This window comes from Schistocerca gregaria, chromosome 10 (genome assembly GCF_023897955.1).
Source record: "Schistocerca gregaria isolate iqSchGreg1 chromosome 10, iqSchGreg1.2, whole genome shotgun sequence".
Classification (NCBI taxonomy): domain Eukaryota; kingdom Metazoa; phylum Arthropoda; class Insecta; order Orthoptera; family Acrididae; genus Schistocerca; species Schistocerca gregaria.
In genome coordinates, this window is record NC_064929.1 from 66,322,832 (window position 1) to 66,394,920 (window position 72,089).

The following is a 72,089-nucleotide window of genomic DNA, read 5'->3' on the forward strand; positions in this document are numbered from 1 at the left end:
GCTTCCATATTTAGCTAATACTTCGCCTTGTGCATTGTTCATCATAATTAATACAAAGTCTTCACTTCTCAGTTCAGGGTACAGATCATTAATTGTTTCTTGAGGCTTATAGAACAATACACATGGATTGTCACTTTGCTGGACTTCTTGCAACCGAGCTTCAACGCTGATCGCATCATTTGGATGTCTAACTGACGTTGAAGGCAGGAATATTATGCAATTCCTGCATCGTTGTGAGATGCGCTCTCCAAATTAGAACTCTGCACTGTTTCTTTAATTTTTTGAGGACTGTAGGAAAAATGGACAGGTTCCATAGCGTTCAGTGCTCACCAAAACATGTTTACTTGAGGCGAGTGGTGTGGCGGACTCTGCAACGCCAGTTATCCAGGGGCTGGTCGCCGCCTACCTGGAGAGCCGGGCCTCGTAGAAAGCGGAGCGCCTCAGCCAGCCGCGTGTACATCAGCTGCACTATGCAGTTCGTGGTGTGAGCATCTCGAGGATTTGTACTAAGTGAGTTGGGACACACTTGCATGACTGTAATGCCTGAAATAGTCCTTTGCCCACCTTGTGACTTAGCGTAGTACAAGTGAAGAGATTTTAATAATATAGCGGCGGAAGCATAAATTCAAACTTGGTTGACTTAGGTTAGTAGATGTGGCCGTCTTTAATCACGTAATGGAGTTGGGGCAGTTATCAAATAACCCAGTTGGGCACGTACTTGATATAAATAATAATAAAGAGAAGCCTGCCATTATCCTGTTCATTTTTGATGGGTGTTAGGTTAGTGGACATAGCACAATTGGCCTATTTTCCACCAAAAACAGCCATCTTGGATGACGTCATGGGCTGTTGAAGTCTGCACGCCGCCATCTTGAATGAAGTCATCGCCGCCATCTTGAATAAATTTGACAACAATGCAGAGTGGCGTGTCCCACTATTAACATTATTATTATCATTTCTTTCTTATCTCAGACGTTATGTCTGGTCAGAAGTAGAAAGTGACGCGGACCTTGATCAGGCGTGACTTCCTTTTAACTGTACGGTATATGTTATATTGCATTTAGGAACTTTCGGGTAATTGAACATCTATCAATAATTACGGATTTCTGTAGTTGTATATGTAAGTTTGGATGTAGCTGTATTGCATTGATGTACTGGTGGATATTGTGTGGTATGAGTCCTTTAGTTGATAGTATAATTGGTATAATGTCAACTTTATCCTGATGCCACATATCCTTGTCTTCCTCAGCCAATTGGATGTATTTTTCAATTTTTTCTCCTGTTTTCTTTTGTATATTTGTTGTATTTGGTATGGATATTTCGATTAGTTGTGTTAATTTCTTCTTTTTCTTGGTGAGTATGATGTCAGGTTTGTTATGTGGTGGTGTTTTATCTGTTATTATCATTATTATTATTATTATTATTATTATTATTATTATTATTATTATTGAAGTTGTATGAACTGTACTCAAGCTTTTGACACCGCATCGCTCATTTTATCTTGTACTAATAATATATTTCGTTTCTCATGTTGGCATCAAATTCAATCGCATAGAAGTGCAAGATCAAAAGGCCAAGTTAATTATATCTTCTTACACACACGTATCCCCAGACTACTCCCATTATATTAAAACTCAAACAACATTCTACACATATACGCGATGTAGATAATATAAATTTTATGATTTATAAAAATTTAACTTATTAAATACATCCATTTTAAGTCAAAATTATAAACCCGCATTCTAACATCACTTATCATTCAAGCTCTATCCTTTGCGTTCGAACGAGACAGGCTCGTCATCGAGAAAAATAGAAACACACACAAAATAATTAATAAATTTTTATTATTTCATAAAGAAATTGTACATCATTTTCGTGTTCATGTTCTCCTTGCTCCTCCTCAGAGTACTCCCCCGGAAGGAGGTACCACCGGGGGCGATGGTTGCGTGCATCTATTCAAACATAAATAAATTAATAATATATAAACTACAATCAACTCACACACACACACACACACACACACACACACACAATTTATAATAGCATTTTTTCTATTCATTAGCTGGCCCTGCTATGGATCACAGACCACCATGGTTAGCTTATTTCGTGGTTACTTAATGTTGGATTTAACTGGGCGTTGTACAACCGGCCCATAGATACATACGTCCCTGGGCAACAAACCATACATTCTGCTTCCCATTGAACTCTCCAGGACACAGTACTTCATATTGAGGGTTTATAATTATGTCAAATCTTTCCCCAAATAGATAAAATGACTTTTTGATCCCAATTTTGATTTTCTCTCTATTCTCTTCCAAATAGGTAATGGTTGTCAACTTAAAAATTTTCTCTGGTTCATAAGGCACAATTTGGTACCCGTACAACAAATTTTGTATCAAGTTCAGAACACTACATGATTCTCTGCCCAGAGATATTTCAGTTCCATTTATCTCGTATTTTTTTGCTTTTGTCATTGAATGTAAAATAACCTTCTCTGACCAGCAGGTCTATTTTTGTTCCTGCTGCATTAAAAACCAATCGCCCCTCTTTACTATCTCTAGGCTCTGCCCAACAAAACACATACAAGAAAGCAGAATACTCGGTACACCACTGCCCCTTTTGAATTAGACTGATTTATAAAGCTCTCGCTGTTCTGGAGATGGGACGAAAATTAGTCAGGGAATGTTGCTTGAAGTAATTGTTCTTCTAGCAGAAATTTTCTTTTAGTACCTCCTACTTAAATAGACCTGATTTCTGCAAAAAAATAATACATTCTCTGCCTTAAGCAAAAAATGGCGTATCTATTTCAGACCCTTAAACTGTAAAACAGCGTACACACCTAGCAACAAAGTCACGGGACTTCGTATGGGGACAGTCGTGATACAATGTCTCGAGACTGTCGCTAAACAATGTCACGCGTCCACATGTATGAAGCCAGTTGCGATACAGAAATCAGAATGCAATGTCACAAGAAATAGCTGTTTGTGCTGTTCATCTCTGTTTAAATAATTTAATGTTGTTAAGAAGCAAAAAGTAAACCTAAGCGGTACTGGACGAGGAATTTATTTTCTGGTGGAGTTTCTACAGCTTTGAAACTTCTTGAAAAACTGAAGCTAGAAGATGGCATTGGTTTCAGAAATTTTGTGAAAATGAGCCCTACTGATTTCAAAATCTTTCTGCAAATGGTCGGAGAAAAGATTTCGAAAGAGAACACTGTATTTAGGGAAATCATTCAAGCCTCAGTCAGGTTAGCTATCACCCTCCAGTTCCTTGCCAGCTGCGAATCACTTTCCAGCTTGATGTACACCTTTTGAGTGTCAAAACAATCAATTTCAAGTATAGTTCCAGAAGTCTGTGAAGCCATAATTACTACGCTGAAAGGGTTTGTAAAGGTAAGGAGTAACTCAATTTTTATTTATTACATTTTTTAAAAAATGAATTAAATACAGGTATACAATTTTGTCTTTTTTAAAATTACAATGATTTGAAATTTTCAAAAAAATCCTCTAGGGTTTGGTCTTTTCTGGTTCCTTCATCTTGAGAAAGAGGCTCCAGATCTTGTGAAGATATTGAGGGTTTAAAGGAACAGTCTGAAGAGTATGAGTTTTGCCTGTCTACTATGGGATGTTGATGGTGAAGAATGGAATGGAGGTGTAATTGTTTGAAGTCGGCTTAACTGGTTTGAACTGACTGGGGTGAATATCCTATCGTACTGTATATTCCTGTTTCCGATTTTTAGAATATGTCATCAATTTCACGCTGGGCTAAGGAAATTTTGATGCAACTTCTACTGCAGTTTTTTAATTTATTAGCAACATGCTCTCCGTAAACCGCAAATTCATCTCGGCTCCTAACAGCCTCTGTTTAAAGATTTCATGCAGCTTACCACGTCCCTTGCAATATCAACATGATCTGCATTCTTCCTCCTTTTGGGTATCAGTGGCCCTCTGAATTCTTCTTTTGGTAGAGTGGACTGTTGTTCATCATATCGCTCTTCTTCTGTTCCGTTGTCGTTATCCTCCTACACAAAAACCAACAATTTCATTGAACTTACTTTGTTTAACAGCTGTTACTTGTTTTTATTGCTTTAATGTTATTGTATTTTGTTTAATATTTCAGATGATTAAATCTTAACTCCGAATGGACAGCAATAGCAGAACAATTCGCAATGAGATGAAACTTTCCTCAGTGTTTAGGTAGTATAGACGGCAAACACATACAGATAGTGACCCCAGAAAACAGTGGCAGCATGTATTTCAATTATAAAGGAAACTTTAGTATTGTGCTTCTTGGAGTAGGTGATGCCAATTATAACTTTATATATGCTCATGTGGGTTGTCAGGGCTGAATATCGGATGGTGGTGTCTTAAAATTTACATCTTTGTACTAGAAAATGGTGCAAAAGAAACTAACTATGCACCAACGCACACACGTACAGACTGCAAAATGTCGCACGACATTACACCATGTTCCCCGTTTTGACGGTTAACCTGGGACTCAAGGCTTTTATATAGCGACAGTCTCGCAACTCGAGAAAGTGTCCCGGAACAACACTGAGACCTGTCTCGGGACATGTGTTTCGCGACTTTTGTTGCTAGGTGTGTACGTGGCTTAAGCCGCACGTAGTAAACAAGATAGGCAAAGTAACAGCCCGTCCACCACAATTATCTTTGCACAAAGGGATCATTATCTCTAGTAATGACGCCTGATGAAATTTTAGAAGTGTATCACAAAGCATGGAAACCTACCAAGATAACTCGGTAAGCCGGTTTCAAACTTGTTTCCAGATGTAAAGTTCAAGTATATAAGCCTGATCAAAGCTGGAATATTCAGGCCTGTTACTTGGATTCAAGCTTGAAACAAACATCAAAGTTGGCTGAGGTCAAGCTATATTTCAAGCTTGACTTATCAAGTTTGGCTCCAGCTGTATCTACACACGTGGAATACAGCTTGGTATTTACAGCTTGTTTGAAGCTATATAATTATTAATCTGAATTTATTGAACCTAATTAATTAATTCAATAAATATCAGAATGGAAATGGTGTGAAAAATAATTATCAAGACATGGATGTCTGAATTTTTTTATTTTCAAAGTGTTTAAAATAGTTTTATTTTAAAATTTAATTATTCTGATGCCCCTCCGGCCCCAGCACACAGACCAGAGAAGGATCAAATATCGCTGACTTCTGCCGGTATAATGATCCTGTAACAGGTAAAAGAAAATGTTAGCCAACCCTAAACATAAAAAATGTAAAAAGTTGAAACTGATCAACCTAAATATAATTTATGCCCCAGATTAGCAAAATAACTTCAAACTCACTCATGTAGTAAGAATCATTAACTAGTATAAAAGTAACTGAGTAAGCAGCTGCTTCTGGTGACTTCATTCCAAAGAGTTTTTAAAGTAATTTGAAATAACTTTTTCTTTGAAATTTTTAAAGTAAAGATAACGTTTGGGTAATTTTGTGATGACTTCATGAAGAAACCACACATCACTATTTCTAACAGTTTCAGGGCCATTTAATCTGAATTATAAAGAAACAATTACTTGAAATCATATATATCTCATACTGTAAGCTTTTAAGGAAACTACTGTTTGGAAAAATGTAGATGTTTTATTCTATCCACAATTATTTTTTGTGAGTAAAACTGAATCAAAATGAAATAAAAGATGAAATAGAAATGAATTTAAGAAATTACCAGTTCAGTGGAACTGAAATGTAAAAGAACAAAAAATGTTCTCCATGTGAAATTTTAATATTGCCTTTCATTATATTTCAGCCACATTACAAATAACAATAAAAGTAAGAAGTACCAGTAGGCCTTGCAGTATTATTTCTCCTAGGGAACAACAAAATTAAGAGCAATCACCGATTGTAATTTAGTGTAGTCTTACCATGGGGTTTGACTTCTGTTTTTTGACTGTTGAAGCCAGTGTCCTATATTGGTTTTAAACTGTTCTTGGGTTGTCGAAGGAAGTATTTTTCTGACTGAACCTGAAAACATAAAGCAGTTTATCATTAAAAGTAGTGGAAAGTGCTAGAGGTTTACACTGGAACAAAAATTACTTTTACAATGTTGAAATTATGAAGCCACTGTATCAGGCCAGCCTGTAAACTATTGATTTTCACCAACCAGAATTGTGCACATAGCATTGTGAAAATGCTCTTCTCAAATAAGCTATTATTTCTCTAAACCCTGTAAACATATGATTAATAACAACCAACCCATTGAGCATCAATGAAACATAACTACTTCCTGATAATAATAAAAATTTGAATTAATCAGTTTTTTTCTTAACTTAAATGAAATATCAAAATAATATGATCAAATTAAAACAAATTTTTCTCCATAAGATAAACATTGCAACTTTTAAGGTCAGTGGGGTGGATCCACAAGGTTTAATCTGACCAAATTTCACAAAAACCATCCCAATGCTAAGCTATATTCTTCCCGCAAATTTAATTCTGTTGAGACTTATATTAAGGTATTATTTATCTTTTTTGGGAAGGTTATATGGATGGTGTTATGCATCACTAGTTGAAGCACCGTATGTCATACGTGACACAATGGAACCTAAAGTCTGCATTCTCTTAAAATATATGTATTTATTAATGTTTCTCAACTTTTTGTACCTAAGAAAGGTTAGTGTTCTTTATCTTAGTAGAAAAATATCACCGCAAGTACCTACTTAACAGTACTAAATGCGCTCACATCAGAAATGTTAAGTAATGGCGCTTGGTCTCATGATGCATAACACTGTCCATATATTTGTGTTCATATATTAGTGTTTAAAACATTTTGAAGTAACAAATTTGAAGTTTGCATTTGGAAAGAAGTGTGCACGATATATAAACCAGATCGGCATATTTTAGGCAAATTTTTAAGTCTTTGCTTACTTTGAATTGCTGCACAAAGCAAGGTTGAACAGAAAGCTCTTTTGTTTTCTTTCTTTTGGTATTGTCTTTTGGAGGCCTTCCTGTACATGAAAACTTCATTCCTATCCCTGACGTCAGGCATCATTTCATACATTTGAACATTAACAATTTTGCATCTTTACCAACAAGGGTTGCAAGTAACTTCACCTGTGAAAAAATAAATTTTCTTGATGAAGCTGTTATATCATCAAGATTCTTCATGAAACAAAAGAGTGTCATACTAATGGGAAGAAATTTCATATTACCACAATTAAACAGCAGTCAAAGCTACGTAAATAAAAAGACTGACATCTATGTAGTAACTGGTTCTTGATGTACTTTTTTCCCCGTTCACCATGTCATTACTATTTGTATTCACAAAGAAACTTTTCACACTTCACGATTATTCATTCATGGTGTGACACGCGTGAGTACTTACAAGTAAACAAATGTAATAGGGTGATATATATAAAAAGGCGAGACTTTAAAAAGAGAGCTAGTTTAAAATGAGCTCTTTTTACTGAACAACTTGTAATATGTATTCTTAGCTGGTAATACATTTCACTTTCATCCAGGCTCAATTTTTCTACGTAAAAGAATATGATATTTCTTATCATTTCTTTATCATTTGTAATATTAATGTGCCACTAGAGAAAAATGCACCAATGTACCTCTAATACACTATATATCCTCTTCAGACCTGGTGTAGCAGTAAGGCAGGAGACTCCACACACTTACCGAACTATTTTCCAGTATAAAACAAACTTCACAACAGTCAACAATCGTTAATGCGCGTCACAAAGGTAAAATGGCCGTAAACCTAGCAGAGTCAGTGAAAGGGTTATGAACACTTGTGGTGTTTCCTGTGGACGTCTATGGAAGCTATGCTGCATGCGCGTCTGCTGTACAGCCTTCCAGGGAAATTATTGTTTATTTCAAGCTTGGGAAAATTATTTTAATTCAAGCTAAATTTTTACAGCTTGATGTAAAATGTGTAACAGGTTGATTTTTCAGTCTTGAATTTTCAACTGAACCTAAACTCAGTATCCACATTGAAATAAGCTTGAGTGCTAGCTGGGAACAAGGTGTCTCTTGCATAGTATATATTACCTTAAAATATTTGTGCCTTTCAGATACTGAAATTACCAAAGAAAATGGTTAAATGATTTTTTTTGTAGTGCATACATAAGTCACCCATGGTATAGTGTGGTCAAGGTACAGTGGTCTCCCATAAAGCAGAAGCAATAACCTCTGCACCATAAAACCAACCTAAATGTGTACAGGATCTGTACATATGGAAAACATATGGCATTGTTTGACTGAATGAATATTGCACCAAACTACTGAATGTGCCTGTGGGAACAGCATTATTACTAGTGGTTATCACAAAATATTATTTTCATACATCAAATTTTGAACTTGCAGCTGTGCTGTTTCTGATTTTAGAAATTGTAACTATACCTGTACATCTCATTCGTAATCACTATTCAGTGTGTTGATAATTGGTGACAAGCACAGATACTACGATTAAAAGTTTAATTCTGGGTTGTTTACTTGAAACATGAATATTATTTAAGCTTTACTGTATACACTCTACAAGGCAGACAATATGTGGGAAGCCAATGTGTGCAAGAATACCGGGCTTCTACTTTCATTTCTATGTGTGCCAGTTGCAACAATGTGTTGGCTTTGGGTGTAAGTCAGTGTGCGCCAATGATCTGTGCCAGTATAAACTGCACTTTATAGTTTACAGTGAACAATTGATACCAGGTCTTCCTTTTTGAATCACCCAGTGTTTATGGGAATAACAACTTCAACACATTGACTGCCTGCAAGTACAGCATAGAAAGTTTATTTACATTTAACCATTACTAGTTTCGAATTTTTTTAAATCCATCATCAAATGGCTCTCGAAAGGTTCCTGTTGATAGCCAAACCCAGTTTTGTGGTCGTTAATTGTTCAGTGCTATGTTGCACATCAAATAAAGATATTGTTGGCTTAGATGTTAGTAAAAATTAAAGGGAACTTGGAAGAAAGGAATAAAGTAAGTATTTTTAAATATCATTTATTTTAAATTATATGCTTTAGCTTTATGTACTTACAGGGAAAAACAGTGTCTGTACATCGTGAAAATCACAAACTTTTACAATAAACACTTACATGCAGAAGCATTCAAAAGAGTTGCTGTGTCTTGATCAACCATAAACAACAAGCGAAGAGTACTATACCAAAATGCACAATTTATGCAATCAATTTAAATTGGAGCACACAATTTCACTTTCACTTGTTTTCAGTTCTGCATTTGTTTCTGTAGGTATTTCAATTTTGCCTCTGTGGTTATGTTAACGAGGTCTCTTGTTAATTGCATCCTGATTTCACTGCACTTTATTTCCTTTGTAAGGTTAGCAATGAATACCATGCAACTATCCATTGTTAATTCTGCCGAGGGTTATTGGTGGTCTTGGGTGGCGCATATTCTATCGGTTATTACTTCAACAGCACTCGTGTACCCATCACCAGGCCTCTTCCTTCTTCTATCCCTACTTTGAGTGGCATGGGTAGGTGGTGGTGGTGGTACTTCTGCACATTGTTCCACAATGCAGACATCATTCGGCACATCCACATCAAGACTATAACATTCTTCCATGTATTGATGTGGAGATGGCTGTGTATCCACACTTTGAGAAGATGAGAGACTGCATGTCTGTAAATTGCAGAACATTTATTGCAATACTGTAACTGAATGAAATGCATAACATCACTATGAACAGTTGAGCATACTGAAGTTTTGTAAATAATGTAAGAAACAGTTACTACATAAGGCATACATTCTATTTAAATCACATTTTGTTATTATAAAAGTGGGGGAGGGGGGGTTCTTTGCCCCAATTTCAGGGGAACAGAGGCAACTTTTTCCCACTGACAAATTTGATCAAAGTAGCTCCACAATATTTTCATTGCTATCTTTTGCACCTGAAGCAACTTGGGATCAATCTTAACACATTGAAAGGAATACTGCTTAAGAGATTAGTGTTGTTACAGTGGGTATGAATGCAAACAAAAGCCAAGAGCACACCAATATGCACATTACAATGCACACAAAATCTGAAAGAATTCCAGTAATCCATAACAAATGGAATATTTACTAAATGTCACAAAATGCTTCTGAGTCAGTGAAAGGTACTGGTAAACAACCTGATACAATGAAGAAACCAGGCATTGCTGATAATTCTGGTGATAAAGACCTATCATAACAAAAAGTTGCAGATGTAAAGTTCAGATGAAGACTGAAAATCATACAGAATAAATAAAACCATATCAAAACCACAGAGAAAACATACCTATCCATAAACAAATTAATCCACACTATGGCTACTTTGTTCCAATTTTTAAGAGGTTAAAAAATTAAAAAAAAATTTCCATCAGGGTTTACTATGGTTCTTAAATAGATTCGAACAGAATAACCTCATTTTCAAAAGTAATTTCACAAAACTACTACCCACTACATGATTTTGTATAAATAACTACGGCAGTGGAGCACAGTATTCTAATTCTACATGCAATGTGTCTAACACCCATGAAATTCAGTTTTTGTCTTAAGTGAATAGGTAACTTACTTCTTCACTTCCGTTGTCCTCAGTCATGGAATGTTGAGTCAGGCCTATGGCTGTGCTTTTTCTTGGCAAGCAATGATCTACCAAAAACAATAACTTATTCTAATACCATAAAGATGGTTTGTATACCTGCAAAATTGTTAAGTTCATATTAACATAGTAAAATGTATGTGGGAAAGCTATATCGTAATCCATTAACATTCAAGATTATGTGCTTTCAAAAATTGGGTGAATATTCAGTGTGATATTTCTAGGAAATAGTCTTAAACGTGTCCGATATTTGCAAGTTGTATGTTTCTACATCCAACACAAAATTCATAGTTTTGTACTTAAGTCGTTCATCCCAGCGCCATCAGTCAAGATGTCTTTGTAGCTCTTCTCCATATCTACGTTCCTAATGCTACTGTATCTTTTGTTCTGTCTATCCAAAGTCAATTCTTCACAACTGTGGCTTAAAATACTCCAATGTAATCAAGAATTTCTATCATTTTCTACTGATTTGGGTGCCTGTAAATAAATTACTCTTATATCTGGAGGTTTGTTTTGTCATTGCAATTCTTTTCACAATATCCATTATTCTTCTTTTGTCACCAGTTAATCTTTCATAAGTAATAAAACTCGTTTTATTCAATATTGTACTTCCTGTCTGAACCCTTTCAGACCCAAATTATTCTCAGCTATGAAAAAAAATCTATTCATTGTAATAGGTAAAAATGGGTATTAGAAACATAATAAATCCAACAAAATCACTGAAAACATTTTTATTTACATTTTACAGAATGTCCATTGTAATGGACAAAGAGTATCAACAGTTGTGGAACATTTTGAAACAATTCCTTCCTTTGACAAAACATAGATGAACATTAGATTTCTCACAAAATACATGAGTTTTATTCTTACAACTAGGCATTTTACACCTTGAAGCTTCTTTATTATCATGGTACTCAGGAAAATGTCCAGTAAGATCATTCTGAATCTCTGGTGCCGGATGAATTTCAGTTCTTGCTCTTTTTGCTTTTATGTCCTGTAAATCACTACTGGGTCTGCCATGTTTCACTTTGGTACTAGCGCCCATTTTTACAAGAGCCTCTCCTACTCTCATCTTAAAATGAAGCAAATCCATTGTCTCTTTCTCTCCCAGTGATCCAGTATTTCTTTTGTATTCCAACCAACTGTTCACACATGCTAAATCTACAGCGTGGAACAACATTCTCAATGTCCATTTTCTAGGTTTAATAAAAATCCTATACATGCTAATTAACATATCTATTTTGTCAACACCACCCATAGCACGGTTGTAACGACGTACAACTTCAGGCCATGAGACAGAAACATATGTCTTTCTTGATTTTTCCCAGCGCTGTACTTCATCTTGACTACCACATCCTACAAAATTTGATGCCAGAACTACAGGTCTGTTGTCCAACCATTTACACATTATCACTGCTTCATTCATGCTCACCACTTCTTCAGAAGAACCACACCCTTTCTTTTTCAAATCCTTATCACTGGTGAAAGGTACATTTGGCATGCGACATAGTCTTGCTGTTCCTGCTGCATATATATTTTTTATTTTTAATATTTCTAGTAAGTTGGATGTTGTGAAGAAATCATCAAAACATAAATAAGCATGTTCCCTGTTAATTCTCTCCACAAGTTTTAGAACAATAAATGCCCCTAAACCAAACTTTTTTACAAAAGTGTTTGACATTTCTGGAGTATCTCCTTGGTACAACAGAAAGTCATAGCACAGACCACTTCTTCCACATAATAAAAACAGTTTTATACCCCAAGGTTTAGGCTTTCCCTTACAATACTGCTCTACTCCTAAATGACATTAGAAAGGAATCATTTGCTCGTCAACACACAATTCTTCCTCAATCTGTAGTTCCAAACATCTATGTCTAATACAATCGTAAATGAGTTTCACTGCAAAATTTGTCTTTGCAATTTTCTGGTCTTGCCAAATTGTCAACTACATGGAAATTTGATTTCAGTTGGAAAAATGTCTCTCTTGACATACTTTCCACAAAGAGATCTAAATGCAATGCTGAATCCCAATACATTCTAACTCTGGGCTATTTCAAGCATCCCATAATTATATGAAGTCCTAGGAAAGCCTTTATTCCCGTTGCATTTGTCGGTGTAAATGTTTTCCCATGTTGCCATGCATACATGTTGGTTTTTTCAACCATACTTTCTAAGCAAGCATGAGAAATGTACTCTGAAAAATATTCAATGGGTGTCATATCACACTCTGATGGCTGGACTGAATACTGGTCTTCACCTATAGGTGTGCTTTGGAGTGTAGGCGATTTTCTTCTCCATCTAATATTACTTTTTTCACTAAACACCCACTCAGACTGAATAATAGTGTCTTCAACATTTGAGTCCTGTGCATAAGTGTGATTTTGGTCATCTCCTTCTGTGCTGCAACTATCGTCCTTCAGTTGTTCGTCTTCGTAGTTTGTGACCACATCAGCACCTAAAAATGACATGCAGTACATCAACAACCAGGTCAGGTGAGATTTATAGTTTTATTATTACATACCAGGTCTAGTGTATTGTGGAATAGATTCTGCATCATCAGGGCCACTTTGATCGTTTTCTGAGAGCTCTAAGTCAGAAACCTCACCTGACATCAGCAAATCCAGTATTTGGGAAGCATCCCTCTCAATATGATAAAATTCTGAAAATCAATACGTCAGATCTAAGCAATTTCATGAACAATGTTGAAACAAGACGCAAATACCAAGTCTGAAGCAATATCATCAAGTACAACTACTGCAATATTGTACATAAATTCTTGGAATTTTATCAATTGAACCTTTGGTAACGAAAAATAAATTAATTTCGTCCCCTACGTTACAAAAAACAGGCGCAGTTGCATCACAGAAGTTATTTTCATATAGCAGAGATACATTACAAGCACACAAGTAAAAACAACCATTGACTCTAAATGTCCATTTCAATGGTCATCAGCTTTGTAACGTCGATAACACAGTGATTTTCTGAATCATGTATCTAATTTTGCCATAGAAAGTATCCAAAACATTACTAAAACAAATAAAACTTAAAACACGTTAAATTGGTCGAAATATGTACCCACCTAATACAGCTTCCTCTGTGCGGCCATCTTGTCTCAAGCAACATCCGAATACTTCGTGACTTCACCACTAGATGGCAGGATCGCCCATCAGATTGAACAAGACTTCCATTGCAACGTACAAGCAATCTCAAAAACATCTGTGCTCTCAGATATGAGATATTACTCTCTAAAAGTAGTGTCCATTGAAATGGACAAGGGGTCTGAATGGTTAATGTTTGCTATTATTTCAAAAGATGGAAAATCCAGGATGAAATGTAACGATATTATGAGAAGGAAAGTTGCTACTCACCATATAGCAGAGATGCTGAGTCGCAGATAGGCACAACAAAAAGTCTCACAATTAAAGCTTTCAGCCATCAAAGTGTAAAATAAAAACCCACACACAATGACTGCAGTCTCAGGCAACTGAAACCACTATTATTTGTCTGTTTTGTTTCTCTCACCATTATTTGAGTCTTGTTTGTATTTTTCAGTTTGTGTTTGCCATGGCATCAGATTCAATTTGTATTATGTTGTTCATGCCATTTTTCAGTGCCTTCTAAGACTATACCATGCGCAAATAAATCAAAGATAGTGTATTTGTTTACGATTAATTTTGAACCGTTTGGGCCACTTTTTTTGCTTTCTATAAATAAATAAATAAATGTGGAAAGAAAGGAAAGCCTTGTCATACACCTCTTCTTATTTTAGGCTGTTTCTTAATGGTATTGTTATCTGTTTATTTTTCTTATCTTTTAGCTCTCTTGTTATACCAGTTTCAATCAGCTCTCCAAACAGTAATTTTCAGCCCACTCTATCAAAAGCTGTCTATTGGTCAATGAATGTGGCATGCATTTTCTTGTTCGTCTTAGTTCTTATTTCTAAAATCATTTGTAGTGCCATTATAGCTTCCCTGGTAGCTTCTGCTTTCTTACATTTAAGTTGGTCTTCTTCTAAATTATGGTTAATCTTAACATAGAATCTTTAAGAGTCTTGAGTATAATTTTTGAAGCATGGCACAACAGTGCCGAGGTTCTATAATCTGAACAATCATTGCTATTTCCTTTCTTAGGCATGGTTTTTTTTATTAGTGATAGTAGTATTCCATCCTGGTAGCAGACACTCTCTAATTTATACAGTTCTTCCATCTTATTTCCAGCATTCTTTAATAATTCAGCAGAGATGTTGCCTGTTTCAGTCGCTTTGTTATTTTTAGAGTTGTTTAAAGTATTGTTGAATTCTGCTCTGATAATTGGTGTTAATATGAATTCATTTTTCAGTTTTCCATTGTGAATCATTTGTGACTCGTTTTCCATATGTATTCTTTCCACCTATCTTTTTTTTCCCCCCAGTTTGAAATTGAAGTTATACATACAATTAAACTGTAGTAATGTAATTTTTTTGTATATCTTGCCTGTGTTTATTTTTAATGGGTCTCCTCACTTATTTGTCTTATTCGTTCAACTTTTTCTATGCAACACATTCTTTAGTCCTTTGCACCACTCATTCCCATTTGTACATTATTGCGTTTTAAATGTAACATAGCACTTGGCTGTAACCATTATATTATCACTATCAATGTCAAAATCGGTGTAGGAATGACAATATTCTATTTGGATTCTATGTGTCTGTTTGATAATGTAATCCATGTGGCATAAAGTACTGTCTCCTGGTGATTTCCATGTATACCTCCTTTAGGAACTGAGTCATTTGTTCATTATGACCATTTTGTCATCCGTTAGCATGTTACCAAGCAGGAAGTTGCTCTTCTTTTCTTATGAAGCCGACAATTAGCATAATCAATAATGGCATCAGTTGTTTGCTTAAAGTTAGAAAAATATCTCTTCACTCAGTCCACAAGTTGGCATTTCCTGAAACTGCTTTCTTAACCATGGTGAAAACTCTTGAATGAAGCTAAAAATATGTAAGAATTTTATGTAATTGTCTCCTGGTAGTTGTTCTTTAACCTTGTTCTTTTGTTGTAGTTTTTACATATAGCTGAACTACTCTAGTGTCTCTTGGAGTATTGTGCCTAGACTGTTTAAATTGTCAACTCTAACTGTAAGAGCTGTGATTCCCACTTCTTATTCCCTTTGTGTCACATAATGACTTGAATGACACACTGTTTAAACAGTCGGTTTGATTGCTTATCTTTAAGTTACAGCATTTGTAAGCTGAGAGTTCTCCAAGCATGGCATATGAGCTTCAGGATGTTCTCTCGTAGATCATAATGTAGGCAGGAATGTACAGCAGACATGCATATGGAGCAGGAACTGCATCTGAAAAATCATGTTCATTATGAATGGTACGTACTCTGATTGATAAACAGCATTGTTGTTTACAGTATACAGCTGCAGAAGTTTCAATCAGTGAAAGCTGTTGGGAGAGGGGGCTTTATGTAACACTTCCATTTAAGAATGTTTCACAGGCTTGCATACAATCTAAGAAAAATATTAGTAAATACTATTGTTCAATTGTTCACTATGCAGGTCTCTATACATAACTAGTCAGTAGGTGCCACCTAGGTCATTTTGAAGTGTTTCTATACATAAGTAATATGAAAGGTGACAAATAGATGTAAACAAAAACTTTGTAAGATGCAAAAATTACCACTCATCATTATTTGCAGTATGTAGGTAGTCATGGGACATGTGATGCATTGTGTCATGAAACAAGTTACTGGGAGCACGGCTTGGCTGTCCATAAAATTCGAGTCCACATAGTTCAGTGTACTGATCAGCTTATTACTTTTTATAGACACACACACTTCAAAATTTCCTTGACGATGAACATTTTTTATAGATTTGTAAAATGTCAGTCAGTTGGCCTTCATTGGTTTAGCATATTATTTTATCATTAGTGGATCTTGTTCAACTCCACAGCCATGAAGAATTGTTGGTCAAGAATGCAACCAGCCACAAATACTTTTAAAAACTTTATTTTAATGCCATTAGATTTGAAGCTGTCATACCTGGTTTTAGACAGCTAATTTTTTATTTATTTATTTATTTATTTATTTATTTTTTTACTACAGTAATGTGCTTATCAGTGTCATTATGTCCACCTGTGAACTCCATAAGAATACTTTTGTATGTAGCACTACTGTATATGTTGCATGGATAGCAAAAACATGCTAATATGCCTACAGTTATATACTCTATACATAGTAGACATTGTCATCCACAGCTAGGATTAAATTGCTTGTAAAAATTATACCTATTTGAATGTAACTTGCCTTGTTAAGATAAACATTATCCTTTGTTGTGGAAAGTCTTTTGTTCACATAAGTCGTTTTATTCTCGTTGTATGACAAGCTTTTTATGCAATTGTATGTAAATGTTGATTACTCACCAGGAATCTAAGTTGGGGTCAGCAGAATTCCCAGTAAACAATTGGCGTAATGTTTAATTTTTTTAATCAGTTTTGTCTGAAGAAGTTATTCATATGTAAAGTTAATAACAGTCCAATTAATGCCTAAGGAAATTTTCCCCCTCTTACTGTGTACTGACTTCTACAGCTGGCTACTCTAATTATCTTATAAGTGCTTTCAAATATAAAGGTGCCTTACTGGTCTTTGAAACTGTAAATGTTAGCTTTTTAGCTTCAATTTTATTTGGTAGTTCACATGCACATTAGTGATATGCAGTGAAGACGTAACTCCTTTTGTCTGTGAAACTCCTTTAATTCCAGTAACTCCACTATCAAAGAGAGCTTTGAAAGTGTATGGATTTCTGTAATCTGTCAATAACTAAGCTGCTTCTTTATAGTTACACATGTAGTAACTTCAGTACTATCACTTCATACTATTTTTAAGAAACCTTCTACTCCTCTTGCAAAATTTCACAAAATGAAGTTTTTCATTGCCGACCATCAATATGTGTCATATGGGACAAATCACATTGGAACAGTTCTGTTTTTGTATAAATGTATACAGATTAACAAGGATATCAGTAATGAATAAGTTACACATTTTAATGACAGTGTTACATTAAAACAGCATTAATCGTCATTGTAAATGTGTGACTTTCCTTTATTGTGTATCCTCTAATAATGTCACATTCATTTTACCTTAGACAGCCCTTGGGCATTAACATCATCTGGTGTTCTGTTTGTTCAATGGTACACTTCGTTGTAACCTCATTTTTAATCGTTGAGTTCCTTGTTAAAGCTATGATCAGTTTGTGTGGTTCGGTTTCTAATGACATATCTGAAGTTGTCAAAGTAAATACTTGTTTCCAATTTGACACAATGTTGTTTATTTATGTACATTTTTATATGGGCTCATAAATGTGATGAACTGTTGAAAATGTATATATTATATGTGTACTTTGGTGTTTCAGCAATCTGTAATACTTAGTGAAATTCAGTTGCAGTCCTAATTTTCATGAAACCATATTATTTATGTGTAAACAGCACTTAAAACATATCTCTCTTGCATATAATTTCTTACAATACATAAGGTGTTCTTGTTTTTGACTCGTTTAAAATCAGTTGAGTGAATGGAGATATTTTTCAATTTAAATTAATAAGCTTTGGTCTGAACACTCTATGGTCATCGGTTCTCATATATATAGTGAAACTTAGTTTGGAAATTAACATTTTCATGGTGCTATATATTTGTTTTAATGTATGTTGTTTCCATATAAGCCAATTTTTGGAACTGTGACTTGTTGTTGTTAATACTGTGCTGTTAATGTTCTTGCAATTCCCCCTGCATACCTGAAGACAAATTTATGAGGAGTGAAATCAGAGGAATAGACGAGCATTCCTACATTTGTGTCTCTTCAACAATATCCAATTTGAGCACTCAACTGTGCCAGCAAGATACCACCAAAAGTGCCTGTAGTCAGCCCTACCACTGGTGATAAACTAATATATATGCCAAAAGTCTGTGAGTGATTGTGTTTAGCTGTAACACTGGAATGTATTACAGAATTTCCTGCAGGAACTATTAGCATCAAAACTGTAGTCAACACATGGAAGATGTCACTGAGCTTCACACTTTAGAGAGACAGTGTGGGGGGCCTGGAATACACCACATAGGAGCTGTGTTGCCACACTTCCTTGAAGAGGTCTTCACCAAAATATGCGGTCATGCTGATGGGAAACACATCACAGTGTCATTATTACTTCAGTGCTAGACAACTGGACTAGTCTCTGGTGGCTGAGCTCAGCATCACTTCAAACCTTCGAGAGCCATCGAGGACCTGCGTCGATATCGTCATGTGGAAAAGTCACGTCTTTGGATTTTGATGGTGCTGCTGGATGACGACGGGACTTTTGCGATGTGATAGCAGTGTATTGTGTGATCGTGGCTGAGGCACAAGCTACCTTTGAGTCGTCTACTAGAATTCTTCTGTCTGCAGCCACCAGGATGACGCTATGGCTGTACTGGACATTGAATCCTTGGACTCCTGGATATAACCTTTCCATCTTTGTCTGCCACACGCTACCCTCTGTACCTCCCATTGCAGGAACAGTGGGTATTTGACACTAAGGAAGACACTTCAGCTTCCTTGCCAAGAGGAAATTTGTGCTAGGCAGATGAGCCCTTAGCACAGCTATCGAGTATCAGACCTTCAGTTTTGGATTTGATGTCAGCTTTATAGGGAAAAACATCATTACACAAAGAGTTAAATCTTGAGGATATTGGAACCAATGGATATGGAGCTGGATGTGCACAAAAGCCTTTCTCAAGAGGTACAAGACGTGGGTAGACTGCATCTGTTGGTGGCAGTGTGATCTGTAACATGGCAGGGTATCACTCATCTTCATTACTGCTTCTGAGGTACTGATGGTACAGGCTGTGCACAAGTGCAGTGAAGTTGGGTCTGGGAACATCCACCAGCACTTGGACAATATGTAACTGTACAGCAAGGAACAAGTCATCAACCATTCTGTCACTTAATTATGGAACTAATTACATTGCATGAATAATATTAAGCCCAGTGCACAGTATTAACAACAACGGGCTAGTCACTGGAAAGCACATTGGTAATTATTTCTTAATTCCGTCAAATAAGTTGATTGTTAATCACTGTGGCAGTGTTTCTTCATTATTGTCAGAGGGAAGTTTGAATAACCAGGAAAATTATATTAAACAATTAATTTTTGTTGGATGTATGTGTTGCCATAACAATATTTATGTTTCAGCTATTAAATAAAATTAAAGTATGTAACCTAATAGTCATCTGACAGACTGCTGTATTCATCTGGATGTTAAGTACAACAATATATCTTTCTTTAATATATCGTTTGAATACTAGTCACTTGAACAGTTTATATATCGAATTTGCATACAACATTGCCTGACACTTCTTTGTAATTCGTTTGTCAAAGCTGTACTTGCAAGAAATTCACATGTTGTTTGTATATAATATATAGTTTAAATGTTAGCATATCCTGGACACTCATAATGTTGTATTTTCAGAACAGTTCCTAACATTCTTTAAATTTATCTTGCAGCATTTTGTTAGTCTTTATATTATGTATATATTAATTTACACTTGTATGCCCCCCCCCTCCCCCCATTACTCATTGTTTTGTTGCTGATCTCTTACAAAGCAAATCATTTATTGTATGTACTTACTAATCTGCCTTTATTGTCTATTCCTGTTATAAATTGATATTCTTATCAATGCTCAGTGTTATCCAGTGATGGTGTTCAAAATGAAATAAAATTCTGTTAAACATACAAGTTGTTTAAATCCATGTTCTTTCGAATGTCTGACAATTATCTTGTTTCACCTTTCACACTGTTTATTAATGTGATGTGGTAGTCAGGAAGTAATCTGAAGATGTAAAACAAACTCTTGCCATATTTTTGCCCAACAAATTTTCTAGCAAAATTTCTTTTGTGACAACATTCAGGAATAGAAGTATCAGAGTATTCCCACGTCAGGACACACAGATAATTGGAGTGTTCAGCAGTTATTCCGTAGTCATTGGCAGGAACTGACTGTCTTAACTAACACTGTGGCATTATGTTACATGTAACTGTTCAGCATAAAAGACCACCCACTATGGAGTACAACAGGCAGCATGTAGGGACATCAGAGAAGTTGTTGAAAGCTTGATTTCTCCCTGAAACATGACGGACTGGGTAGATCTGAAGAACATTATCTGAGAATTTCCGCATCATTTTGTTAGGATTTGTTATTATGTAGGAACAGCAACTGGATATACACAGATGCAGTACAGAAGCTGTGGTGTGGTAAGTAAACAGATGCTCATCCTGAGGCTACACTAATTATCATATTTGTGCAGGATGTGATTCTTTGTCAGGTAAGTGCAGCATACTGTATCTAAAGCTTTCAGCTGTCAGTAAAATCATGTAGCTATTGGAAACAGAACAAGAGGCACCTTGGTCTACTTAAAGCATTTCATTGTCTGAGGGTTCAATGTAAATGGGAAAGTATATTAGGGTTTAAATTTCCATTGTTCATGGTTAATAGTAAAGAAGTGAAAGGACTTGAGTGCAGTGGTGGACACAATTTACATGTCCACATTATTGAGCACAAAGGCTTTGCAATACAGTTCCATACTCTTGGAAAGTGGGATATTAAGGAAAAGGTAATACTTAGATGTCAATATAATGGAAACTCAGAAAGTATAATCAGTATAAAAACGAAAGATGAGCTATCTTTGTAAAGAAGGTTAATATTGCTTTACCTATTTAAAGACGAATAATATTATGATGTCTGCCCCCCCATGAACCATGGACCTTGCCGTTGGTGGGGAGGCTTGCGTGCCTCAGCGATACAGATGGCCGTACCGTAGGTGCAACCACAACGGAGGGGTATCTGTTGAGAGGCCAGACAAACTTGTGGTTCCTGAAGAGGGGCAGCAGCCTTTTCAGTAGTTGCAGGGGCAACAGTCTGGATGATTGACTGATCTGGCCTTGCAACATTGACCAAAACGGCGTTGCTGTGCTGGTACTGCGAACGGCTGAAAGCAAGGGGAAACTACAGCCGTAATTTTTCCCGAGGACATGCAGCTTTACTGTATGATTAAATGATGATGGCATCCTCTTGGGTAAAATATTCCGGAGGTAAAATAGTCCCCCATTCGGATCTCCGGGCGGGGACTACTCAGGAGGATGTCGTTATCAGGAGAAAGAAAACTGGCGTTCTACGGATCGGAGCGTGGAATGTCAGATCCCTTAATCGGGCAGGTAGGTTAGAAAATTTAAAAAGGGAAATGGATAGGTTAAAGTTAGATATAGTGGGAATTAGTGAAGTTCGGTGGCAGGAGGAACAAGACTTCTGGTCAGGTGATTACAGGGTTATAAACACAAAATCAAATAGGGGTAATGCAGGAGTAGGTTTAATAATGAATAGGAAAATAGGAATGCGGGTAAGCTACTACAAACAGCATAGTGAACGCATTATTGTGGCCAAGATAGATACGAAGCCCACACCTACTACAGTAGTACAAGTTTATATGCCAACTAGCTCTGCAGATGACGAAGAAATTGAAGAAATGTACGATGAAATAAAAGAAATTATTCAGATAGTGAAGGGAGACGAAAATTTAATAGTAATGGGTGACTGGAATTCGAGTGTAGGAAAAGGGAGAGAAGGAAACATAGTAGGTGAATATGGATTGGGGCTAAGAAATGAAAGAGGAAGCCGCCTAGTAGAATTTTGTACAGAGCACAACTTAGTCATAGGTAACACTTGGTTTAAGAATCATGAAAGAAGGTTGTATACGTGGAAGAACCCTGGAGATACTAAAAGGTATCAGATAGATTATATAATGGTAAGACAGAGATTTAGAAACCAGGTTTTAAATTGTAAGACATTTCCAGGGGCAGATGTGGACTCTGACCACAATCTATTGGTTATGACCTGTAGATTAAAACTGAAGAAACTGCAAAAATGTGGGAAATTAAGGAGATGGGACCTGGATAAACTGAAAGAACCAGAGGTTGTACAGAGTTTCAGGGAGAGCATAAGGGAACAATTGACAGGAATAGGGGAAAGAAATACAGTAGAAGAAGAATGGGTAGCTCTGAGGGATGAAGTAGTGAAGGCAGCAGAGGATAAAGTAGGTAAAAAGACGAGGGCTGCTAGAAATCCTTGGGTAACAGAAGAAATATTGAATTTAATTGATGAAAGGAGAAAATATAAAAATGCAGTAAATGAAGCAGGCAAAAAGGAATACAAACGTCTCAAAAATGAGATCGAGAGGAAGTGCAAAATGGCTAAACAGGGATGGCTAGAGGATAAATGTAAGGATGTAGAGGCTTATCTCACTATGGGTGAAATAGATACTGCCTACAGGAAAATTAAAGAGACCTTTGGAGAGAAGAGAACCACGTGTATGAATATCAAGAGCTCAGATGGCAACCCAGTTCTAAGCAAAGAAGGGAAGGCAGAAAGGTGGAAGGAGTATATAGAAGGTTTATACAAGGGTGATGTACTTGAGGACAATATAATGGAAATGGAAGAGGATGTAGATGAAGACGAAATGGGTGATACGATATTGCGTGAAGAGTTTGACACAGCACTGAAAGACCTGAGTCGGAACAAGGCCCCCGGAGTAGACAACATTCCATTAGAACTACTGACGGCCTTGGGAGAGCCAGTCATGACAAAACTCTACCAGCTGGTGAGCAAGATGTATGAGACAGGCCAAATACCCTCAGACTTCAAGAAGAATATAATAATTCCAATCCCAAAGAAAGCAGGTGCTGACAGATGTGAAAATTACCGAACTATCAGTTTAATAAGTCACAGCTGCAAAATACTAACGCGAATTCTTTACAGACGAATGGAAAAACTGATAGATGCGGACCTCGGGGAGGATCAGTTTGGATTCCGTCGAAATGTTGGAACACGTGAGGCAATACTGACCTTACGACTTATCTTAGAAGAAAGATTAAGAAAAGGCAAACCTACGTTTCTAGCATTTGTAGACTTAGAGAAAGCTTTTGACAATGTTGACTGGAATACTCTTTTTCAAATTCTAAAGGTGGCAGGGGTAAAATACAGGGAGCGAAAGGCTATTTACAATTTGTACAGAAACCAGATGGCAGTTATAAGGGTCGAGGAACATGAAAGGGAAGCAGTGGTTGGGAAGGGAGTAAGACAGGGTTGTAGCCTCTCCCCGATGTTATTCAATCTGTATATTGAGCAAGCAGTAAAGGAAACAAAAGAAAAATTTGGAGTAGGTATTAAAATTCATGGAGACGAAGTAAAAACTTTGAGGTTCGCCGATGACATTGTAATTCTGTCAGAGACGGCAAAGGACTTGGAAGAGCAGTTGAACGGAATGGACAGTGTCTTGAAAGGAGGATATAAGATGAACATTAACAAAAGCAAAACGAGGGTAATGGAATGTAGTCCAATTAAATCGGGTGATGCTGAGGGAATTAGATTAGGAAATGAGACACTTAAAGTAGTTAAGGAGTTTTGCTATTTGGGGAGCAAAATAACTGATGATGGTCGAAGTAGAGAGGATATAAAATGTAGACTGGCAATGGCAAGGAAAGCGTTTCTGAAGAAGAGAAATTTGTTAACATCGAATATAGATTTAAGTGTCAGGAAGTCATTTCTGAAAATATTTGTTTGGAGTGTAGCCATGTATGGAAGTGAAACATGGACGATAACTAGTTTGGACAAGAAGAGAATAGAAGCTTTCGAAATGTGGTGCTACAGAAGAATACTGAAGATAAGGTGGATAGATCACGTAACTAATAAGGAGGTATTGAATAGGATTGGGGAGAAGAGAAGTTTGTGGCACAACTTGACTAGAAGAAGGGATCGGTTGGTAGGACATGTTTTGAGGCATCAAGGGATCACAAATTTAGCATTGGAGGGCAGTGTGGAGGGTAAAAATCGGAGAGGGAGACCGAGAGATGAGTACACTAAGCAGATTCAGAAGGATGTAGGTTGCAGTAGGTACTGGGAGATGAAGAAGCTTGCACAGGATAGAGTAGCATGGAGAGCTGCATCAAACCAGTCTCAGGACTGAAGACCACAACAACAACAAGTGTATCGGAATAAATGTCTCACAAGTTTCAGTAGACAGATTGTAAAATAGTCTTAAATCAACAATGAAAACGTTTAATTGGTTTTGAGGTCAAGAGGAAAACAAATTAAAACGAACTGAAGAACAACATAAATGGCAAGTAAGATGTTTCTATTACTATGCACATTTCTCAGATATTTTCGGTTATCTAGGAAAGATAGCCACAGTATTAAAGAAAGTAACAAGATATGAGAAATAATATTACAAGTATGAAGAAAATGAATGACTCCTGCCGTACAGGAACAAAGTAGTTAAGTAATTAAGTGAGCAAAGTCACAAGTGATCATTAACGATTATAAAATGTTATGTTGGAAAGATTATGTAACAGTAGCTTTAAGATGTAAGAGTAGGATAATAATCATAATAGAAGTGTTAAGAAAAATGTGTATGTAACTTGAGACTTGAGCACGAGATCTATTTTCTGAGTGGCGGGATATGTAGTGTTTCGGGATATTTGTAAACACCGCAATACACAATTGCAAAGCTGCTGACAAGAGATGCTCATGAATAAATTGAATAAGGATAAATGTAGTGGGAAAGGGAAACTGTGTTTTCCTCTCTTGTATGCAGTTAATGTGGAACAGTGGTGGAGCCGGCAAGTGGGGGACCAGTTAAAATCGTATTACAACCACAACAGGTTGTCTGGGAGTCATTTGTGCCATGGTGCAGCAAGTTCCTGAATCTGAGAGCAGTGGAGTAAACGACACCAACAAGGATGTAATGAACAATTGATGAGCAGTAGTTCTTTATCAGTGTTTTCTATTCCCTCCGATCCTACAGTACGCATGTACAGACGTTTTGAATGTACTCAAGAGAGTGGTATTACTGGAGCAGTTGTTAGTTGTGTTAGTAAAAGTAATAGTGAAAATATAGTGAAAATATACTCCTGTTTGTGATAAGTGTGCCTATTTATTTAGTAGCGCAGTAGAGAGCACTTGCAAAAGCATTCCAGGAATCTTAACCGCAGTTGGATCGACAGGGAGGTGGCACGGAAGGATTCGGACCACCAAAAAACTACACTGAGAAGAGAGGATAAAGGTAATACTACGTTCTTCTGACGGTATATTGGGGTCGGCAAAATATTGCCCTGTTATATAGGCCAGGGACGCAACTTCCCGCTAGTGTTGTTATAAGACCCGCCACAAATATTACAAAATAGACAACAACAGGAAAAGAAGGAAAAAAACACCCCAATGGCAACAAGCTCTGCAGACTACAGAGAGACTGGAAGAATGTATGAGATAAAAGAATTGACTCAGATGATTAAGGTATAGTGAAATTTAATTGTGATGGGACGCAGGGATTCAGTAGTAGGAATAGACAAGGAAAAACCATAGGAGAATGTGGGCAGGGGAAAACTACAGTGATCTCCTGTACTTGTGGTGTGGGGTTGAGAGTTGTAGCGTCCCCTAATTGGGTCACATATGCACAACACATTAGAGGCAACTACACAAGTTGCTGACTATGTGTGGGGTACACACAAAAGGTTTTAGATTAGGTGACTATACATCCAATGCAGAAAATTATAGCCTTCTGATGGTAAGAGTATAAAAACCCTAGTGGTGAACTGCCAACGCATTTGTAACAAAGTCCCAGGGTTTGAGGTGCTACTAAAAATCACTGAAGCTCGCATAATACTGGGTGCAGAATTGAGGTTAAAAACTGAAGTTCAGAGTAGTGAGATCTTTGGGCAAAAATAAAGATAGGGAAGGGAGTAATGGATGAAGGGTATTTTTCACAGTAGAAAAGCAATGCAAATCCACAGAGACAGAAACTGATGCTGCATATGACACTGTTTGGGCAGTGCTCAGTATCGAGGGTAGGTGTAAAATTATATTGATCCCCAGACTCAACTACTGATGTAACCCAAAAACTTTAGAGAAAGCCTCAGTTTGCTTGTTATGAGCTGCATAATGATACTGTAATCATTGGAGAAGATGTGAATCATCCAGCAATCAACTGGGATAATTATAGTTTTGTTAGTGGCAGGTGTGACAAAACCTGTGAAATGTTACTAAATGCCCTCTTGGAAAACTACCTAGAGCAGAATGTTCAGTATCCCGCTTGTGATGAAAATATAGTAGACCTAATGGCAACAAACAGAACTGACCTGTTTGACAGAGTTAACATTGAAACTGGTTTCCAGAATGAGATTTTCACTCTGCAGCGGAGTGTGCACTGATATGAAACTTCCTGGCAGATTAAAACTGTGTGCCCGACCGAGACTCGAACTCGGGACCTTTGCCTTTCGCGGGCAAGTGCTCTACCATCTGAGCTACCGAAGCACGACTCACGCCCGGTACTCACAGCTTTACTTCTGCCAGTATCCGTCTCCTACCTTCAAAACTTTAGAGAAGCTCTCCTGCGAAACTTGCAGAACTAGCACTCCTGAAAGAAAGGATACTGCGGAGACATGGCTTAGCCACAGCCTGGGGGATGTTTCCAGAATGAGATTTTCACTCTGCAGCGGAGTGTGCGCTGATATGAAACTTCCTGGCAGATTAAAACTGTGTGCCCGACCGAGACTCGAACTCGGGACCTTTGCCTTTCGCGGGCAAGTGCTCTACCATCTGAGCTACCGAAGCACGACTCACGCCCGGTACTCACAGCTTTACTTCTGCCAGTATCCGTCTCCTACCTTCCAAACTTTACAGAAGCTCTCCTGCGAAACTTGCAGAACTAGCACTCCTGAAAGAAAGGATACTGCGGAGACATGGCTAAGCCACAGCCTGGGGGATGTTTCCAGAATGAGATTTTCACTCTGCAGCGGAGTGTGCGCTGATATGAAACTTCCTGGCAGATTAAAACTGTGTGCCCGACCGAGACTGGAACTTTCATATCAGCGCACACTCCACTGCTGAGTGACAATCTCATTCTGGAAACATCCCCCAGGCTGTGGCTAAGCCATGTCTCCGCAGTATCCTTTCTTTCAGGAGTGCTAGTTCTGCAAGTTTCGCAGGAGAGCTTCTGTAAAGTTTGGAAGGTAGGAGACGGATACTGGCAGAAGTAAAGCTGTGAGTACCGGGCGTGAGTCGTGCTTCGGTAGCTCAGATGGTAGAGCACTTGCCCGCGAAAGGCAAAGGTCCCGAGTTCGAGTCTCGGTCGGGCACACAGTTTTAATCTGCCAGGAAGTTTCATATCAGCGCACACTCCGCTGCAGAGTGAAAATCTCATTCTGGAAACATCCCCCAGGCTGTGGCTAAGCCATGTCTCCGCAGTATCCTTTCTTTCAGGAGTGCTAGTTCTGCAAGTTTCGCAGGAGAGCTTCTCTAAAGTTTGGAAGGTAGGAGACGGATACTGGCAGAAGTAAAGCTGTGAGTACCGGGCGTGAGTCGTGCTTCGGTAGCTCAGATGGTAGAGCACTTGCCCGCGAAAGGCAAAGGTCCCGAGTTCGAGTCTCGGTCGGGCACACAGTTTTAATCTGCCAGGAAGTTTCATATCAGTGCACACTCCGCTGCAGAGTGAAAATCTCATTCTGGAAACATCCCCCAGGCTGTGGCTAAGCCATGTCTCCGCAGTATCCTTTCTTTCAGGAGTGCTAGTTCTGCAAGTTTCGCAGGAGAGCTTCTCTAAAGTTTGGAAGGTAGGAGACGGATACTGGCAGAAGTAAAGCTGTGAGTACCGGGCATGAGTCGTGCTTCGGTAGCTCAGATGGTAGAGCACTTGCCCGCGAAAGGCAAAGGTCCCGAGTTTGAGTCTCAGTCGGGCACACAGTTTTAATCTGCCAGGAAGTTTCATTGAAACTGGTGTCGGTGACCGTGAGGCATTTATAGCAACAGTGAATACCGAGTACAAAGGGCACGTAAAACAAGCAGAAAGATTTATATGTTCAGCAAACTATACAGAGAAGCAGTAGTGTCATATCTCAATGAGGAACTTGAAACTATTAGCTTAGAACAGGAACTGTGACTCAAATTTAAAGGATTAGTTGACCATACATTGCATAATTGTGTACCCAACAGAACTGTTCATTATTGGAGAAATCACAAAGAAAAACCCAGGAGTTTGCCTCAACTTAATTCTCCTTCCACTGAAAAGATTAGTGATATAGATATTAATGTCAGTGACACTGAGAAACAGCTGAAACCATTAAAATTCAACAAAGCCTCAGGGCGCAATGGAATCGCTATCAGATGCTATACCAAATTTGTGGCTGAGTTAGCTCGTCTATTTATAATAATTTTTTTTATTTTATTTTATTTATATGTCAAGTTCTGTAGGACCAAATTTAGAAGCAAATCTCAAAGGTCATGGAGCGTATCAGTACATGAAATTACAAAATAAAAGTAATAAGAGATAAAAATAAAATGTTTATGAACCCGAAAAAAGGCAAGCCACAAGTTTAAGTAAATGTAATCAACAATACAACAATAATCAGCTTAATTTTTCAAGGGTCTTCTCAACAGAATAGGAGTGACCCCATGAGGACACTCTTCAGTTTCAATTTGAAAATGCATGAATTTCTGCCAAGATCTTCGAATTTGAGTGGTAGATTAATGAAAATGGATGCAGCAGCATACTGCACACTTTTCTGCGCAGGAGTTAAGGAAGTCTGATCCAAGTGCAGGTTTGATTTCTGCCGAGTATTAACTGAGTGAAAGCTTCTTATTCTAGGCAATAGGCTAATATTGTTAACAAGAAATGACAGTAAGGAATATATTTATTGAGAGGGCAATGTCAAAATACCCAGACTCCTGAACAGGGGTCGACAAGAGGTTTGTCAACTTACATCACTTATTGTCTGAACCACCTGTTTCTGACCCAAAAATATCCTTTCAGAATGGGAAGAGTTACCCCAAAATATAATACCATATGACATAAGCAAATGAAAATCAGCAAAGAAGACTAATTTTCATGATGAACAATCACTTACTTCAGATAACATTCGAATAGTAAAAACGGCAGCATTGAGTCTTTTCACGGTAGTTTACTATCTATCTGAACACCTAGAAATTTGAACTGTTCAGTTTCACTAATCATATGCCCATTCTGTGAAATTAAAATGTCAGCTTTTGTTGAATTGTGTGTTGGAAACTGTATAATCTATCATAGATCCCTCAAACAAATATCTGTATTGAGTAGCTTGAAGAAAGCACAGGTCACACCTGCCTACAAGAACGGTAGCAGAATTGATGCACAAAACTACCATCCAATATCCTTGATATGAGGTATGATGTATCTCAAACAGAATATTCCTGTCTGTGGCGACCAGCAGGGATTTATAATTTATAAAAAAAAAAGGTCACTTGAAATCCAACTTGCAGTTTTCCCGTGACATCTGAAAGCTGTAGATCAAAGATGTCGGTTAGATACAGTATTTCTCAATTTACAAAAATTGACTCAGTATGACACCTACGCTTACTATCAAAAGTATGATTGTATGGTTTATCAGATGAAATTTGTGACTGGCCTGAGAATTTCACACTAAGGAGGACAAAAGATGTGTCCTGGATGCAGAGTAATCAACAGATGTAGAAATAACTTCAGGTGTGCCATAGGGAGGTGTATTTGTGCTGTTTATGCTGTATATTGATCTTGTGGACAAAAGTAATAATAATCCCAGGCTTTTCGCAGATGATGCAGTTATCAACAATGAAATACAGTCTGAAAAAAGTTGTACAAATATTCAGTGAAACCTTGAGAAGATTTCAAATTGGTGCAGAGATTGGCAGCTTGCTTTAAATGTTCAGAAATGTAAAATTTAGCACTTCACAAAACAAAAAAACGTAGTATCCTATGACTATTATATCAATAAGCCACAGTTGAAATTGGCCAACTCGTGCAAATACCTGAGTGTAACACTTTGTAGGGATATGAAATTGGGTCGAGCAGATGGTAGACTTTGGTTTAATGCTAGAATACTGGGTAGGTGCACTCAAGTCTACAAAAGGGATTGCTTATAAGTCACGCATGTGACCCATCCTAGAATACTGCACAAGTGTGTGGGACCCGTACCAGATACAACGAGCAGGGGATATTGAGAAGGGCAGCACGAATGGTCACATGTTTGTTTGACCCATGGGAGTGACACAGAAATGCTGAAGAAACTGAAGTGGCAGGCTCTTGAAGACAAACATAAACTATCCTGAGAAAGCCTAGTCACAAAGTTTCGAGAACCAGCTGTAAATGGTGACTGCAGGAATATACTACAACCCACTGTGTATTACTCCCACAGCGATCATGAGAACAGGATTAAATTAATCACAGCATGAGCAAAGGCATTTAAATAATCATTCTTTCTGTGCTCCCTACATTAATGGAATGGGAAGAAGCTCTAATAACTGGTACAGTGGGATATACTCTCTGCCATGCAGTTCAGTTATTTGCAGATAATTGCTGAATATTCTGTATATATGGAAGAGATCTTTAGTCACTGGAAGGTTTGTTATTGATTACTTAATGGTAAGACTGATATTTTAAAGCCATATTTTAAACCGCTAAACATTTTCAGGGGCAGATGTGAAAGGTACAGCTACCTGCACTAGATTAAAGAACAAAGACAAGCTAATAAAAGTGCTTCAAAGTAATGCAGACATTTTACATGAGAAGCAGAGCACACAGAGTGAAAAATACGCAAATTTGGAAATGAAATTGGCACCACAAGATCACTACCGTTTCAGTGAGTTGAACGTAAATGGAGATGATACTTGGCATCAATTGCAAGCAGTGTCTTTGTGTATCTACTGCTGACAAAGGCCTTAATGGCCAAAAGCTATGATTGTGTAAGTCTGTAAGTGTGACGGATAAATTCACTGCTCTGAAAGTTCAAGAATAGTGGGGCAAAATTAACTGTAATAAAAGTATTGTTTCCCCTACATTCTCCACTTCAAATTCCTTTCTAAAAACTGACTCAGTTTGTGAAACAAAAAACAGTGGAAGTGCAAATAAAGAAAAACTGGCATGTGTTACACAGAAGAAAGAAACAAAAATCGACCTTTTCGGAGATAGTCACACAAAGGAAATTTCTCAAGAACTGCAAGTCAACAGTAAACCATCAACAGTTGCAGGTATAATTACACCAGATGCTAGTTTCAAAAAAGTGCCAAAAAATCATAAAATATAATTATGACAAGCAGGACAGTATTGTAATTTGAGCTGGAGCAAAAGATATTTTGAATATAATGCCGTGGAAATGTATAAATAGCTTCAGAGTCTTTTGTTAATACTATCAAATACAAATATTATACTTGTAAACCTTATCCACAATCATGATTTATCTGAATAGTCGTGTAAATAAGGAAATTAATTATTGCTAAACTTAAAAGTTATTGTAGGCTACTCAGTAGCGTGAAATTAATTGACACAAACACACTTGACAGAGAATGTTTTACTAGTCATGGGCTTCACATAAACAGCAATGATAATTCCAGTTTAGGAAACTTATTAAGGGAAGCAATTACAGGCACTTCCAAAATAACAGTCAATGAATTGGGGTAGTAAAAATCTCCAATAGCAGTAACAATATTGTCGCCAGCACAAATAGCAGCAGCACCCCGACCAGCTATCCAAATGACAGTACCAACAGAGGAACCTACTATAGAACCAACATCAACAGCAGCAGCAGCAGAACCAACATCAGTAGTGATAGTTGCAACAAACCAACCAAAATCAGCAGCATTGACAGTAGCAGCAGCAGTCCGTCACACGAGAAGCACCTTGTGAAGCCAGGGTTTTGCTGGGGCCACCACATTACTGAGAAACTGTCAAATGTTTGTAAGCAGAGGAATCTACAACAATGAGAACTTTAAATGGAGTAGGAGAGAGTGTATCAACAGAGTGTAAAGACATAGGACAGTCAGATTGTTCAAATCATCTAAGGATTAAGAGTTTGAATATTCAGTGTCTCAAAAGTAAGTGCCTTGAACTTGAGATAGCATCTAATGGCGACAATATTGATTGTTTATCCTAAATTGAAGCCAATATAAACTTGCCAGTCAGTACTGTAGGCAAAATGCCAAAGGTGGAGGTGTATGTATTTATCTAAATACCAAACTTAAATTCAAGTTAAGGTCTGAGGCTAAATCATTAAGCATTTAAAAGGTTTTTTGAAGCAGTAGCTGTTCAGTTGTATAGTTTAAAGAATAAAATGGCTGCATCAGTTTTCAGATCCTTATCTGGGACACTGAAGTCTTTCTTAAGAAATTGGAAGTAATGCTCAACACTTTATCTAATGAGGACTCCACCATAATTCTTTGTGGTGACTTTAATATTAATCTCTTGTTCCAAAGTTCAGGAAAGAAACAAGTTTCTAGACATACTAAAAAGCTTCAACATGTTTCCCCACGTATAAGATCACACTAGAACAACAAACTGCAGTGAAAGTTTAATAGGTAATATCTTTCCCAATGTGGTTCCAAATGAAGTGACAATAATAAATGCAAAAATATATCATTATCAGATCATAATACAATGAAAGTTAAACTCACTGCGATTCATACAAAGGCAAATATAATACAAAATGAGTACAAACAATTTTTCTCTACTGAAAATTGTAAACAGTTCAAAATTGTCTTAAAAATGATATTTGGCCAAAAATCTTGGCACAAAACAACACAAATTATGCTTACAATACACTTTCTCCCACTTTTGTGATAACTGTGAAATGTGTTTCCAAAAATAGCTTGAGAGTTACCAATCATCTGGATCCAAAGTGTCAAATTCCTGGATTAGATCAGCAATTAAAAAGTCAAGTGAAGCCATGAAAATACTAAGTTTAAAGCTAAAACATGTCACAATATGCAGTTTGTTGAGTATATGTGGACCTACAAAAAGACTTACCACAAAGTAATAGCAAAAGCAAAATTATTATTCAATGATAGATTAATAAGGCAGGCTAGTAAGAAGACCAAAATACCGTGGGATATTATAAAAAAGAAACTGGGGAACAAACTAAAGAACAGAAATTAACCTTAAAAATAATGAAAATTTCTTTATACAAAAAGGAGCCATGGCAGACTGTGCAAACAATTATTTTGTATATATTCCTTATACTTTAAGTAGCAACATGAAGTACAAAAAAGTTATTAAAAGCTTGAAATACAAAATGTTATCTGTGGTGGATGAAGTATCTGCATCAATAATTAGGAAAACTGCAGCATGTATTGTTAAACCTGTGGTGTATATAGCAAACTTGTCTTTTAATGAAGGAATATTTTCTGATAAGCTTAAAATCATGAAAGTTACACCACTATACAAAAATGGTGACAGACACAAAATATAAAATTACCAACCAATATTACTTTTCCTGGCTTTTTTTCTGAAATACTTGAGTGTTAATGAAAATGATGGTCACTAAATACCTAGTAGTGCATAAACTAATAAATAATAGTCAACATGGTTTTTGAGCAGAGTACAGTACAGAAATAGCCATTTTGGGCTACATAATAGGAACAGTAAGAAATTTGGAAAGAACTGAAGCTATTTCAATACTGTGAGCTGTTAAATCCTACCAGGGAAAGTTGAAGCAATAGGCATTAGGGGTGCTGTCAAAAAAATGTTTGAATCCTACCTGCAAAATGGATCACAAGTTGTTGAGCTCAGATCGTCTCACTATTGGCATGATTGTAATCTCATTTCAGAACCGAAACAAACTAAAATAGGTGATCCACCAGGCAGCATCCTGGTCTATTTTTGTTTCTAATTTATGTCAATGACATACTGATTCCACACAGCTCAGCCAAAAGTCTGTTATTTCCAGATGACACAAGTGTTGTAATTAATGATATAAAATATTCATTTTGTCCTACAGCAGAAAAAGTGTTCATACTTACAGTCATGGTTTTATTCAAATATGCTGACTTTAAATACAAAAAAGTCTAACTTTATACACTGTGGAAGTAAGTGTCAAGAGGAAAATATGTGCATGATGCTGGAAAGCAAACAAATAGAACATGTGTGTACTATAAAGTTTCCAGGAATACGGATTGATCAACATCCAAACAGGAATGAACATGTTGTGTATCTTACTCAGAAACTTAGTTCAGTATGTTTTGCCTTAGGAATAATATCCAAGGTATGTACCCGAGAATGTAGCAGAGCTGTGTACTTTTGTCGTTTTCAGTCAGTTGCAAGCTACAGCATAAGTTTTTGGGGCAAGACCAAGCCAAGATTAAAATAAATTTTTATTATACAAAAAAGAGCTATTTGTATCATGACTCACCCCACACCTTTTTTTAAACAGCTAAAGATACTAACAATACCATATCTACATATTCTAATATGCCTGGAAATGATCAGTAAAAAATCACAGTAATCTTCAAATCAACTCCAGCTACCATAATCACAACGCAAGACATTGTAAAGATATCCACATTCCTCATACAGCAAATTAAAGAGCTGGAAGATAAAAGTGAATTCAAGCATGAAGTAAACAAAATACCTGATGGAAAAATACTTCTTCAGTGTCAGTGAATATCTGTCTCAGACAGTAAATTGATACCTTCACTTGCTTCCAATAATTTAAATTTATTTTCAAATTATGAAATACTCATAAAAATTATGTTTAATGCCCGAAATACATTTTGTGGATAAGACACAGTTAATGCTCAGCATATGTTTGTCATGCATATGTGTTTTTGTGTACTAAGTGTTTCTTCTCTATATATGTACTATGGGAAGGTGATTTGCTTTGCTTGTTTATTATTTTTTGCAAAATTATGTTATGTTACGTGTAAACATCCTAATGACATCCTACATCACATGTGTGATCTTTTGGATGTTGTATAAAATAAATAAACTACGTGAAATCCTCACTAGAATACCATCCAATCCAAGAGGGACTCTAAGGAAGAAGGATGGTGGGTATATGTGGACTGTGAATGAGGCACTGGGTGTGCTCCTCAAGACTCATTTCCCTCAATGTACTCTGGCAAATAACATAGATAACAAAGAAGAGATGATTTAATTATATTCCTAAGTACTTTCAAAAACTTCAATCCAAGCTAAGGAGAATTACATACCAACTAAGGATATGACATCGATCAGCCTGTCTAAATAACAATACCAGAGAAGGAAAGTTGCTACTCACCATATAGCAGAGATGCTGAGTCACAATAGGCACAACAAAAAGATTCACACAATTATAGCTTTCGGCCATTAAGGCCTTTGTCAGCAGTTGGCACTCGCACGCACCCACGAGCACACACACTCACGCAAAAACAACTTGCACGCATGTCTGCAGTCTCAGAGAGCTGAAACTACACTGCGAGCAGCAAAACCAGTGCATCATAGGAAAGGCAACTGGGTGGTGGTAAGGAGAAGGCTGGGGTGGGGAGGGGGAGGGACAGTATGGTGGGAGTGGCGGACAGTGAAGTGTTGCAGTTTAGACGGAGGGCAGGAGAGAAGGTGCAGAGGGGGGAGGGGCTAAGTAGTGGAAAGGAGAGAAGTAATAAGGAATTAAAAGACTGGGTGCAGCGGTGAAATGACGGCTGTGTAGTGCTGGAATGGGAACAGGGAGGGGGCTGTATGGGTGAGGGAAGTGACTAACAAAGGTTGAAGCCAGGAAGGTTACGGGAACGTAGGATATATTGCACGGAAAGTTCCCAGCTGCGCAATTCAGAAAAGCTAGTGTTGGTGGGAAGAATCCGCATGGCACAGGCTGTGAAGCAGCCATTGAGATGAGGCGTATCATGTTTGGCAGCGTATTCAGCTACAGGGTGGTCACTTGAGTTTTGGCCACAGTTTGTCGGTGGCCATTCGTGCAGACAGACTACTTGTCGGTTGTCGTGCCTACATAGAATGCAGTACAGTGGTTGCAGCCTACCTTGTAAATTACATGACTGGTTTCACAGGTACCCCTGCCTTTGATGGGATAGGTGATGTTAGTGACCGGACTGGAGTAGGTTGTGGTAGGAGGATGTGTGGGACAAGTCTTGCATCTAGATCTATTACAGGGGTCTGAACCATGAAGTAAGGGCTTGGGAGCAGGGGTTGTGTAATGGTGGATGAGTATATTGTGTAGGTTTGGTGGACGGTGGATTACCACGGTAGGAGGGGTGGGAAGGATAGTGGGTAGGACATTTCTCATTTCAGGGTACGATAAGAGGTAATCGAAACCCTGGCGGAGAATGTAATTCAGTTGCTCCAGTTCCAGATGGTACTGAGTTACGAGGGGAATGCTCCTATGTGCCTGGACTGTGAGACTTTGGGAGGTGATGGGAGAGTGGAAAATAAGGCACAGCAGATTTGTTTTTGTGAGACCCTCGGTATATTTTGAGAGGGACTGCTCGTCACTGCAGATGTAACGACCACGGGTGGCCAGGCTGTACGGAAGGGACTTCTTGGTATGGAATGGGTGGAAGCTGTCTAAGAGGAGGTATTGCTGGTCATTAGTAGGTTTGATATGGATGGAGGTACTGATGTAGCCATCTCTGAGGTGGAGTTCAACATCTAGGAAGGTGGCTTGTTGGGTTGAGTAGGACAAGGTGAAGCAAACAGGGGAAAGATGTTGTTGAGGTTCTGGAGGAATAGGAATAAGGCGTCCTCACGTTCAATCCAGATAGCAAAGATGTCATCAATGAATCTGAACCAGGTGAGGGGTTTAGAATTCTGGGTTTTTAGAAAGGATTCCTCTAGATTGTCCATGAATAGGTTAGCATAGGATGGTGCCATTCGGGTGCCCATAGCTGTACCGCGGATTTGTTTGTAGGTAATGCCTTCTAAGGAGAAGTAATTTTGGGTGAGGATATAGTTGGTCATGGAGACTAGGAAAGAGGTTGTTGGTTTGGAATCCATAGGGCATCTGGAAAGGTAGTGTTCAATAGCAGTAAGGCCATGGGCATTAGGAATGTTAGCGTACAGGGAGGTGGCATCAATAGTGAAGAGCAGGGAACCGTGTGGTAAAGAGACAGGAACTGTGGAGAGTCGGTCGAGGAAATGGTTGGTATCTTTTATATAGGAAGATAGGTTCCGGGTAATAGGTTGAAGGTGTTGGTCTCCGAGAGCACAGATTCTCTTAGTGGGGCCACAGTAACTGGCCACAATGGGGCGTCCTGTCTGTCTAAATACATTAAAAAAACTGGTATATGCTCCTTAGGAAGAAGACATTAAATGAGGTTCCTCTACACTTAAAGGAACACACACAACAACCAGGTAACTCATGTGAAATAGCAATTCACCAAATTCTTGAGAAGGTGGAAAGAGCTCTACATTGTTAGAAAATATCTCTCTGCATCTTCATGGGTATTGAGGAAGCATTTAGTAATAAGACCTTCAAATCCATGGTTAGAACTGAAGAAGGCATTCAGCCTACCATACGCAGCTTGATTAAGGTGATAATAAGTAGAAGAAAGGTAGCAGCCACCATGATGAATGATAAAATGATAATCATCATCAATGCTGAGTGTCCACAATGAGGGGCTTGTCCCCATTACTGTGGAACCTAGCAATGGACCAACTCATCCACTTTGCTGCTTTGGCAAGGATACCCAGACGATTTAGTCATAGTAATGATTGACAAATTTGGTAGTATTGTTAGAATGAGACCTATAATACACTACTGGCCATTAAAATTGCTACATCACAAAGAGGGCGTGCTACAGACGCGAAATTTAACCGACAGGAAGAAGATGCTGTGATATGCAAATGATTAAATTTTCATAGCATTCACACAAGGCTGGCACCTGTGGCGACACCTACAACATGCTGACATGAGGAGAGTTTCCAATCAATTTCTCATACACAAACAGCAGTTGAACAGCATTGCCTGCTGAAAAGTTGTTGTGGTGCCTCATGTAAGGAGGAGAAATGCGTACCATCATGTTTCCAACTTCGATAAAGGTCGGATTGTAGCCTATCACGATTGCAGTTTATCGTATCGCGTCATTGCTGCTCGCATTGGTCGAGATCCAATGACTGTTAGTAGAATACGAAATCGGTGGGTTCAGGAGGGTAATACAAAATGCCGTGCTGGATCCCAACAGCCTCATATCACTAGCGGTCGAGATGACAGGCATCTTATCCGCATGAGTGTAACGGATCGTGCAGCCATGTCTCGATCCCTGAGTCAACAGATGGAGACGTTTTGATGACGTTTGCAGCAGCACGGACTATCAGCTCGAAGACCATGGCTGCGGTTACCCTTGACGCTGCATCACAGACAGGAGTGTCTGTGATGGTGTACTCAACGACGAACATGGGTGCACGAATGGCAAACCATAATTTTTTTGGATGAATCCAGGTTCTGTTTACAGCATCATGATGGTCTCATCCGTGTTTGGCGACACCACGGTGAATGCACATTGGAAGCGTGTATTCGTCATCACCATACTGACGTATCAGCCGACGTGATGGTATGGGGTGCCATTGGTTACACGTCTCGGTCACCTCTTGTTCGCATTGACGGCACTTTGAACGGTGGACGTTACATTTCAGGTGTGTTACGACCCGTGGCTTTATCCTTCATTCGATCCCTGCGAAACCCTATATTTCAGTGGGATAATGCACAACCGCATGTTGCAGGGCCTTTCTGGATACAGAAAATGTTCGACTGCTGCCCTGGCCAACACATTCTCCAATTGAAAACCACCAACCGAAAACGTCTGGTCAATGGTGGCTGAGCAACTGGCCAGTCACTACTCTTGATGAACTGTGGTATCGTGTTGAATCTGCATGGGCAGCTGTACCTGTAGACGCCATCCAAGCTCTGTTTGACTCAACGCCCAGGTGTATCAAGGCCGTTATTACGGCCAGAGGGGGTTGTTCTGGGTACTGATTTCTCAGGATCTATGCACCCAAATTGCGCGAAAATGTAATCACATGTCAGTTCTAGTATAATATAATATAATATAATGAATACCCATTTATCATCTGCATTTCTTCTTGGTGTAGAAATTTTAATGGCCATTAGTGTAATTTATGGGTTTGTAGTATGGAAGAATAAAGGAGAACAGACAGTTTGGAATGTGGCAAAGTGCAGAGATTGGCCTGTTCAGCCATAGCAGGCAGAGTTAGCAGCACACAGAGACCATACTGGCCATATCATTATAAGTTTTTGTCACTATGGAGGTAGCGGTAGGGGCATAAGGCTTAAAAACTGTAAATAACTGGATTTCTTCAGGGTAGTCAGAATTTCACACCAATATAGTGAGCATGGTAAATAAAGGACTTATTGGGGAAGTGCCGGCTGACCGTACAATAACTTCAATAAATCTTTCAGTGTAGCAACTGGAAGAAGCAAGCAGTCAAAGAATGAGCCACGACAACATTCAGGAGATACAGTCTGGTTTACTGATGGGGTTGAAAACAATTGAAGGCTCTGGGGGTTGGATGTAAGGGGTACAGACGAGGCCAGAGGGAACAGTCTCTCTAGAAAGGCTGGCCACACTGGTCCAAGTGGAAATACCGGCTATCAGATTATGTGCAGAGGAGAATGAGCATAAGTACTACAAGGATCATAGCATCCACATTTATTCAGACAGCCAAACAGCTCTGAAATTTTTGTCAGACCCTCAATGACCATTGCAGAATGCCATGAAGCCTTTGGGAGACTAGAGGAAAGCAACAGGTTAAACCTGCTGTGGGTTCCTGGCCAATTAGGAATTAGTGGCAGTGAACTAGTTGAGGCTGGCAGGGACAGGTGTGATAACCCCATTTATTGGACTGGAACCTGTCCTAACCGTCGGCCGAGTGGTTCTAGGGGCTACAGTCTGGAACTGTGCGACTGCTACGGTCACAGGTTCGAATCCTACCTCGGGCATGGGTGTTGTGATGTTGTTAGGTTAGGTAGGTTTAAGTAGTTCTAAGTTCTAGGGGACTGATGACTTTAGAAGTTAAGTCCCATAGTGCTCAGAGCCATTTTGTCCTAACCATCATTAAGGCGACTGTAAAATCAAAACTGCATTGTTGGGTTAAGAGACAGAAAAAAAACTATAGCAAGCTAATCATGCCAAAGCTATGTTTCAAGAGAAGTCTTGTAATCCTGAACTTGGACATAAAACAGATTAAGCTCATGGCAACAATCTTGATTGGCTACGGGAACGTTAAGGAACACTTACACATGATGCGTGCACAGGAAGAAGCCTATAAGTGCAGACTACATGGTTAGGAGGATGAAAGTGTACTGCATCTAATCTTCCAATATGGAGGACAAAAGACCCAGAATATTTGGGTCATTAGAGCCTGAACAAATCGTGTCTGATGAGGAACTAGTAAGTGGTCTCCAAGTATTGTTTAAGGGTACTGGCCTTACTAAATTCACAGGGAATGAAACCGCACATTAAATTCAGTTTTGGTACAGACAGTGGTGGGCAAAGAACGCACTGTTTTTGTCTCCCTGCATTAATAAAATAAAATCAGTCTTTAAAAATGAGATGTCGAACATAAAAGATTTTTAATAAAATCATCGCTAATCATGAAATTCTCAATCCTCGAATATTTTTTCCTGCGGACATTACCATGGGTAACACTAAAAAACCACGATTTCCGGGCTGATCCCAGGCCTATGGTAAGCCTATTCTGCCATTTAAAGTGGTTGGTAGAAGTGGGACATAAACAGCTTCCTTCACGTACCCCCATAAGAAATAGTCCCAGGGTGTGAGCTCAGGACATCTTGATGGCCAGAAGTGCAGATCCATGTCCTCAAGTCCGCTGTGACCAATCCAGCACTAAGGAAGGGAGTATTCAAAAAGCCTCATATAGCATGGTGCCAGTGGGGGAGCTCCATCCTGTTGGGAAATGAAATCCTGCGAATCTGCCATAACTTGAGGGAACTGTCATTGCTCCCACATGTCCAGGTACGTGATACCAACTCAGTTCTTTCCACAAAGAAAAAGGGTCCATATATATTTGTATGGGATATGGTACAGAACACATTGATCTTCAGTGAGTCTCTTTCATGTTGCTATGGTGCATGTGGATTTTCCAAACCCCATATGCGAACATTGTGTTTGCTGACTTGTCCTCTATGGTGGAATGTCACTACATTGCTAAAAATTACATGTTGTAGAAATGCGTCATCCTCCACCTTTGCTAGAACATAACCACAAAATGCAAAACGCTTCTCTTTGTCATTGGGGTTGAGAGCCTGCACAAGTTGTAAGCGGTAGGGCTTGTACAGTTAGTTGGGGTATTCCAAGTTCTCGACTGGCTCTATTCATAGACTCACTAGGAGTGTGCATAAAACGTTTTTGAATCCGATGTACATCATCCTCTGACACGTGGTCGGCCTGTGCTTTTTCCTTTGCACACACTCCCAGTCTGTTTAAATTGCTTAAACTAACGGCTAATTCTTTTGCGAGTTGATGGTTGAATACCGAATTTCGTACGAAATGCCCGTTGCACTGCAATTTGCGACACACTTTTTGCGTACAAATACCATGTATTTAAAGCAAAACTTACATACAAAAAGACCACTCATCACTCAAAATCACACAATACACAGCTATGATACGAGACAAAAATTGGATGTACATGTTCAAAGCGCCAACACAAAGTTATTTCAAAACAGCCTTATCCATCCTAGTATCAAACTATACAATGCCTTACCAGATACCATTAAACACATACAAAACATTGGTAACATCAAATCTAAACTGAAGTCGTACTTGGTTGATCACTGCTTTTACACAGTAAATGAATACCTACAAAACTAAATTTTTGTGTGTTTACCCAATGTAGTCTCATTCAGAAGAACATTTGTATTTTATTTCTCTGCGTAACAACATTTATTTAAGTATTCATCATTCATTGATATATTAATGTGTGTTATTATGTACAAAGGTATATTATATGTAAAACTGTTAATATTAACAAAAAAATCCAAATATCTATTACACATTGTGCGGCTGTAGATGAAATGGATCAATAAATCAATCAATCAATGCATAAAACCTTGTGCTCCACAGTCGGCATCTCACTCGCAACTGACAGTGAAAGGGAATGACGGCCCTATTGCCACGCGAACTTTACCAGCTGCTTTTGAAACCATCACCAGCCGCCAAAAACTCTGAAACTTCCTCTTTCAATTGGTATAAAGCTTGTTCGTTTTGGACTTGTACTTCAATACAAATGAATTTTTGAAAATGGGTCCATCATTGAGACTAACCCTATGTGTGTGTGTGTGTGTGTGTGTGTGTGTGTGTGTGTGTATGTATGTTTTGTTTACAGAATAATACGCAAATGATGTTGCCATTTCACAAAATTAATGCTTGAAAACATCTGCAGATGACAGCCGTTTTCAGTGATGCACTTCTGAAACCCCTCTCGGAAGTTGGCTTCTACGCACTCCAGCACTGCTCTATTAGTTCGGACGACTTCCACATGAACTGCTTGCTTCAGTTCTTCAAGTGCACGTATGTTATGTTCATATACACATGACTTGAGGTAACTCCACAAAAAGTAGTCGCACAAGGGAAGGTCCATGTAATGAGGAAGCCAACTAATGTCACCAAACTGGGAAATGATGTGACCACGAGAAACAGTCCGAATAGCTTCCACTGACAATCTTGCAGTCTGAGCTGTGGTCCCATCCTGCTGAAACCAAACTCCCCATATCGGAATATGTTTCCTTCTTAGCTCAGGTAGGAAGAATTCAGTGATCATCTGTCTATCACGTTCTGAGGGTATGGTTACTGTGTCCCCGTTATCGCCTAAGAAAAGCTATGGACCAATAATATCTGTACTGTTATGTGACTTGAGGCATCCCCGGCGAATGTGCTGTATCCAAGGTTCTCGTGTGTCCAGCCGGATCCGATTGTCGAAGTTCCACGATATTTCGGCGGATAACCGTTGCGCCATCATCAGGTGGTGCTGATGGAATGATCTGTCTGCGCTGTGTCCGTGGTATTTATGTCCGCGGGGTCCCGAGTCGTACCCTGGCGAGGGCGTGTCGGGAGGGTGGGGGGGGGGGGGGGTTAGGGGGTAGCTTCAGCCACGCCCAGTGGTAGGCGCAGTCCATCGCCTTCCGCTGTGACGGAAGGATCTCGCTTCCCCTCGCGCCGTAGCTCTTTGATGGTGTTTAATATGGTTTCCATGCCTTGCTAAGTTGAAACCCGGTGTCCCTGTTGATGAGGTTATCTGTTACTCGAATTTCTATGGCCTCCTTGTAGATACTGACCCAGTAGGCACTAGTGGCAGTCAGGATTTTTGTCTCTTCGAATTTTGCTATGTGTCCGGTTTCAATGCAGAGTTCTGCTAGGGTCGAATGGCTGGGTTGGCGTAAGTGGGTGTGACGTTCGTGTTCTTTGCATCGGCCCTCGACCGTGCGAACTGTTTGGCCGATATAGGATTTGGCACAGCCGCACGAGATTTTGTATACACCCGCTTTCTTAAGCCCTACGTCATCTTTTGCCGTTCCCAGTAGGTCACGAATCTTTGCTGGTGGCCAGAAGACTGTGTCAATCTTGTGTCGCCTTAACAGTCTTTCTATTTTTCACGACACGTTGCCAGCAAACGGCAGGAAGGCCAGAGCTTGCTTCTCTTCTTCGGGTTGTTCTTCATCTCGGTTCTTGCTGCACTTCTGTTGTCGGAAGGCCCTTTGGATTTGGCGGCTGCCATACCCATTCTTGCGGAACACAAACTCCAGGTGTTTGAGCTCTGTTGTCAAGTTCTGTTCATCAGAGATCGAGTGTGCTCTATGTACTAAGGCGTTGAGCATTCCATGGCAGCTGGTGGCAGCTGGAGGCATGTAGGTACAGGTCAGTGTGTGTAGGCTCCCGGTACACACTGTGGCCCAGTGAGCCATCAGACCCACATTCCACTAGGACATCAAGAAAGGGTGGTTTTCCATCTTTCTCAGTCTCCATGTTAAACCGAATCTTACTGTGCACCGAATTTAGATGTTGCAGAAAAATCTGTAGCTGTTCCTGTACATGTGGCCAGATGACGAACGTGTAGTCCATGTAGCGAAAGAAGCAAACAGGTTTCAGTTCGGCGGCTTCCAGTGCTTTCTCTTCGAAACTCTCCATGAACAGGTTGGCCACCACTGGGGAGAGCGGGCTCCCCATGGCTACTCCGTCGGCCTGCTAGTAGTATTGACCATTGAAGACAAAGTACGTCAATGTTAACATGTGCCTGAACAGTTGCGTCAGTTCGGCTCCGAATTTCTCGCTGATTAAGTGGAGAGAATCTTCCAGCGGGACAAGTGTGAATAATGAGACGACATCGAAGCTGACCATGATGTCGGATTCTTGTACTGTTATCTCCTTCAGGCGGCCAATGAAGTCCATCGAGTTCCGGATATTTGGCGCACACTTCCCCACATAAGGTCTTAGCATGCCCGCTAAGTGCTGCGCCAAAAGATACGTTGGTGCCCTAAGTTGCTGACTATGGGTCGTATCCCTTCTTTGTGCATTTTTGGGTGCCCATATATCCTCGGAGCTACCTCCGAACGTTGCCGAAGTCTTTTGATATCCTTGTCCTCGAGCGCGCCATTTTTCAGCAAGGTGGCGGTGCTTTGTTGTATCTTCCTGGTCGGGTCAGTGTTGATTTTCCGATATGCTGGATCGTCTAGCAATTGCAGCATCTTCTGTTCGTAGTCGCGTCTCTCAAGGATGACTGTGGCATTTCCTTTGTCGGCAGGAAGAACGACTATCTCCTTGTCGTCTCTGAGGGCTCGTAGTGCTGGTCTTTCTGCTCCCGAGATGTTGCTTCTGGCCGGTTTTGCCCTTGAAACAATCCGGCAAGTTACCCTTCTAATTTCTTCTGCTTTGTCATCTGGTAAGCCGGAAAATCTTGCAAAATTGTGCAGTACTCTTCATCTGCTACTTGCACAATCTTGATGCTACTGCCGCTAGTATCGCGGTGATATCCGGTGGTTGTCAGACCACTAAGGCTGTCCAAAATACAGGAATTAGATGTGGATCATTTCATGTAAACGAGGAATCACTATCAAAAAATTAATTTTTCTCTGGGAATATTTTCCCCTGTTACGTATGTAAGTTGGGCATTGAATTTTATTGCGAGAATGATTTTTCCCTCCAAAACCTATTGTTTATTTGTGAGAGCCATTGTTTTGAAGACTATATTGTTGAGTTTGTTCATGCAAAAAATTTGATCAATTTCAAGGTAAGGGAAAAATCATGAAATTTATCATTATTCTTCATTGTTTATATATCACTTTAAAGTGCATGGTATACTTTTAGAAGCAATCAATTGAAGCATGAGTAATACAAAAACATTTATACAACCTAACCCCAAATGACAATTTTTTAAAGATTTTGCACAAAATACATTAACGTATAGAAACTTATATGCCATGCTGTCCTTCACAAAGTGTACCTGATAATTTGGTGTCTCAAATGAATTTCCTCCTGGAAGCCTTCTCCTGGTATATTAATATATTTAATTCATGTAACGTGAGTTACCTTTATTTATGTAATATGAGTTACCCTACTTTTTGTAAGATTAGTTATAATTTTGAGAAGTCAGATTGGTTCTCAATTACATATAACACAACTAACAATGTATTTTAACATATTTAATGTATATTTATCTCTATATGCTACACAAAATCCCAAAGGAAATAGCTATTTCTACTTTACAACAATTTGCAATTTTTGCAGAACGCCTTTAAGTGCAGCTGAAAAGATGAGAAGAAGAAGTCAGAAATTGAAAGATGAAGGCAGATATGAAGAGTATAAAATCAAACACAAGGAAACTACGAAAAAATTCAGGAAAAAGAACCAGGAAAAGCAAAAATGTTTGAGTAAAAGAGAACAAAAAAGGATTGCTGCAGACAGGAAAGAGAATGTTAGAGAAAGAGTTGCCAAGTTCAGGAAGCAGCTAAAGGAGGCATCTTCAGCTACACTAAGTAGTTCTGCCTCTCCACCATATAAAAAACAGGTCTTCATTGGAAAAAGCCACATCAAAAGTGAAACATGTACTTCCAGCATCACCCAGAAAACAAAAATGTGTTATTAGAAGGTTGTATCATACATTTGTTGAACCTTTAGAAGTAGGGAGAAGCTCTAAACAAAAAATAAGTGATGAAATGATAAGTGCAGTGGGGAAATTCTATGACATTAGCAGACAGGTTCCTGGACACAAAGACGTTGTGACTGTAAAAGATGAGAAAGGTAAGAGTAAGTTGCAAGTACGACACTTGATGTTTTCTTTGAAAGAAGCCCATGCAATGTTTTGTGAAGAAAATAGCAAAGTGATTGGTAAAAGTAAATTCGCTGAATTAAGTCCCAAACATCTCATGGTTGCCAATAAACTTCTGGACATAACGTGTGTCTCTGCAGATATCACGAGAATTTCATCTGTGCTATTAACTCTCTTCATAGCATAGTACCTCAGGTACCTAGGTACACCAGTAACTGGCCAGAATTTTTCTATGTGCAGTGCCTACAGCATTGTTTGTTGGGAAAGTGCATGAAATGTAAAGATTTATTGGCAGTTAAACTTCTTGATTTATGTTCTGGTAAACAAGAGTACAGTGTGAAATGGTATGTGTGGCAGGAGAGCGGTGGCAGAAGTTTGAAAGCAGAGGGAGAAGGTACATTACAGAATCTTATTGATCATATTCTTACCATGGGACCTAAATTTTTAGAGCACTGCTACTTTAAGAGAGAACAATCAAAGAAGTATCAGAGTGATAAGGAATCACTGCCTTCTGCGATACTAACTGCCATGAGGCAAATCGATTTTTCTGAAAATTTTGCTTGTGTAAGTCAAGATGAAATTGAAAGTGCACATTGGCAGTAGAATCCAATCAGTATTTTTACTGCCATGATTTGGCATTCAGGTACTTCTCGCCCCTACATATTGGTATCTGATAATCTGGAGCACACAAAAAACACTGTCAGTTATGTTGATAGACTTCTTGAAGAACTACCAAAAATATTAGAGAAGTTACAATCTGGTCAGATGGTCCTGCTTCCCAGTTTAAAAACAGATATGTTGCAGAGGATATAAAAGTGGTAAGAAAGAGTCATGCCAAAAGAACTACATGAAAGTACTTTGCAACTTCTCATGGGAAGGGGCCAGTGGATGTAATTGGTGGGGCTGCCAAACGCCAAGTTTGGTCTCATGTGAAAAGCAGAAAATGTTGTAAACAATGCAATAGACTTTTTAAAAGAACTGTTGAAATATTCTTCGAATGTGACAGCACTTCTTATGGGTGAAGAAGACTTTCGCCAAACAAGCAAAAAACTACACCTCTCGGCCTTAATCAAGAACTGCAAGCCTTTCTTGAACATTTCTAAAATTCATCATTTGTAACTCTATAATAATGAAGTTTTAGGACACACCACTTCCTCAGCTGCAGAGGAAAACACTAACAGAACAGAAGAAGCACTAGATATGCAAGTATATGGTTAGGTGGTGGTAAAATATGACAATTCATATTTTCCTGGTAATGTTACTAAAACTGAAAACGGTGAGTTTAAAATTCATGTTATGATGATAGATGGGAAGTTCTGGAAGTGGCCTGAAATTAAAGATGAGATTTACTACACTAAAGACAAGCTTGTCAGAAAAGTGAACCCTCCAAGTAATGTAAATTCGGGTCTAGTGAAGCAGGGCATACAACCAGTTGGCTTTGACCAATGACGTCATACATTACTCATAGATAATAATGTCTTCACTTTCAGCTATAATTAAAAAAAACAATTCTGTGTTCCAGATAAGCGCTATCATTGTACATTAAAATAATTGAACGTGATTTTAAAAGAGATCGCTACATATTGATCAAAATATTCTTCGTGTGCATTTGTTCAAATAATTGGTTGTTTGCAATTCATTTGGTACTTAATTTCATTCTTAGTGATATTGAGGTAATCTGGACTATTAGTTTCTTATTTTAGGGCAATTTTTAGTATCTCTTTTTCATTTGTAGGTATGGATTTATCTGTTCCGATGAACCTGGATGATTTGAGAGAGGCTATGAGTGTAGACATGTTGGCCACGATTTGTTTTTTTTTATAAATGTATGGTCTCGTTGCCGAGTATGTTCGATGTCGTGAGTGCGGCGAACATATGCGCCTCACAAATGTAACTCGTCACCATACTCGCGACTTATTCATATGGCGCTGCATCAAAGATCGGTTGTGGCGGTCCAGTGGACAAGGGACGCAGTTCGAAAAATCTAAGCTCGCCTTGAGAGACATTATGAAAATCACGTATTGTTGGTGTTTGAGATATCTTGTGTGGCTGTGTGTCAATGAATGTCGTGTGAGTAAACATACAGTTGTGGACTGGTACTCTTCTTGTAGGACAGTTTGTGGGGAATACATGAAATATAGGGGGCCGCGTGTTATGGTCGAAATTGACGAATCTCATTTTGGCCTAAGGAAGTACAACGGGGGGGGGGGGGGGGGGGGAGCCTCCGGTGGGATTATGGGTTTTGGGGGCTGTAGTTTCAGCTCAAGAATGTGACAATGTAGTGTTTAAAGAAGTACCCAATCGAAGGGAGGAAGTTTTAGTCATCAAGTTGCAGAGGGTTCCACTGAATTTGAGACGGGTTTTCTTCATGTAGGAATTTAGGAGAAAGGGGTTACCAGCATCTCATAGTAAATCACAATATTGAGTTCAGATTGTTTAGTATAGACAGTTATTGGACAGCTATGAAATCACTTGTAGGGAAGGGGAAACGCCACATTTCCAACTTCAAAGTCACCTAGACGAATATTCATGGATACATAGTATTCCCCAAAAGTATTGCCCATTTAAATGTTTTATTAAACATGTTGGGCAAATGTACTGTACGAAATATGTTAGGTAATTTCACATTAGGATCGGGGGGGGGGGGGGGGGGATGAATGTGTGTGTGTGTGTGTGTGTGAGAGAGAGAGAGAGAGAGAGAGAGAGAGTATTTTAGAAATCTTGTGTTTGTTGTGTATGTGGGTATGTGATTTTTGTTTATGTCTTTCTAGGCAAGCTTCGGTTCTTTTAGGAATTTCCCGTCTGGTAAATTCACTTTTCCATTTTCTTCTTTTACTGCAATTGACTATTGTGACGTATTTCATTGTTGTATTACACCAATACGTATGTTTTCGTGTAGTCCAGTACGCAATAGAAATTTCGCAGCTGTCGTTCTTCTTTCGTTTCCCAGAGCTAGTATCACTACGATTTTTTCGAATCTCTACTAGCAATATTGACGGCGAAACGGCCGACACAACTGAAATTTGTATTCCGTCCTTCAGTTGACCTTTACCCTGACACTACGTATTCGAAAAGAACGACATATGTAACACTGATAATATTTACCAATATGTCAACTGGAGAGCAGGATACAAATGTTGTGTATAGCTGTATAGGTCAAGTAAAGAATGGGATACTATTAGCATTGAGTGCGAAAAAAAAAAACTGTACTACGGGATACAAATTGTATGTGTGTCGTCCTATTGCCTCTTCTCATAGTTCAAATGAGATACAGGTTGCAAATGTAACGTACCTCCATTTCCAAGTTGTCGTTAGCAGTGTACATATATAGAGGTCAACGGAAGTACGGGATACAAATATTATGTACGTAGCTCGTTCTGCCATCGATAGTACTTATCTACGCAAGAACAGCGGCGGTGAAATCAACAATACATATAAAATGTGTATCCCGTGCTTCATTTATTGTTTAGTGAAGCAGGGGATACATGGTTCAACTGAACAACAGGACACTAATGCTAGTGAAAACGAAGAAATCGACGTACATCAAACTTGTATCCCGTAATGCACTTAAGCAATACAATTCGAACGAGGTTCGAGATACAAGTCAGGGTCAATTTTTCCAGGCTACCTCAAGTTGTAGAAATAAAGATATCAGAAGAGGTATAATTTTCCACGCAAGATAAAAGAGGAATTAAGAGTCCGATACCACTCGTCGGCTTTGTCCAATTACGTCATACGTAAGGCAATGATGCTGCTATGGACGATCTATGAATGGGACGGATCATACTCTTAAACAAACGAATGTAGCCTGCCATAAAATGATACATTTAACGCGACTATTGTTTACGCGCGAATTTCAGTTAAACGGGTTGAAATGACTGAAATAGGTAAGAACATGAGAGCAATTACGGGTGCATATATTATATTATATTTTGCACACATACTGCAAAAACGATCTAAATAATGAACCGTCGAACAGCTGGGATCGGTAACTAGAAGCAACCTATCTAGGAGGTTATTTCTAGTTACTGACTCCAATATTACTGTTTGTTGCGCAAAAATCTTATAACATATCAGAAACGTGCTGGAAAAATGATCTTGTTAGTGAAGTACAGAATACGACTAGTCTTTCAAAAAATGAAAATCTTTACACACATTACTGCACACGCAAAAAAGCAAAGAAATAAAACGCAAAAATGACCCAAATTTTGCAACCGATAACTATACTACACAAAAGTCACACCAGCTGCAGTAGCTCCAAATAACACTCAGTAAAATCGATACACCAGGAGTGACAGTAAAAATAAGAGAAGTGTAGCAGAAACATCGGTAAGGAAAACATAAAAGCGGCTACATAAAAAGAAACTTATCGCATATGAACTTCCAAAGGAGTCATATATCGAGGCTGACAAGAACGAAGTAAGGACACAACAAGAAATAATAATGTTAGAAGGTGAAATTGCAACTGAAGAAACAAAATCCAGAATAACAAATGAAAAAATAATGAGAAACATAAACTGTCAGGCACGAATGAGGTACCACCCAAATCAGTTGTTCCCTACAACCCGCCCTCAAAAAAATGGCTCTGAGCACTATGGGACTCAACTGCTGTGGTTATCAGTCCCCTAGAACTTAGAACTAGTTAAACCTAACTAACCGAAGGACATCACACACATCCATGCCCGAGGCAGGATTCGAACCTGCGACCGTAGCAGTCGCACGGTTCCGGACTGCGCGCCTAGAACCGCGAGACCACCGCGGCCGGCCAACCCGCCCTCAATCAGACGCAAAATTTTATAATGATGTAGAAAATATGAAACCAAGAGTCACTCACATAAACCCTCCGGCAAAGAAACAGCGGGTCTAGTGAAGCAGGGGGTACAACCCGTCAGCTTTGACCAATGACGTCATACATTAGTCATAGATAGTAATGTATTCACTTCGAGGCATAGATAATAAAAAAGTTCTGTGTTCCGAATAAGCGCTGTCATCGTAGATTAAAATTATTGGCAATGATATTGAGGTAATTTGGAGTATTAGTTTGTTTTCGTAGAACAATTTATACTGTCCTATTTTCGTTTATAGGAATGGATTTGTCTGTTTGTGGGTATGTAATTTTCGTTACTGTCTGTCTAGGCGAGCTTCGGTTATTCCTCGATATTTCCGCATGGTAAGTTCACGTTTCCATTTGCTTCTTCCACTGTATTTCACTATTTTGACATTACATAATAGAAATTTCTCAGCTGTCGATATTCTTTCGTTTCCCAGCACTAGTATCAGTACGACATTTTCGAATGTGTACTTACTATATCACAGGCGAAACCCCTGTCACAACTGAGATTTGTATCCCGTCCCTCACTTCGCCTTTACACTCACGACACAGCTAAAATTTGTATCCTGTCCTTCACTTCGCCTTTACACGGACACTATATATGTCAATTGGCGAACAAGATACAAATGTTACTTATAGATATATAGCTCAAGTAACGAATGGGATACTATTAGCGTCCAAGGCAACAAGAAAACTGTAGCCCATAGTGAAGTACGGGTTACAAATTCTACATGTGTCGTCTTCTTGTCTCCGTGTAGTTCAGTTGTGGTACAGGTTGTAAATGTAACTTACTTCTACTTCCACCTTTTCGTTACCAGTGTAAATGTATAGAGGTCAACGGAAGTCTGGTATACATATATTATATATGTAGGTCCTTCTGTCATCAGTGGTACTGATATGTACATAAGAAAGGACTGTTAGTAATAGCGGAGACGAAATAAACAACACATCTACAATTTGTATCCCGTTTTACACTTACAGTTTACTGAAGCGGAGCATACATCGTTCAAGTGAAGAGCAGAACAGTAATGCTAGTAAAAACGAAGAAACCGTCTTACAACAAACTCATATTCCGTACTGTACTTAAGCAACACACTTTGAGTGAGTTTTTAATTTGTATCCGGTGTTTCATTTACAGTTTAGTGAAGCAGGGCATACATAGTTCAAGTGAACAACAGGACAGCAATGCTAGTTGAAACTAAGAAATCGATGTACACTGAACTTTATTGCGTAAGTGCAGTACGGGATACAAGTAATACTAATACTAATACTAATACTAATACTAATACTAATACTAATAATAATAATAATAACAATAATAATAATTATTATTAATGTAATATTAATTAATTTTAATAATTAATTACTATTATAAAAATATATAAAAATTAAAACACAGTCGTTACTTTTGTAGATTTTAAAAAGGCCTACGACTCAATAGACAGAGTAGTGCTCTGCAAGACGCTGGAAGAGTTCAGCATTGACAGAAAGACAAGAGCAATCATTCGGGCAACATTAACTGACACAGTCTCCAAGGTTAAATTTATGGAGGATATCTCAGAACCATTTGAAACTGGAGTGCGACAGGGTGACGGACTTTCACCATTACTCTTTAATATCATTCTTGAACAAATTATCAGGACGTGGGGAAAAGAAGTCAAAGGAATCCAAATTGGTATTAGAAAAGATAATAGATTCAATGTAAAGTGTTTAGCTTTTGCGGATGTCCTTGCAATCCTCACAAATAATAGAAAAGAAGCCACTGACGCCATAGAGAAGTTACACGAAATTTCACAAAGAACTGGCCTGCAAATCTCATATGAGAAAACCCAGTACATAGAAAGAGTGCCACAAGACAAATTGCCTATTGTGACAACCCATGGGAAAATCGTACAAGTACCACATTTTAAGTACCTGGGAGAAATCATCCAGCCATCAGGGAGAGAATAAAAAAAACTACAGAAATCATATACACTCACGTGGAACTATTATAACAAAAAGTCCATATCCATTAACGCAAAATTGAGGCACTACAACACTGTCGTACTTCCGGAGGCACTGTATGCATCTGAAACAACACGAATAGGTGGGCAAACTAAAATCAAAGAAATAGAGAAACAAGAAAGGAAAATTCTCAGGAAAATTTTTGGTCCGATACAAGAACAAGGAACCTGAAAGAAGAGACCAACATCACAATTACATAAATACACAGACAAGATTACGGATACAATAAGGAAAAGAAGAATGCAGTTCTACGGACATATCCACAGGATGAATGAAAACATAATTTCAAATAGAATTCTTAAAGTCATCAACTAAGGCAGGGGAAAAACAAAATGGATAAAAGAAGTTGAAGAGGACCTCAGACAAGCACACATAACAGTAAACGATTCAGAAAATAGAAGTGAATTCAGGAACATCATCAAAAAACCTAAATTTGACACCACAATACAGAAGAGACCAGGATGCAAATGGACAGCGGAGCGAAAGAAAGAACACAGTGAAAACAAAAAAACATAAGCAATCATCATAAAGGAATTCAAGTTCAAACGCTCTCTTAAATGGGAATAATCGAAAATAATAATAATAATAATAATAATAATAATAATAATAATAATAATTATTATTATTATTATTATTATTATTATTACTATTACCTGTATCCCATACTGCACTTAAGCAATACAGTTCTAAAGAGTTTCGAGATACAACTGTCATACATGTAACGTGATGTATTCTTTGCTAGTAATATATTTCATTCATTTCTCTCCATTGTATTTTGCAGAGAAATACTAAGATACAAACACGCGATATCATTAACGTGAAAATGCTTCTGCCCCTTATATGTGTAAAGTACAGTTTTTCTCTCTTGCATTCCTTTGTTTCTGAACTTTCTTCTCAGCTCTTTCATCTTTGTAATGCATGCTCTCTGGCCAATTCTGACGTCATTGGTCAAAGCTGACGGGTTGTACCCCCTGCTAAACTAGACCCGAAACAGCAGTGCCCCTCGGACCACCATTGTAACCAGAAAATATTAAAAGGTCAGAAAAACCTCCCTCCAGAGAAACCAAAAAAGTAGCACTCGCACAATACAATAACATAAAAAAACCCAACGCAAAACAAGAAAATAGTATCAGACCCACCAATACCTAACTAACAAAACGAGGCTTGTACATTTTGCTGACAACTTTGATAGATGCAAGAAATAAACAATAAGCTTTAGGAATACTCTTCCCCCAACAGTATTCATCTAAATGACCTTGCAAATCTGAAATCCTTCTCTTTCCCCACGCGACAACAGATTTCACATCCCCCCCAATACCCATCGATAGTATTAGTACATGTCCCCGTCTTATAATCTTTAAACTAAATATTGCGATTAACGACCAAATGATGATAACCCCTTTCAGCCAACCCCTTCTACGAAGCAAACCCATCTGACATGAGTACAGAACCTTCTTCCACATGTTCTTCTATTAAAGATGCATAGACTTCCTTTGTCCGATTAGCTACAACCCTAAATACAATATCAGCACAATCTCCTCCAGAAACTACTGCTCCAAAAACCCAAAGCCCAACAACCTCGTGCCCCCTTTCGTACTTTCTCTTTCCAAAATGTGACTCATGTACTTCAACTATGACCCCCCCCCCCCCCCCCCAATGACCCCCTATATTTTATAAATTCCCCGCAGACTTCTTTACAAAATGAGAACCAGTTGACTACGGTGTCACATGAAACCCCTGCTTCGTGCATGACAGATTTGCAATAATATTCATAGCAAAAATAGTAGGTAAGCATGAAAATTACGTCTAAATTCAGCCTCGATCTTTCGAACCACGTCCCCCTGCGTATGGATCTTCATATGTTATTTTTTTCTGGAAGTCCACATGTATTCGTCGAAAGTTCGTGATGGCGCAACCTTCGTCAAATCCATATAATTTCCACAGACACTGCACTTGCAAAATTCAGCAATGACACCCAATGATTGCAAACATTTTATAGTTGATTTACGGTCACTCATTTTCTGAAGCAGAAGTTTCGCAGTAAATACAACTGACTCATCCACAACTAACAGCGTGAGAAATCAAGGCCTTATAAATCACGACTACTTATAAATCACGACTACTTTCATTAACAAAAGACGCCGAAAACAAATTATGAGACCAAAACAAAACAATCTACATCGAATTTTTAATAGCGCGCGTAACGAAGAAATCCAGAGAAATCATTTAACGTTCATTGATAGCAATCTGCGGCACAAACTAAATAACATCAGACATTACGTCAATGGTCAAAGCCAACGGGTGGTATCGGACACTAGAATTGACCCAAATAAACAGTACATGTGAAATATGTATCCCGAGCTTCATTTAGGGTTTAGTGAAGCAGGGGCTACATGTTTCAACTGAACAACAGTACATTAATGCGATTGAAAACGAAGAAATCGACGTACATCAAACTTGTATCATGTAATGCACTTAAGCAATACAATTCGGACGATGTTCGGAATACAACTCAAGGTCAATTTTCCCAGGCTACCTTAAGTTGTAGAAATACAGATATCCTAAGAGGTATAACTTTCCACGCGAGATAAACGAGGAATTAGATTTCGTCATGTAAGGCTCTCGGCACTCGAAACTACAACGCATTCGCTTATTGCTATTCACACCGAGAACGACAAAATATGTTCCCCTGGCAACGCACTACACGTTTACCACAATTCGCGCCACCAGAATCGTACGGTCGACATTGACTCGCACATTCGATATATATCGTTAGGAGCCGAGGCGTTCGATAGGCAATCATTCTTGGATATTACCTATTTATATGTGACGTAATTTATTCTATGCTACCAATATTTTCCATCCATTTTTCCCTTTTATTTTCGCGAGAAATAATAAGATACAAACACACGATGTCCTTAACGTGAAAATACTACTGAATTTTGTGTATCTTTTTCATCTCTCGTATTCCTTTGTTTCTGAACATTCTTGTCAGCTCTTTCATCTGTGTAATAAATGGTATCTCGTCAATTCTGACGTAATGGGTCAAAGCGGACGTTGTATCCCCTGTTTCACTAGACCCGTGGTACCAGCAAAGTGTGGGCCCAAACTCTGACGTGGTATGCGAAGTGGAGCGACTCCTTGGACGTCATCGGCAACGCCCGCTGCGGCGGCTCATATTACCGCGTGAAAGCAAAGCTGCCATCTGTGCACTTAAGAGATCCATCTTGGCGACCAGGGTATCGTAATAGGCACACGACACCGTAGGGTTTATGGACATAACACTGGAAGGAACAGTTACTGTACTGACCTGCGAGAACGGCGTGATGGCACCTTGTATGCGGTCAGCAAGTTCTGCGACCACGTCCAGTAACAAAGATGTCCGAATGTTTCTTTCACCTGGACCGGCAGACGGTTGCTCCAAATCATGCGCAGGAGTTTGTTACGAAGTGTGTCGATGTCTACTTCATTGTAAAGATGGCTAAGGTATTGTAAGGGTTTCTTGTCGCCCATTTCTTCTTGTGTCAATACCTGGCAATTGCGACCTTCCTGTGAAGCCGCTATACTACGTATGAGCTGTGCTGTTAATCTGTCGTAGGCGTTTTTCGTCGGAGGAGCTGTTATTATGTCTTGGAGCTCCTTACAACATCGCTAATCAAGCTGGCTTACGAAAAAAGAGAATTTTGTGTTATCTGCGGTTATTCCGGTGTAGGAAAAGCTTGTCTCCACCTCAGCAAACCAGAATGCAGGATTATGGGACCAGAAGGGCTGGAGGCGCAATGCCAGGCGTGATACCGTAGACGGTTCCTTTGTTGTTTGCTAATTCCGTTCGTAAAAATCGCGTGGGGGTCATCACTGACGAGAGGTGTAACTATGTGAGAAAATCACGCACTTGAACTTCCATACAATCAAAGACGAGATGGAACTTCAAACATATTTGTTAACTCTCCACATTCACAGTTGTGTCCAAGCGCTACTATAACAACAAGAGTAACAGAATCTCTACAAAAAACAAAGAGTAAAAGTCGGTAGTTGCTCTGCTATTCTAAGAGCAAATGTGGCGCGTCGCTGCAGGTGAATCACCGCGCCCCTAGCGGTAAAACACTTGGTGTAAGGGCGGTATTCTTCTGTCTTCATTTCGCACTCGCGCGACGCGCACGTATTTCGACGCAGGTGACTATCGCACACACTGACTGCGCTGTCCGTGGGTTATGATCGCTAAAGACGTACTGATTTAGTTAGCAATACGATGTGGAAGTATCGTCGATTGTCAGTTATAGAACAATATTTCCTTTTCCAAATGTTACTTTAGTGTGTTCTTTATATAAAGACCTGTTTACCAGTTTATATAAATCAACACATGTTGATGGGTTATCTGGGGTTGTCAGTTCCTATTAAACTTTCTCTTTTTCAATTCTGTTTGTGATGGGACTGCAATGTGACATGTTACCACATGGAGCGATAGCATCGCTGCAGCGTTCTGTCGTCTGTAGTGTTTTTATAAACATTGCCGGTAAATACAATTGGTGTGTGCCGACAACTATAAGATTAATAGAGATATATGAAGCTGATGAGGCGCTTTACAACGTGAGGCACCCTGAATACAAAAATTGATTAAGAAGATTGAAGACCTGACCTCACCTAATCTAACATAACTCTCTCCTGTAGCAAGGAATCGCAGTGTTACAGTAAGTCTGTCTTCTGAAGATGTAGCAGTTCTTAAGTGAATATTGTGCTTTGTGATATGAGGATACATTTCGCTGAGCACATACAGAAATGTATGCTCATCCATTCTTATGTAATTGATGTACGACGTCTTCCACTGTAAGCTCACGTAACAAGTTTTGTTGAATGCTTTTATCGTGTCTTCGTAAAACCCACGGCTTCACCCAGATTAGATTAGTTTTTTGTTCCATAGATCCGTGCTGAGGAGATCCTCCTGGATGTGGAACATGTCAATTTTTTTTTTCAAGCTGGAATAACAACACTAATAGTATGAACAAATACATCATTTGTTTCTATTAAATATTTCGTGAATGGAGTAGGAGTTGGCCACTAGTAAGTCTTTCAAAGTTTCTTTTAAACTGATCTTTATTTATAACTAAATTTTTTATGTTTGCTGACAAATTATTGAAGATGACTGTTCCCGAGTAGTGGACCCCTTTTTGAACTAAAGTAAGTGCTTTTAAGTCCTTGTGCAGATCATTTTTGTTCCTGGTATTGTATGTATCAACTGAGTTGTTTGTTGGAAAAAGAGATATATTATTTAGGACAGATTTCATTAAGGAGTAAAATACTGAGAGGCAGTAGTTAGTATACCCAGTTCTTTGAAGAGGTTTCTGCAGGACGTCCGTAAATTTACTCCACAAATAATACGTATTACACGCTTTTGGACTCTGAAAACTTTTGTTTCACTTTACGATTAACCACAAAATATTATACCATATGACATTATGGAATGAAAGTAGGCAAAGTATGCAAGCTTTTTCATTTTTATGTTGCCTATGTCTGCAAACACTCGAATTGCAAATACAGATTTGTTAAGGCGTTTTTGCAGTTCTGTGGTGTGCTCCTCCCAACTGAATTTATTATCGAGTTGTAATCCCAGGAATTAAAGACTGAGAATCTTGTATGTATGGTTCCTTTTTTTCCCCCACTTTTCCGCATGTGCACACAATGCAATTGCGGTACGTGCAACTGCTGCGGTTAATAAGTTGTCAGCCATCTTGAACTTTGACGAAAAATTTGATGACAGTGGAATACCCCTTCTAGCGCTACGTCAAAGATATTTGTCAAATAAATTTGACGGAATATTTGATCGCATCTCTGACAAAGAAAGTTGATAGTGTATTACCGGCCGAAGTAGCCAGGCAGCGATATTACACGAACGAATCACATATGATCCATTAAATTGCCTCGGATTTTTGTCTGTAAATAACGAACGTTTAAAAATGAATGTAATACTGAATTAAGAAGAATTGGAAGAAAAATTGACGGGGATCTTACAGTCAACCAAAGCAGGTTAGCTTACGCTACATTTTTAACAATTTCAGAATTCTGCCGAAACGCCGTGAAGTTCAGCACAGCTGAATTCCACTACCGTTGGCGGCACTGTTTTCGATGTTCCTTTGTTTAACATCTCTGGAAGTCTGGTTTGAAAGTTTGTGCGTGCTAGTACAGTGTTGGTGTGTTTGTTTTATTTAGTATAAGTTGAGAATTATGCTGTGATAAGGTAAGTTTAGTAATTACGAACAGCCATTCATGCCATATGAGTTTACAGCATAATGTTATTTTATCCTGATACCACACAGTTAGCTTGTTTTTTGCCTTCAGCAACATCGGAAAGAATCCTTATGTCATTACTGTAGTGTGTTTTACCCAAACTAGCTAGAGCTTGACGCTTTATGTCTCAATAACAAAAATAATAAATTATTATTCTTAAAGCCCTTGATTTCACAGGTTACCGAAAGAACTAGTGACCTCATTCTTACAACAGATTCTCTCACGTAGATACACCAAACTCTAGCATTTAAACTTCACAACATGAATGGAGAGAGGCCATGCGTTAACTGAAATGTGTATTTGGAAACTGTGTAGTCTGTACATGTCCGTTATTTTGTTGAATTTAATTGTCGTGTATAGCAAAGCATACGGCGTGAAAGGTAAAATGAATTTGAGTGTATAAAAAGTATATATTGTAGTTCTCAGGGTCATGTACCCAGGACTTTGCTGAATAAATTAAAAATTGTATGGTGAAATGTAAATGGCAATTTGTGCATTGTTTTACCGAAACTCGGTTGTCCCGAATGTTTGTTTATTCAGAGATGGAAGTTTCTCTTTTCATTATACTAAAGAGCAGATTTGCAAATAGGGTACCACAGTTAGTTGCGCTTGGAAATCCCGTGAAATAACCTTTAATTCATGATGGTAGGTGTAACAAGAATGAAGGTCAGTTCCTGAATCGTGGTTCACTGTGCGTTTAAGCCAAAGTAAGTTGCAGTCGTGGTATTTTAAGAGAATGGAAGGCTTGAAGTCAAAATAAAAGATCTCAAAGTATGAATATAGATAATAAAGTGATTTTTGCTGCATTGTGCCAATGAGTCTCCCACAAATGTCAACTTGTCCAGTACTAATTTTATCCATCACTAACTTCAGTCCTGCATAATGAGAATTTTTTAAATAAAAGGTGTTATGTTACTGCAATCAATGTTGGATTTTGTAAAGTAGTAGTAGTAGTAGTAGTAGTAGTAGTAGTAGTAGTAGTAGTAGTAGTAGTAGTAGTAGTAGTATGTAAGGTTGGTATAGACGCAATCTCTACCAACTGATGCTGTTTCCGATTGCATTGAATACACCTTGTCTTTTAAACCCATATTGAGGAGCTTGTTGAGGTTTTCTTACCTTCAGTGAAACTTTTGTTTCCAAAGTTCTGAGACCTTTCATGAAGGAAAGTGAAATTCGTGTGCAGTGTAAAAGACAGGCAGCTGGCATTGGTAGATTGCAATATAAATATTGATTTAATTATTGCTGTTGTGCTAGTGATCTAAGTAAATTGTAATTTTTATATTATTTCCTGGTTATGTCTACATGGAATTAAATAAATCCAGTTTTAATTTGAGTGGATTAATTTCACCTTGATTTATTTGGACATTGTCAGTGTGAGTTAGTGCTGGTGAAGTTGCGTCAACAGTGAGAGGAACCACACCTGACAAAACTAAAATTCTACGTGGTTTGTCGCACAGAGACAGACACAAGCTACAGTTATTAACATAATACTGACAGCAGCACGTGTAGACAGAAAACAACTACTTTAAAGAGACTGATTTTCTTTCCCATTTTTATGATAGCTATCACCTCCCATCTCTGTCTAATATCACTGTCATCAAGTTGCCATCTTCTACAGTGGCATGGTTATATTGATAAGAACACGAGAAGTCACAAATTATAGATCGTGTTAAAGGTTAAGCTCTGTGGCTATTGTGTTAAAGATATCAGGTTTTGAAGTTGAAAATATCAACTCCTAATATAATTCAATAATGTCTTAGGGCATTATAATATGCTGAGATAATGGGTGTTTGTTGAACAGATGTGTGTAATTTGTATAATTTGTGGTGTCAACTGTAGGACCTATCATAGACAGTTGTTTAAGCAGGCATACTGATTACAACTTCACAGTATACGTACAGATGTAGTTTATCAGCGGTCAGTAACAGTTTGAAAATAGCAGTAAAGGCCATAAATACAATTCTACAAGAAGAAATAATTTACTCTGTGCATCGGTTAATGTTAGTGTGAAACAGTGAAGTGAGATATTCTGCTGTAAAAAATCTTTGACCACATTTAGTAGTTCTGTAACTAAAATAAAGTTCTGCTGCGGCATTTTGCCTCCCATTCTCCAAGCAGCATAAATTAGATTTCATTAGTATAAAATGTACGGAGTAATGAAGAGTATGATCTAGCCATTAGCTTAATGTATTGGAAGTTCCATATATGGGGGTTTCAGCCTGGATGTTCTGAGCAAGTTTAGGTATGGTTGCATTGGTCATAGAAATTGCATATTGCCAGCAATAAGGCCTGACAGTTTTGTCCAGCAACATTGCAACCACTTGTACAACAACATTACCAACTACTATTGCTCAGCGGTGTTTGAGAAAATACATTTCCAGGTCAGAAGTATTTGCAAGGGTCTGTATTATTGCCAGAAAATGAACAGTAGTGAGGTAGTGGACTCGAGAGCACCTCTATTACTTTTATATCACGCAAGGAACAAAGTTATGTAAATAAAATAGAAAGAAACTTCTACATGGGAAAAATATATTAAAAACAAGGATTCCAAGACTTACCAAGCGGGAAAGCGCCGGCAGACAGGCACATGAATAAAACACACAAACACACACACAGAATTACTAGCTTTCGCAACCGATGGTTGCTTCTTCAGGAAGGAGAGGGAAAGACGAAAGGATGTGGGTTTTAAGGGAGAGGGTAAGGAGTCCTTCCAATCCCGGGAGCGGAAAGACTTCCCTTAGGGGAAAAAAGGACAGGTGTACACTCGCGCGTGCACACGCACACGCGCACACACAGACACAAGTAAGTTAGATAGAGAAAGAGAAATAAGCCTTGTGAAAGTTTTCTTTTCTGGTAAGTGGAAAGCTTCAGGCAATTTAACTAGTAAACTCTGTTCCAGACTTTAACCAGAATGTCAGAACATTAGTTTGAATCTCTTGTACGAGCAATATGTCAAAGACTTCGCATATCGATATGAATGTGAACAAGTGTATGCTGATTGCAACCCGATTGGCTGTCACCCGCTGGCTTGTAGCTTCTGGTGAGTCATACAGAAGTTCATTGCCGTTCTTGAAAGTCCACTGTTAATAAGTCTCATGAGCGAGAAGTGTGCAATGCTTTGGTGGCAGTATCGAAAGATCTCATGAAAGGGGGCTTTGAAAAGAGAGTAAAATTTTTATTGTCATTTTTGGTCACCGGAACACACCACTGTTCGCATTATCAATTCCTGCTTCAGGTACATCTGAAGATAGTATGAAACTTGTGGCATCAATTGCCAGCCATGTAGATAAAGAGGTTCCTGTGCTTCCTCTTGGCCTATAAAACTTTTTTCCTCACAGTTGGCACAGGTTTAGAGTTTTGACTTTTTTAGATACTTCATCAAGCATGTTGCCCAGCTTATCAGCAACAAATTGCCTACTGTTTTTTAAAATTTCAATCTTTGAATATGTCAATTTCTGTGTCCCATAGCTCTAGCTGTAAGTGAATAGCATTTATAAAATTGATAGTTCTCTCTCTCTCTCTCTCTCTCTCTCTCTCTCTCTCTCTCTCTCTCTCTCTCTCGTCAAAAGAAATGGTCATGGTATAGGATAGAGGAAGATAATGTGTCAAATGAAATAATGTTCCTTTTTTAGTGTTTAGCAGTTACAGCCAGAAGTGAAGTTATCCATGATTATGAAGGACAAATGATTGATATACAACATCTTTCAACAATTACTGTAAAATACAGATATCTCACACCCAGATGATCTACTGTGTGACATTCAGAACAAGGCTACATGGTTTGGAAAATTCAGTTTAGGATCAGTCTCTGTGTGGTTCAGTACACCCTTCACTATATACAAGACACATCGATTACGGAAAATTCCAAAATGCGTGGCAGAGATGTTATAACCCCCCTCCTCCTCCCCAAGTTCCATGTAGCACAGTTTACAAGAAAACACTTCTAGAAAAAGTTTGCTTTTACATAAATTTCGTGTAGCGTATGGGGGTCGACAGAAGCATCGGCTTTGTCATGTGTGACGTCATGACGGCGCGGAGTTTGGTTTGCGAGTGTGGCGTGTTTTTAGATGTCGTCGTGTTGTGCTCTCTGGTGGTATGTTTAGGGTTTTCGTTTGTGTGTTGTAATGGGTTCAGTTTGCTTTTGCTCATTATTCAGAATTGTTAGTGTCGGCTGTGTTTGTAGTTAAATTTGTTTCAGTGCGTTAACAATTTTGTGTGAAGGTTTATTTAGTGTTCTTCGCTGTACATCGTGTGGTAATTTTAGTAAAATTAATAAGTTGTTTTTGTTCAGGAATGGATATGACAGATAAACTTAACAGTGCGCAGGTCAAGGGAAGTGTTTGATCCCAATGTTTGGCGGTGTATGTTGGTATTTGTATTGGGAGATGGGATCGTGAGCTGCTGTTGAGCTATGTAGATCATGGGAAGTGTCCGATTCCAGATGATATTGTGTTTAGTGGTATTTGGGGAGTTTTGTGACGTCGGTTTTTTTCATCGTTTTCTATGGGGGTGGGTGTCTAAAATTATTTATATTTACTTTGTCCTCACCCAAAACCCCCCCAATTTCCTGCGCTTGCCCTGTTAGGTCATTAGACTTTTTGTGGAGTGTGTGTGTGTGTGTGTGTGTGTGTGTGTGTGTGTGTGTGTGTGTGGATCAAATACATACACACTGACTTGCAGATCAGGTATGCAATGAGTCAATTGAATATACAGCAGTGTTGTTGGTTGATAATTAAGTTAATGAAATTAGTACTTATGACACTACCTACCTAAAGTAGCTTTTTCCTGAATTAGTTTTTAATCTCTTTGTAATGCAGATCCATACTTCACAAAGTGACTACCACTCATTCAAAAAAAGCATGCCAAGATTGTTTTGTAGAGTAGTTAGCACTTTTTTACTTCACACACAAAAGGCGGTTATTGTAATTTGAAGTAAAAATTTAAAACAAGTAGCTATCTGTTTACTGGAAATTACAGGGCATTCTGTTTGTAATCTGCATTTTCTAGTTTGAAAACATACTGGATTAAAATTTTCCAGAAAGCAACAAAAACAATTGTTGGAGTAATGCGTATTGCAGTTGTCAAAAAGTGAATCACTTACTTCATAATGTGCATAAAAAGAAATGTAATTCAGAGTATCTTCCATCTAGTAAGTAAATTTTCACTCGTAACAGAATCTTACTATCTTATTCTTGTGACATTTTGGAAATGTGGAAATGTTACTGTGTATAATGCAAGGCTTTGAGGCTGCTTCATTGTCACAAAATTTTCAAAGTATCGTATGACTTGAGGCATATTCCATGAAGAACTTGGATGAAGTAGGCTTTATTACATGAGCATCCAAAAGCATTACTGTACACAAAACACATACATTAAAGAATGTTGCAGAACATGTATGAAAATATGAATTCTCCTTTTTAATCTCGACATATACGAGGGTGCATTTATACTCTGAGAGCATGGCAGGCACAGTTCTGAAGATAAATTCAGCACCTGTGTAACTTATTAAGCCAGACATGAACACTCTCACTTTCAGAACAACCATGGCATGATCTACCAAACCTTGGCAGGTGATAGTATGAGTTGGCACCGCAGGGAGCAGTGAATAATGTGGCACAGCCGATCTGTGTTTTCTGCCTCTTTGACAGTGTAGTCTGATAGTAGCAGGAAGCAAAAGTGATAGTGAGAAGGAAGCATTTAGACAAGAACAGGAATACAATGTGGCAATTCTTCTGGAAAACCTGGAATTCTCAGTAAATTACATTTTACCTGGAAATATCGGTGATATCTCAGGGAATACCAGGAATTTCATAAAGTCTTTTCGAATTGTGCTTTTTTAACCTATCATTGAAATGGAATTTTATAGAGTTTTACAAATCACAAATTTTAAAATACGTAATATTTCAAAGTTTGTTAATTATACAAATGTTATTCCATATAAATTATCAATGTTAAAAACAGTGGTTAAACTACTGCTTATGGCTGGTATATAGCGTAGCTGTGAAGAAAGAAAATTGATTATTGTGTTACGCTGCAGTCCCCCCCCCCCCTCACCACCACCACCACCACCATTAATTTATCGGGCATACTAGACTCCATCTTCTTCATATTCCTACACCTAGAATGTTCAGGTTGGTGCTTTTTCCCCCTTCCATCTTTGAGTAGCTACCCTTGGATAGATATTGCCCTGCAATGTGAAATAACAACCCTTGGTGGAAAACACTGACAGCAACATGCAATAACTTGCAACATTGCCAACGTTGTCTAGGCATGTTGCAAAATTGCCATCTATTACAGCAATGTTGACAGAAAACCTAATTTGGCCAAATATGGCCAATCTAAACACACCATTAGAAATATCAAAATTTCATATTGCAGTGGAAAAGTAGGGGTTTCTCTTGCCTCTGACATAACCGTCCCTTCAGTCTTGCAAGAAGTGGATCTCTTTCCACAGGGGGTTTAAATGAGCTGCCCCTCATTTACAACCTTTTGTCCCGGTGGAAGGAACTGACCATTCAAAAGCTACATAACAATTTTTTGTTCCTAATTAGTGATGGCAAGACTGATATGGAAGAATGACGATTCCAAATTAATAACAAAAATTTCGTTCTACTTTTCGGTCTCGTGCATGAGAAACTGGAGTGTATGAATGAAATGTGAAACTATTTCCTAACATAAAGCTTGTTGCTTGTAGTTGGCCAAATAGGTAATCTGTATTGGTACTTCATGAATTATATTCTGACGTATTATAAAAATGATCATTATTACCAAAACAATCACTCTTATTTGGTGTGTGTTACAATGGCTGAAATATTAGAAAGGTCTATTTTGCTTTCTCCAGCACACAGTGACAAAATAGACATAATCAGATCGAGAAACCACGCCAGTCTTGGGTACTATTTGTATTAACAGCTTTCTCAGTATTTGCATGTAGCAAAACGTTTGACAAACTTTGATAAGGTAATAGTCCTTTTGTAGAAAGGAAAGCACGCCATGTAAAGCTAGGACCTAAGGATTGCAGAAATGTGTACTGTCTTGCTTGTCTCTTGTCTTTACTGGTTTTAGGTGTCGTATATTTAAATTTATGTGACTCAGAAGAGCAAGTTTTTAGCTAATAGGCTATAGTGTCCAGTTTTTCTGAAGAGTTCTTGTTCTCCTGGTTACAAATAGTCCTATCCAGTTTTTTTGAAAAACAGACATAATGTCCTATGGGATAACAGCAATCAGTGATTTTATAATGTTACTTAAAATCCGTTTTGATTGCAAATTTTTTATTTATATATTTGCAATCAAGACGGATTTTAAGTAACACTATCTAGTATTAATTGCGAGAGGGGTTTTTTATTAAAAAAAAAAAAAAAAAAAGCCTAGTGGGGGCAGGAGAGGTACTGCAGGACATTTTAATTTCCACTAGCCTGAAATGGTTTCATGGCATCTATTACAAAATATACACGTTTGAGTTCCACAGAGCTAAATACAGTGACATGTGGTATAACAGTGTTGTTTGAAGTGCATGGCACCTCACTGCAAACTTAAGACCAAATAACGTGTCTTACTTTTCCTCGAAGATATATCTTTTTTATGTATCAGGCTCTTCAGAAAGATGTGCACTACAAAAGGAGCTTATTTTTGAAAAGTCTGTTTTTTATATATTTTTATTTTTATTTTTGACATTCTGATGTGCAGAGTAGTCCGAGTTATAGTTGGAGGGGGTAGTCTCCAGGCCTACGTCATTGAGAATATGGACATATGAATGTGCAGTGTAAAGCGAGCTATGCATTTTAGTATGGTTCATGAAATTCTGACGATCTTGGAATATCCTCTGATGTCTTGTTTCTTTTATGAAATAATTCAAGATATGTTAATGTTTTAGACTTAAGAACATATGGGCTTCCTGTGAAACCGTAGCTCCGCAAGGGCAGTGATGCCTCCATCTGGTGCTCTCTGACAACTGCGGAAATGAATCTATTTCTAACAGGTCAAGAGAAAATATTGCGAATTGTTTTCGGAAAGCGTTATTTTGAAAGTAAATTTCCTTTTACACAAGATTGACTATGTGCAAGAATGTACGATGTATTTCTTAAATCACAGTGTGTTTGGTCTCTTTTAAAAATCAACACTTTGATGATGAGCCATTTAGAAGAATTTAGAGTCCAGAAGATCAGAGCTTAATTGTCGGTATTAAAAATTTTGCTGCCATATTTGTGTGATGTATCTTAAAGTTTAACATGCACTAAACAGATCAACATTATATGCGAAAGCTTGGATTTTCTTGTAGCAACACTATGTATATTAATTTAAACCATTAACTTTTCAACCAAGCGAGATGGTGCAGTGGTTAGCACACTGGACTCGCATTCGGGAGGACGACGGTTCAATCCCGTCTCCGGCCATCCTGATTTAGGTTTTCCGTGATTTCCCTAAATCGTTCCAGGCAAATGCCGGGATGGTTCCTTTGAAAGGGCACGGCCGATTTCCTTCCCAATCCTTCCCTAACCCGAGCTTGCGCTCCGTCTCTAATGACCTCGTTGTCGACAGGACGTTAAACACTAACCACCACCACCACCACCACCACCATTAACTTTTCATTTCGGGGAATTCTAATTTATACTTTCGTGATACGAAAATATGCAGTGTACATCTTGTTGCACGTGAAAGATCTTTCCAAAACTTGTTTTTTTTTTTCACTCTGAGTATCGTTTTCTAAAGTGCCGGGAAATTCTATGCTGCTGTATAAAACCATATCCTATCAAAGGATAAGTTTTACAGTTCCGAGGGAAAATATACTGTCACTTAACATGGCAAAAGCGTATTTTCACCCAGGAGAAAATGTATTTTTAACCGGAACATCTGGGAAAAATCTGGGAATTTTTTCTCCTTGTCCGCGTATACACACTGAAATAAGTACTTGTGATTTAACTTTTTTTTAAAATTCAGAGTGCAGTTATATGCAAGCTTCTGACTACATTGCTTAGTTTTCTATTGTTCTTTTCAAACATTCCTCTGATGAGAATTTCATGTTCTTCACTCTTCTTCTCTTTCAGATGACACCAGATTTCTTGGCATGACTTAACACCAGGGAATTTTTTGCGGCCAAAATATTAAAAAAAATTCTCTCACATATTCTGTTCTCATTCTACAATCTCTCATTGTGACATTCATGCACAATATTTTTCTTAGAGTTTGTGTATTTTTCATGTTTTCTGTTTCTTCTGTCATAGAAAAATCCAAGCATTTGGTTACATACAGGCATTATGGTGTTGTCATTGGTTGATATTGTATACCTGCCAATACTAGTTACCAGATTATGCTGATGAAAATGCTTCGTATTTAGCATTCATATACATTCACTTAAACAATATAAAATCCATGTTGTAACTTTTCTTATGGTATGCATCTTTAGTTAGTTGAGGCCATTTTGATCTTCCCTGACCAGAGTTTATTATGTCCCTGACAGTCATTACTTTGTTAGCTAGTAACTGGTGATTTATATAGCAGTTTGAACTATTTATTTGGCTTTTAAAAACAAAGCATTTCAGTGATATTCCTGAAAATGAGGACTACTTGTGGTAAGTTTTTAGTTGTTACATGAAGGATAGTTAACTTTCAATGAGTCATCAGTGTTTTATTTTATAAAGCTGTTTACACTATTTTAATCATGAAAGATGACATTTAAATTGACATAATTAGACTAGACAAAATTAGGGATTTCATAGACGCAAGAATCGACTAGAATGGAGGTTGTGTTTTCTAATTTTATACTTTTTGCATCAGTATTGTTTGCTATTTGCAGTAGTTGCTGAGGACCAACATATACCTCATACGGGTAGCAGGGGTTGTGTGGCATGGACTGGGCGGTTTTTTAGGTTAGATATCCTCGGGCAAGTACAGAAAGGGCAACAGCCTCAAAGGGTGCAGGGCAAAGTCAGCACATGTGGGGACCAAACAGCAGTTGGTATTGTAATTGTAAACTGTTGAAGCTGTGTTGGTAAAGTACCGGAACTTCAAGCACTGATAGAAAGCACCGAAGCTGAAATCGTTATAGGTGCGGAAAGCCGAAATTTTTACAAAGGCACAGATGGTGTTTTGAAAGGATAGATTGCATGCAACCGGTGGTGGCGTGTTTGTTGCTGTTAGTAGTAGTTTATCCTGTAGTGAAATAGAACTGGATAATTCCCGTGAATTATTATGGGTGGAGGTTGTACTCAACAACCGAGCTAGGTTAATAATTGGCCCCTTTTACCAACCTTCCGAATCAGCAACATTAGTCCCAAAACAACTGAGAGAAAATCTGGAATACATTTTGCATAAATTTCCTCAGCATGTTATAGTCTTCGATGGAGATTTCAATTTACCAGATATAGACTGGGACACTCAGATGTTTAGGAGGGGTGGTAGGGACAGAGCATTGAGTGACATTATACTGAGTGCACTTTCCGAAAATTACCTCAAGCAATTAAACAGAGAACCGACTTGTGGAGATAATATCTTGGACCTACTGATAACAAACAGACCCAAACTTTTGTACTGTCACGCACAAATACGTGCGCATGTTGCACTGTTGGAAATTTGTGTACAAAGTAAAAAAGAAAAAAACGGCATCATGTGGATGCACCTTAAGACATTTAAATTTATCAACTCTGTTTGATTTTATGTAATTTGTCTTTTCAAAACTCCTTATGTATTATGTGGTATCACTTGTTACAGGTGAGCAGCTTGTGCCACCATGTGACATCTAGGGACTCCAATGTTGCAGCCTCACTGGAATACGTGATTCTCACTCATAACTCAAGCATCACCTGTAGCCACAAGGTTTTGCTCTGCTGTGATACGCATCAGGTACTGTACGCAGAACACAAGTGGCTGCCAGACACCAGCCGCATCCACCGCAGTTGTGAGTAGACCCATCAGTTCGTAACTCATACGATCAGTGTGCTGTCTCAGTTGCGAGCATAAGGAAATCAGTGAAATTTACTGGAAGAAACTGTAAATTGCTTTAATTAGTTGAGACAGTTGAGTTTACCTTAAAATTTTCAATTTAGTTTTAATTTTTTATGTGATAAATTGTGAAGCAAAAATCTGTCCACAGTACGAGACATTTTATGCATGTGTCTCCCAACTCAAGAATTGGATTGATATACAGGTTGAACCAAAACCACCGGAAAACTTTCAGAGGTGGTATTAAGAACCAAAACAAAACGAAATGTCTAGTAAACATGGATTCTAAAATGTGTACCTTAAGATCTTTGAACCCCTTGTTCATTTTTCTTACTGTGAGACACGTCTCTTTTACTCTTGCTTTACTTATTAGAAGAGATGTTTCATAGTATTGAAGATGAACAAGTGCTCATACCTCTTAAGTTATGCATTTTAAAGCCCATGTTTACTAGACCTTTGTTCTTGTTTTGGTCCATGCTACCACTTCTGAAAGTTTGCTGGTGGTGTTCCAGTTCAGTTGGATGACTCAAAGCAAGTCAAAATGTTGCATCTGTTGCCACAGTCATCCCTCGATTAAAAATTGTCTGAAAATGGAAATGCTATGTGAAAGCATGCCGCAGGTCATAAATGGACTACCATACCATACCATAAAAAGATCACTTTGTAGCTCTAGCAATGAAAAAGAACAGATATCTCCCTCTTAGCCAGGTCAATGCTTATGAATCCTGAAGATTGACATTAATAAATTCTGTTTAGAGCAGCGTCTAGAAGCGTGTGCAACAGAAGTAGAGTTCCATAACAGATCCTATATAATAGTAACTATTTACCAAGCACCTGAAGGAAATTATAATCTATTCATAAATCATCTAGAAGCTCTCTTGGGTTGTTTAACTGGAAGAAACAAAGAAATTTTGATTGCTGGTGATTTTCTAATGCAGTCTTCCAGTAGATATTTAATGCAGTTAGTAATGTTGTCTTTCAATCTAACTCACACTATAAACTTTCCAACTAGGATCACAAAACCCTCAAGGACAGCCATTGGTAACATTTTTATAGACAAATCAAAGTAACAAAATCATATCATAAAGTCTGTAATAAATGCAGTATCAGATCATGACACGGAGCTCCTTTTTTTAGATGTAAATTCTAACCAGATCATCAAGACTGCTAAATCTGAGTACAGGAAAGTAGTCAATCAACCAAAAATTGAGTGTTTTGGAAAACTGCTCAAAGATATGTACTGGAAAGATTTTTATAGTGCTCATGACATGAATGAAAAATATTACACATTCATGAACAATGTCAGTACCATGTTTGAAAACTGTTTTCCTCTAAATG

At 38.4% G+C, this 72,089-nt stretch overlaps 1 long non-coding RNA gene and 1 other non-coding gene across 2 annotated transcripts; one reads left to right on the plus strand and one right to left on the minus strand.

The window, feature by feature from the left end:
* Nucleotides 1-5,133: 5,133 nt before the first annotated feature.
* LOC126293392 (uncharacterized) lies at nt 5,134-57,493 on the minus strand. Its single transcript, XR_007552287.1, has 4 exons — nt 56,842-57,493; nt 6,904-7,089; nt 5,901-6,000; nt 5,134-5,207 (listed from the first exon to the last, which is right to left on the minus strand). It is a non-coding gene; the product is annotated as an uncharacterized LOC126293392 (long non-coding RNA).
* Nucleotides 57,494-68,133: 10,640 nt separating this feature from the next.
* Trnaa-cgc (transfer RNA alanine (anticodon CGC)) lies at nt 68,134-68,206 on the plus strand. The gene has a single exon. It is a non-coding gene; the product is annotated as a tRNA-Ala (tRNA).
* Nucleotides 68,207-72,089: the final 3,883 nt, after the last annotated feature.